At 42.0% G+C, this 71,856-nt stretch overlaps 4 protein-coding genes across 6 annotated transcripts in view; 2 read left to right on the forward strand and 2 right to left on the reverse strand.

The window, feature by feature from the left end:
• Positions 1-1,103: 1,103 nt before the first annotated feature.
• LOC139436074 (sterile alpha motif domain-containing protein 3-like) lies at positions 1,104-9,090 on the reverse strand. Its single transcript, XM_071207259.1, has 5 exons — positions 9,046-9,090; positions 5,123-6,166; positions 4,724-4,879; positions 4,356-4,448; positions 1,104-1,756 (listed from the first exon to the last, which is right to left on the reverse strand). Exons 2-5 carry the CDS (start codon positions 6,143-6,145, stop codon positions 1,460-1,462), a joined length of 1,569 nt encoding a protein of 522 aa, XP_071063360.1. The 5' UTR covers positions 6,146-6,166; positions 9,046-9,090; the 3' UTR covers positions 1,104-1,459.
• A 9,238-nt stretch (positions 9,091-18,328) lies between these two features.
• On the reverse strand, positions 18,329-29,480 carry LOC117467841 (sodium-dependent lysophosphatidylcholine symporter 1-B-like). Of its 2 annotated transcripts, XM_034111721.1 has the most exons (14): positions 29,232-29,480; positions 27,697-27,825; positions 27,086-27,210; positions 24,488-24,611; positions 24,324-24,402; positions 23,852-23,994; positions 23,675-23,765; positions 22,878-22,993; positions 22,580-22,663; positions 21,141-21,224; positions 20,928-21,040; positions 20,681-20,824; positions 20,289-20,465; positions 18,329-20,067 (listed from the first exon to the last, which is right to left on the reverse strand). In XM_034111721.1, the coding sequence occupies exons 1-14, from the start codon at positions 29,313-29,315 to the stop codon at positions 20,025-20,027; spliced, it is 1,536 nt and encodes a 511-aa protein (XP_033967612.1). In that variant the 5' UTR covers positions 29,316-29,480; the 3' UTR covers positions 18,329-20,024. The 2 variants fall into 2 exon arrangements, with proteins under 2 accessions (XP_033967612.1, XP_033967613.1); XM_034111722.2 differs by lacking the exons at positions 27,086-27,210; positions 27,697-27,825; positions 29,232-29,480 and adding an exon at positions 24,738-25,299.
• Positions 29,481-38,000: 8,520 nt separating this feature from the next.
• Positions 38,001-41,376, forward strand: LOC117467671 (protein L-Myc-1b-like). Its single transcript, XM_034111473.1, has 3 exons — positions 38,001-38,270; positions 38,750-39,378; positions 40,025-41,376. Exons 2-3 carry the CDS (start codon positions 38,835-38,837, stop codon positions 40,648-40,650), a joined length of 1,170 nt encoding a protein of 389 aa, XP_033967364.1. The 5' UTR covers positions 38,001-38,270; positions 38,750-38,834; the 3' UTR covers positions 40,651-41,376.
• An 18,379-nt stretch (positions 41,377-59,755) lies between these two features.
• The window catches only part of LOC117468133 (cytosolic 5'-nucleotidase 1A-like), a 17,636-nt gene continuing 5,535 nt past the window's right edge, over positions 59,756-71,856 (forward strand). The window contains exons 1-4 of one of the 2 annotated variants that reach the window (XM_034112126.1): positions 59,756-59,864; positions 59,967-60,247; positions 61,563-61,730; positions 61,808-61,937. In XM_034112126.1, the coding sequence (XP_033968017.1) occupies positions 60,023-60,247; positions 61,563-61,730; positions 61,808-61,937 (523 nt within the window). In that variant the 5' untranslated portion in view covers positions 59,756-59,864; positions 59,967-60,022. Of the gene's footprint in view, positions 60,248-61,562; positions 61,731-61,807; positions 61,938-71,856 lie in introns of both variants that reach the window. The other variant, XM_034112125.1, reaches the window with a different exon arrangement.

Here is a 71,856-nt window from a genome sequence, read left to right on the forward strand (position 1 = left end):
CCAGAGCTGCCCTTGCTGCGTCATGACGTCACCGTTTACATCGCTGATTTGCCCCCCAACGGCAGCTCACAACAACAACAACAACAATCAATCAATCAATGTGTATTTATATAACCCAATATCACAAATGTTACATTTGTCTCAGTGGACTTCACAGTTTGTACAGCATATCAGTATGACAATACGACACCCTCTGTCCTTAGACCCCTCACATCTTGATGTTTCTTGACATCTCTTTATGACCATTTATTTATGAGTTACTAACATTTATAACTGCCAAAAGGGAGCCTTATTGTAAAGTGTAAAACACATTCCCATTATTAATGAGTTACTAACATTTCCAATAAAGCTTAGCAGTACAGATAAATGTGGGCTCACTATTTGGCAAGTAACCGGTCACAGTTGCCCTGTTTATCTCAAATCTTATAAAAGCTTACTAATGATTTATAAAGTTTTCACAACTTAATTAATAAATGAATTACAAACTATTCGTAAACCCTTTATAAGGGTAGTCTTATTGTAAAGTGGTACCGATTTTTCTCATGGCAGTTAGACTCTAGAGACAAACCACACTGAAAGAAACAACTTGTAGGATTTACTTGATTAAATCTTAGCAAGTATTTGCACTTACTTTTTCTAAGTATATTTTACTGCTGTAATATCAAGTAGAACTTACTTTCCAGTATCAAGTCAAATGTACTTATCACCAGAAGTAACATTGGTGAAAATATTAAGTAAATGTTACTTAATAATGTTGAAGTTACACGTTATATTTATTTGAACTAATTAAGTAAAGTCTAATTATTTTCTTCATGGACAGGAACATCACTGTTATCAAATTATTAAGTAAATATTATATATCTGTAATAGTTACTGTTATGAAGTAAATAAGTAGATTTTATCATATTTTTTCTGTTTAAAATGTTGAATTACTCATTTGTTTGAAGTTATATTACTCACTTTAATTATGTAATTGTTACTCATTTACTTTTGAAAAATGTTACCTAATAAATGTAATAATCTATGCATTTAATATACATTGAGCACAAATCACACAACTAAAATACAATACAATTACACTTTATTTTGTCAACAATTAAATCACTATTAACCGACAATATTAACATTATAATAACTGCATGCAAACAATCTCTAAGCAGCAGCTTTCACAAAGCTCAAGAGCCAGAACCATGAAAGCTCAGAGGCAGGTGAGAAAACGCTGAAGTGTTTAGAACAAGAAAACCCAGGTGGTGAGGAATAACTGAAAATTAGCTAGGTCCTTAGAAACTGTTGCGTCACACTTAACACAATCACTCTTATCAGTTGAGAAGTCTGCATGTGAAGAAGCTTGACAATTGCTTTACATGTACATGTGTAACTTCCTCCATGTCTTGCAGCGACATACAAAGGGCCTCATGCAAGAACATACTTGATATGAATAGACTGCTTTTCCATGTCTTTAAGAAAGCAGGTTCACATTCAAAGCTTGCACTTTTGGGGTCAGCTTAATCCCATCCAGTCCGAGAAAAAGTTTCTGGAACACCTCAAAAGTGTAGCGCAGTGTTGGGGGGTATGCCAAGTTTAACGCATAAATCAGCCCCATAAGGAGCGCGCATGCTTTGGCAGTACTGCCGCATCCTGGCATAATCTCTCTGCCTTCAAGCAGGAGGGCTGCATCAACTGGATCCTCTTCATTGGCACCATGGACAACCAGGATCTTCAGGACGTGTTCAGTTGCATCACTGCGGCTGTCCTCCTGCATACAATTTACAAGAAAAATGAAGTGAGAAACATAGAATGCTTGAATCATTCAAAGTGACTTCATTGTCAGGGCAGAATGAAAACATGTGCTAAAGACCATCATTAATTCTGAGACCCTAGGGCCGTAATCCGGGCCGGCCAATTGTACTGTCTTTCAGAGGCTCTAGAGCAGTGGTTCCCAAACTTTTTGTGCCCAAGGCACACCAAAGGACAAGTAAAAATCTCAAGGCACACCTATTGTGCAAAATAGCCCTTATAACGTGTTATCACTCGTATCATGTAAAATATCTGTATTATGTGCATAATTATTTACTAATGCCAAATAAAATGTGACAAAGACAACTATATTACTCATGAAATATTTATTAACAAAATATTTCAGAAATTAATTTGAAACGTTATCAAATTAGGCTTCATCAAAGCAGCAACCCACTCATTTAAACCAGACAGGTCACAACATTAAACATGAGACAAAGGAAATTCAGCACAGAGAACTGTCAATGCAAGGAAGCTGCATTGTCCATGGTCCTGAACTACAAATTATAAATGTAACATTTCAGCAGAGATGGGGTCGTTACTAAAAAAAAATAATATATTACATATTACTTTTTTAAAAAGTAATATATTACACTACTTCGTTACTCTCTACATAAAGTAACTCGTTACTTTACTCGCAGGGCCGGCCCGCCCCTCCCTGCAGGCAGATCACGCAGACTGCTAACGTTTCAAATGTTCTCTTTAGTTCAGTTTCCATCCTGAATGTTTTCCTATCTGACCGTGGCTGTCCTCTGTCTCCTGATATCTGACCGTGGCTGTCCTCTGTCTCCTGATATCTGACCGTGGCTGTTCTCTGTCTCCTGCTATCTGTATATTTTGCGCAGTCTATCTCTGCTCACTCTGTTGCGTCGGCGTGTTGGCCATGTGTTGCACTGGAACCAGACACCGCAAAGACTTCAGCCGAGCACGTACGAACTGCGCATGCGTGAGTGGCAATAACTCTCCTTACCAGCAGGCCGCGGTAGTGTGTATTCGTCATTCAAAACAGGCAACAACCGGAAGACAGAGAAGAAGAACAGACTGTGAAAAAACAAACAACAAATAGCGTGTGCGGTAGCTCCACCTTAGCATGTGTTCTTTGCAGGTGCTTGTTGAGGTTTGACGTGGTGTTTACAGCAGTGGATAACAGCTTCTGGCCCGGACACAGTTTGCACCTCACCGTCACATTCTTGTCTATTCTTCGGACGAACTCAAAATAATGGGCATACCTCCACCCCTCAAGAGTTATCGCTGACTCAGCCATGTTTATGCAGCACTGCACATGGAGATGTGGACGCGCAAGTCGCGCAGATTACGTACATATAAACCTACAAAGTACTGATATAGTAAATTAAAAAATAATTATTTTTGTGTAGTTGTATATTGCAATAATAACGTATGGTTGTCACAAAATCCCACGGCACACCCGGACTTGCCTCACGGCACACCAGTGTGCCGCGGCACACCGTTTGGGAACCACTGCTCTAGAGGGCTCAGTTCTGAAGCTAGAGTAAAGATGATATCATATGAAATTAGGATCTGAGGAATCCATTGGTGCCTTGTCCAACCATGCCATGCTGGTCAGCAAAGAGGCTAAATAACGCTTCAAAGATAGGCAACATTTTGGGCTTAAGATATCTGAATGAAAATGTGTTCACTGGATACCCACGAGTCTCCTCTTTACACACATGGACACTTCATGCTGATCACAGGCAGTTTGGGACGAAAAACATGCAGTTCTGTGCATGCAGTATAAATGTGTTTTTTTCGCCTTTCTTAAAACGTTGTATTTTAATATTTTTGCATGCTGGGGTCTTGGAATTGCATGAATTAGATATGTGGATCCAATGAGCCCAATTATATTCATGTGTGATGATGTAGGAGCCATTCCATTGGAGTGAAACTTTTTTTGAAGATTGACTTCACAGTATAAAATGAGCTGTTGTGGCTTCTAGGATAGTCACAGCCATAAACTAGAGATGGAGGGCTTTCAGAGGATGTATGGCGTTCCTAGGTTTATTTACAAAAAGGGGGTTTCTGAGCAGTTTCCAGGACAGAAGTGCTCACCATCCAATCGCGGAAAAATGCAATTCTTGCAGAAATTTAAAAATAATTCAGATTTTTTTTATTCCAAATCACAGCATAGATTATTCTATGTCTTGATGTCCTAATGTGATACTTTGAAGGCATTTTTGACCATATTTGGCAATTCTCGAGTGGTTAATATGCTTAAATTTAGCAGCAAATCTGTGTATTAAATTCTATCAACACAAAAATTGCTGCAACAAGTTATAAGTTATGGGACATAATAGAGCAGGATAGCATCTCTCAAATACTTGGACCAATGTTCTGAGCCGTAATACACTGAAAACAATTGAAATTAATAAACTATGTTTATAATAGATGTGTGACTAGAACAATTTGACCCAGCTTTTAGATGATGTAAACCACTTCTATATGACATAAACTGTTGAGCTGCTATCTCCCTCTAAAGACCTCCTGTTTTAACATTAAAATGTTACAACAGTGTCATCAAAAAAATAATAATCATGCTTTACCAGGCAATCTTCAAAAAGGTCCTGTTGTTTTTCGCCAAGGTATAGTATGAGGCTGCGGATGACAGAGTCACGCCTCATGTCAATGCTTTGGTTCTGTGAAGAGAATAATATTGTGTCAATACTGAACTAATATTCATACACAATAAACTTTCAAGGAAGAAAACAAGAGCATACATGTGCGAGGAGGAGTGATTTGAGCAAACTGAGCAAGAGCCATGGAAAGATGGACCATGCAGGGGCATTTGAACAACCGAGTGTGAGGATGTGTGCTGTGTGTGTAAGCATTGGGCATCGGGTGATGTGTGTGTGAGTGAGGTCTGTCTTCCTTAAAAAAAAATGTGATCATGCACAATTTTGAACAAGCATACCTGACTCAGTGTTTGCAGGAACGGCCTCAGCTTGGTCCCGAGGACTCCTCCCTTGGCCTTCATCAGGGCAATAAGTTTTGGTGTGTAGTGGTCGAGTTTGTACATGAAGCTCTGCTCCAGCGAAATTGTAGTTATTCGCCCGAATTCCGCCTTTATCTGAAGTGACAAAGTAATCACAAGCACAACATGAGGAACTGGGCCAATAAGTCTGATACAAAATTAAGGCAGGGTCAATTATGTATAGGGTGTTATAAATCGTGCAGATATGAATGGTGGAATGAACAAGCTATTTATAGAATTGTAACTTTGAGAGAAGTGTTTCAAGTTAATTAATGTTCATGTGTATCTATCTTTTTTTAATGTGTTCCTGTACAATGGAGCATGTATAGATTCACCTACCTCAGCTTCACAAAACAAAGCAGGCCATCTCTCTTTGAAGTCACCAGCAGCAGGACTACCAGTCACAACCTCAAGCCTTCGATAAGAGAACGTTTTGGTCATTTTTTCTTGAATCACCTTGTGGTTGTTTTTCTTCTTCACCTCGTTGAGAAGCTCCTCCCTCTCCATCTCCAGACTGTCGCTAGTTTCCCCACTTGGATGTGGAGGAAGGTAGTTCACCTCGGCTCTCTTTGGTCTTTTGACATTTTTTGCAGGATTTTTGTCACCGGGTAATTTCCTTTTCAAGGAGTTGATGTCAAGCTCAGGACAAGGTACATCACATCTTCTCATTTTAGAACGGTAATTGGCCATCTTGTATTTAAGACGCTGTTGCCATCCGTACATGCCTGCAAATGAGGTTCCAGGCTCCCTTAGGCATGGATGCTTTTTTAACAGAGCTTCTGCGACTGCCAGTATTTGAAGACCAGTTGGATAGGCAGTGTAGTGGAATATTGCTTCAGCAAGTTTCTCAAGGATGACAGAGTTCATGCTTGGATTCCGAAGAAGTGAGCCATTACTTTCATAAGCCATCTTGCCTACTTGAAGGGGCATTTCGACATTATATGAAAAGGTGGGTATCACAAAACTAGTTGGCCATGGTTCTGATCGATACTGTGCGGACTGTGTTAAAAGGATGGTGTCAGATGAACTAACCAAGGAAATGTCATCTGGTAAAGACAGATCGCTTGGCACGGGCAAGGAAGCAGGAGCCTGGATCGGACTGAATGTGAGGATAATAGGATCCGTTTTCACTAGTTTGATAGTATCCTTGTCCTTAATCACATCCGTTGACATTAAAGTGAAGAATTGGTCATCAAAATCTTTGTCCATGTGCATAATAGTAAAACTCCCTTGGAGTTGAAAATGATCCTGTGCAGCTGCCAAAAGATTGTCTACAGTGCTAGGGATTCCATCCGGTAGGGTTAACTTGTGTACTTGAGTCTCTTCAATGATAACACGTAGTTGAGCTGAGGTAGACATCATCACAGCCGTGGCCAAGCAAAACTGCAAGAGTAAACAAAGAACAGACATTATTTGATTAGACAAAAGCAATTAATATACATCCGCAAAAGAAGCAATGATTAATGCATGCTTGAGAGATCAGAAAAAGGTATAATATACAATTAGGGTTTTTATAATAACAACCTTAAATCTGTAATAAATACAGAAAATAAGTCCTGACAAGGTATTTCACTTTATAAAAAGTGATACTTTACCTAGTTTCGCAAGCAGATGTGGTGTTTCAGAGAAAGCATTCGATTGCCTTCCACTGCATAGGTAGCCAGTGGGTATATGTCAGTGAGTTGTGACTGCTCAATTACTTTGACTGTGCTTGTGGACTCTAACTTGAAACATCTCAAATGCTCGCAGTACCATGCACATTGCAACTTCACTACAAACACTAAGCTGTCGCGAACAATGATGATTTGTAGTATTTCAGCAAAGTCGGGCAACCCACCAGTGGAGCCATATACCAACATCATGCCAATACCATAACTGGTGCCCTGATATTCTACCTTGTTTGTCAAATGAACAGCTCTCTCTTCTGGACATTTCTGTGATAGAAAGTCTTGTATGTTTTCATTTACAACCTCAAATGGAACTGTTGATATCTTTGATACCGAGAGAGCAGGTTTCTTGACATTTGAACCATGGAGATGGTATGCAATCATGGACTGGTATTTTCTTGCCATAGACTTCAAAATGTTACGGAAGCAGTTGGTCTGTCTCACGATCTTCTTGAAGAAGCTGTGTTTAGCCTCAAACCTCATCGTCCATAAGGACACTAGTGGGCCAAATTCTTTAATGAGCTGCGGGTAATGCTCTACAAAATGGTGTTTTAGAATCAATTTTCTTTGTGGAAAAACACTGCTAAATCTATGTCTATGTTCAGCAATCAGGCTATCCAGGTGACCAATGCTTTCATCTGTGTGGGTAGGTGACATAACCAACTCAACAACTTCTTTTAGTGTCATTAACAACTGCCATGCCTGTTCCTCTTCCTGTACTTTGGGACCAATCATAAGTGGAAGAAGCCTCAGTAAGCACCAATTCTCGTGTGCATTACCACCAATGGTTTTACGGGAGGCAAAGGCTAGTGGTATACCTTGCGGACAATTTGTCCTGTCTTTCCACTTATATGGGAACTGTTTGATGATTCTATTGAGCTCTTCAAGTGAGAAATACTTTTTCTTTATCAAGATATCTAAACACAATGCCAATTCTACAGGTACAATACCCTCGAGTAAATCATGCAGTACATCAGGTGGGTAACCTGTTGTCACATGAAAATGATTCAATCTTTGAGTAATTGCGCAATGCCTTTTAACTCCGTGGCTATGAGTGTTACTAGCCAATGCTGCTTCAATATCCAACTGGTGTTGCAGTTTTGATCTACAAGGGAATGCTCCTGTCCTAACTTCAAGTTCCTGAATCTGGGACCGCTCTCCGACACAAAATCTGCAATAGTGTGACCCACTGAAACTTTCTACAAACCCCCCGACTGAGTGGGCACCAAGGTTATCAGCTATCACAGAAAATACAGTTCCCTTTATGTTTTTCCCTAAACAGGGCACAAAAAGACCATCCTCTTCAAAGCTTTTCAGATCACTTAGTAATGGCTCGAGCACTCGAGGATAGCCATATTTTTTAACATCATCTGCCTTGCACAAAACAGCTAAGTATATTGATGATAATGTTGACCTTAATACAGACGGAATATCAGCCAAAACCCAATAGACACCTGTTACCTTGTGCTTCTTGCGCGAGGTTCCTAAAGGATTACATACCTCAAAATCATCACAGTAGAGTAGAAGTGAAAGTCTTAACTCCTCTCCAGATAGAAATGTGTTTTCTTTAAAGTGGGAACCATCACGAAAACCAGTATACTGACCTGAAGAACCACAATGCCCTGCACTCTTCAACACCTTCTCCTGGATGTTACTATCTTTCAGAATTTGTGACAAGGATTGCAAAATTGGTACGTATTGGAATGTCTTACCCTCCCTCGCATCAAGTATATACTCCAATGGTTCAACAATAGAGAAATGTTCTTTTAAGTACCTGTTTCTCTGGTATGCTGTGCCAAGAGGACCATTTGCATTGAAGGCTATACTAAGAGGATTTAACTGGCAAATGTTATTTACCAAATCTGTGATCACCAATTCTTCAACAGAACAGTTATGGTTTTTTAACGTGTTATGGACAATGTTTTTGATAACTGGTGCGGATGCTGAACAAGTAATAAATTGAAGCTCCTCTACAATGTCATCTATACATCTACCAGGCACATTGAAGATGCAGTCTAATTTAAGTAATAAGGAACCAAGCTCACGAACAATGACTTTAGCTAAATCTTCACCCTCTTCGACAAGCGTTTCACCAGGAGTAACTTCCCTTTCATCTACCAACCAACTACTGTCTTCTGTTGCCTGACTTGCATACGACTGAATTATATTACATTTAAAATCTTCAAGGCAGTGAGGATTGTGTTTCCTACTTTTATGTGAAGCAAAAGTTGAATATAGATTAGTACTAGTCACAATCTTTAAAAACACAATGAACAGTTTCGTGCTTTTTCAGATGAGCGCTGAGGTGTTCAAAATATTGCCTCTCTGTGTGAAAACTATTTGCATTACATACAAGACATGAAAATGAAAGAATTTGCCCTAATTGCTCAGTTTGTGTATGGTATCTAGACAAATGTGTGTGAAGAGCACTCCAACTTTTAAATGAACAAGGACAATCTGAGTACAAGCATGGTATTGACCGGCCTTGACCGCTGTGTAGATGATTCAATCTATAATGCTTTATGAGCTGTAAACGTTTTGATGTCGTGAAGTTGCAATGTTTGCATGACCATCTCATAATATAAAGAGTCCTACATGTTCTCCCTGGTGAGACCAGCTTGGAAATCTGTCAACTGTCTTCCTCCCTAGACCTCAACTGGCTCCAGCCGCTCCACTTAAAAGTAAGGCCACTCTGTAAATGAACAGACATAATTTGTAATATTAAAACAATGGTTTAAACATTTATCCACAATTTTATATTACATTACGCAGTGAAGAATAACAGTAATAATATATCACTCTACTTGCCTGAGCAATCACTCCAATTAGACTCCACTGGCTCACTGCTGTACTGCTATTCTTCCTGTTGATAGACAGATATGTAAATAAGACAGATGAACTTCGTGAATATAACATGTCCACTTAATTAGACTTGATTGAACATTAGAAGAAAAAAAATTAAACAATTGGTGGATATTTTACTGAAGTAAAAGTAGCAATACCACAGTGTATATTTATAACAGAGTATTTAGTTACAAGTAAAAGTCATGCATTCACAACCTTACTTAAGTACAATTTAAAAAGTATTAGTATCAAAATAAACTTAAGTAAAAAGTACTCATTATGCAGAATGGCTCATTTGACAGTAATATGTATTATATCACTGGATTATAATTAGTGATGCACTAACTCACAGGTCTGAAACTGCAGAAAAAATACTTTAACTTACTGTAAAAAAAACAACAATATAATTATAAGATATTTTAAGCCGTGTGTGTGTTTACTGTGAATTAGCTTCATTTGGGATTGCTTGGTCCGTGTACGCTTCGTCCATTTATTGATGGCAGAAACGAGAAAACAGCGGTAGCGCTGTTGCATGTAACATTTGCTTTGTATGTCGGGGGCGGGAGATTCATGTGATTGGTTGTTGGTCGCGTTGCTCGAATAAAATCCCCAAGCTTCAGACACGCCCAGCTCCAAGCTTTTTTTTAAGCTGTAGTGTGGACGCTCCGTGACGCGGCAGGCATTCTCCAGCCCAAATCAGCAAAGCTTATGAGTTAGTGATGGGAATTCCGGCTCTTCTTGGTGAGCCGTATCATTTGGCTCGGCTCACCATGAAGAGCCGTCTCCTTCGGCTCCCAAACGGCTCTTCAGTTGACCACATATTAGGCCTATACCTTTTAATTAAATCAAATGTAGCCCTGTTTTGACTAATGATATATATGTGTACACATATATCACTTAAATTATTCAATACATCCTTTGTACTGAAAAATTACATGTTTAATATAAATGATTTGCTGTGGCCAATTGTTTTCATTGCATTTACAGACCCGTGTAACTCTCTGATACCACCCAATGAATGCATTGACTTGCTTGTAGAAACACAAAACAGATAGCAACACCTATAAAAACTATTTTAAAAAAAAGGGGGCTACTGTATCGACCTATATAAAGTATATAAATATAGTTTTTTTTTCAAAATACCAAAAAGATCCTGCATTTTAGCCATGCCTCATTTCGCTCTATTTGCTCTTTCCAGCGCTGTTTTTGCAGGGGGCTGATTCTGTGAGCTGCAGCTGACCACACCCCCCTTCAGGAGAGGAGAGTGTGCTTTGAGGTCAGCTGCAGGGCTGTCAGAAGAGGGGGAGAAAAAGAGGTTTTATTCTTATAGAAGTAAGAAGAGAAGTAATGGGGCAGAAACCCTCCTTTTTACGCAGCGGTCCAGACATAGACATCATAGATACGGCGACACATATTCAGTTGCCAGTTACTTTGGCATTAGGGCAGGGATATCTAGATACTTCCCAAGGTTTGACATCATGAATTGTGCTACTTTTAAAGCAAGCAACGATGTTTTCAAATCTGTAATCAAAAAGCTCCTCAAAAACACTATCGAAGCAGTTCCTGCCGTTGCTACGTTAGTTCAAACAGTAACAACGGACTACTTTTCTTAGCGGATGCATGTCAATTTAAATCAATACATAAAACTCTTTTTTAAATCAATAAAATCATTTTCTAAATCCATACAAGCATTTCAATTAATATTGGGAGTCATGTCGTTACTTTGTTGAGAATGTGGCCATGTGTAATAAGCGGGATAATGTGCACATTGCACATCGCATAATGTGCCTTCATGCCGATCTAGATCCCTCCGCAAAAATAAATAAAAAACGGCTCGTTCGCGGGCGAGAGCCGGCTCCCGTCGTTCACTTAAAACGTACCTTCAGCTCATGAAATCTCTGCAGTATCAGAAGGAAGTAGCCTAATGATAAATCTGCAGCCTCTGAAAAGTGCCGCGTCAGAGAACCAGTGCCTTTTACGCACGGCCGCTCACAAAGGACAGCACGCTGCGGTCTAACCACACAGACACACATCAGGTGTTCGCTCATTATTCCGTATTCTGCCGTTGTATGCTCTTTGTTTCTAAACGTATCAATGTATTGTGAACCAAAACTAAATAACATGCAGTATAACATTTATTTGCACTCATTGCGGCGTGCCGCTTAATCATTTACATAATATTTAAGCTTCTCATAAGTGAAAATGTTTAAAAGAGAAGGGTTTTGAAAAAGTGTCTTTACTATAGGAAATATGCATTACACAGTTGCCTACAATGATATGCAGGCATTTATTTTTATTACATTTTTGTTAACAAGAAACATCTATTGGCCCACCCACAATTGAAATCCTGGCGCCTCGGCTGATGCCAGGGCTAGTCAGTTAGCATGCTAATTTCAGTAGCTAATATATCTGTACAACACAATAGATTGGTGTATTTGACATAATGCAAGCACTGTAACCTCTTTTGTTTCTGTACATATTTTTTTTAATGTTTAAAAAAAATCCATTGTAACCATAACCTGACAGGATGACAAAGCTAATTTTGGAAAACTGCGGCTAACGCTAACTCAGCTAACATTACTTTTCCTCTCCTCTGCTTTTGACAATGCTATTCCAACTGCTATGCCCTTAGTTTTATAGACGTGAAATAAAACGTGGAACCTTCTTTAGATGCATGTGAGTGTTTTTTTTTTTAATTATCTGGTAAATTACAGTTAAGGTTAGCTAGCTAACAGCACGTAACATATCTAAAACATAATCTCTCAACTTTGTGAACTAATGCACAGAAACGTTAACATGGTTCAAGCAAACAAGAATCCGGCTATTATGCACAAAGACACATATATTATCATAAGTCTTAAACAGAGAGACAATAACTTACCAACACTTCTTTTTCCAGCTATGCAGCTCCTCCGACAGCCTTCAAATGTGCAACTGCAAACCCAACTGAACCGTCGTCCAAAAACGCGGGTATCTTGTCTTGTCAAGACGCATGCGCCGATTCAAACGGCTACTATGGTTTTAGATTAACATTTATTTAGTATTTTAAGGTTTATGAGCAGTGATTATAAATCATTTAAATAGTATGAGTAAATATATAATAAAACTTACTCCTCCCACACTGTAAATGTATTACATGAATAAAAGGTGTATACATTTAAAATGTTACTTAAGAAATTCTAGTTATTTGTGAATCTTGATATTACCATGTAAAAAGTACGACAGTTAATTAAATATATTTTACTACACCAAAAAGTCAGTTTTTTGAGTGCAGGGGGCTTTGCTTTTAATCTGTGTCTGTCCATTTGGTGTAGTATTTTATCCAATATTACATTTGGTTTATATATTAGTCACTTTATTATGAAATGCCAGGTTGTAGGTCTTGGTTTGAACATTCAATTCTGAAAATAAAAAATCAACCATTTAATGATGATTAATGATTCATTGTTCTTTAATCCTGACATGACTAGAGTAGATAGTAATTAAGTATGTCAATCTGTATAGGAAGACGAGTTAGGGGATAGAGGAGAAAAGGTTATGGTATAATTACAGAGCCTGTCAATTTATGAATTGAGGAAATCAAAGTTAGTCTATTAACCAAAGTGTAGCCATCTAATAATGTACTATCTGTAATTAAAGATCAGAGGAAAAGAACAGAATGAGAGGGGTAAATCCGGAATAAAGAAGCAAAGAGATTATAGAGCAGTGAGAAGGAAAGGAAGAAAGAGAAGACACGTTTAGGTCAGGATGGATATCCGAAAGTGGTTTTCCAACAAGAAGGCTGGTAGTTCTGGCAGCAGCAAAGATATTGTGGAGGCTGAGCTTCCAGAGAGGGATTTAGTTCAGAGCGAGTTAACTCCACCAGCCAGAGAAGATGTCCCGGCGGCCAACACATCCTCACTCCCAGGTCGGCCTATGTTGACGTTATGTCAAGTCCCCTGCCGGCTTTTTCCAACGCAAGGGGGGGGGCCTTAGCGTCCATTTTCAACGCAAGGGGGGGGGCCTTAGCGTCCATTTTCAACGCAAGGGGGGGGGCCTTAGCGTCCATTTTCAGCTTTCCGGGATGTCCATGTGCTTCTATGGACGCTCATGGAAGCACGGCATTCATTTGTGTCGACTGCCCTTAAAGGCAATGTGAGCGTCCATTCTCATTGGATAGCGGAGAATTGTACACCCGGAAGTAAATATTCCCCTTACTGACGATTGATTTTACAGTGATATCTGCACTACTCATCGACTAAAAAACACCAGATTATCCTTGTTAATTACACAACATTGATTGGTTTAAATTGTGTGCAATGCTTTTGTATTTTTCCCCTTCGATTCGGAGAAACAAATCTTTTTTCGGAGTAAATGATGGCAGAAGACACTACACTACCCAGAATCCCCAGCTATCATTTCTCCCTGCAGAAAAAGAAAACATGGCCGAACTTCGTTTTATTCTGGGTGTAAAATGCCTATTTTAAAGTTAGTTTGGCCATTAAAATGCGTTTTGATGTCATTTGATGCGAGAAATATGAGTTGTTATTTCAGATTATGTGTGCAGTGGATGTCCATGATCTTTAGTTTGCTAGTTATTACGAAGATTACTTCAGGAAATTGCGTCCAACGTTTTCATTGTTACCAAGGTGGTTGCTAGGGACGCTGCTATCGATATTATTTCTGTTATGTTGTGTAACTGTTTAATGGTGTTATCTTTATTGCTACCCCCTTCCCCGTCAATGTATAGTGTTGGTCCACAGCGCAAACATATTAGTTAACAAAATCCGCATCTAAAGATACGTTATTTCCCCCTGTGCAATTCCAGTCTCACATCTCACAGCACATCGTCATTAACAAATACCGGAAACAGACCGAAAACGTTTAAAGAAAATAAAATAATACCTTATTCCGAGTGTGCTTGCTTTTCTCTTTGAAAGTCATCACATAACGGCATTGTAATACACGGTTCGGCTGCATTAAATATTACATATCTGCCGTAGTTCTGTATTTATAGAGCCCTGATGAGAAGACAAACATGAGGAACTGAAAACGTGACGTGGATCATAAATATATCAGCCATTAAACAACATCTTACATTTCTTTTCACACAATACGTCTCTTTGCCGTATCAACACTAATTCGGCTCACTTTTATATTTGATCCAATTGGTAGATAGGCTGTATTTACACCATAAAGGTGCACAGATGATATAAAGAGACACCTGGTGGTTAAAGCATGTTATTGAATTTCATTATTTTTATTATTAGATATTAATAGGATCCCTATAAAGTATATTCATTACTCGTTATTCTCTACTAATAGTTAATTAAAGACTGTATATAATGACTATTTTGCACATCCCGTTCAAGATTTCAAGATTTTCTAAGGTTTATTGACGTATCATATAGGCCTACACAACTGTGGTGTAGTTCTGCACTGAATGAAAAACTTGGGTCGCAGGTTCCTCAATAGTGCATTACAAGACATCTATCAATATGTGTGCATACCTCCAGCAATGTGAACTATGTTGAAGCACTTATTTTAACTGATATTATACATAATGTATTATGCTCTTATAAGATGTATGCAGATATTTCATCTCCGGCCTTGTCAGGTATTGAACAATCAATAAATAAAGAACACAGAATTGTTAAATATAAAACACAGAATTTGTGTGATTATACTAAATGATTTTCAAATAAACACCACTGCAGATTTAACTGTTACACATGCTGATGTAACGCAAATGTTCCAACTTGGGATCAATAAAGTATATCTTATCTTAAGCTGATCGATGGCTACTGCCATATTTGCAAAATGTGCCTATGAACCTTGACAAGTGCATGTTTCAGGCTTATCAATTAATGTAATGTAATGTAATGTTATCAATTAACAACAGGAGGGGTCACAAACATAAGTCCAGCTGTTAAATAAAGCTCTTCTGACCTTAGCTGGCGTGTGGGTATATATATTAATACTGACCATTATGGGCACCAGCAATTTTCACCCATTTCTTAATTATATGTTTTAAATGTGAGTGTTTCCTGTCCCCTAAACCTCCAGGGATGTACACAGTTTAATACTGGCAACTTCTTATTATGGGAAATACGAAAACGTCTTTTAAAACTACAACTCCCAGTAGAGACGTGCCATAGAGAACATGTTGCGAAACAGAATAGCCAGCATGTGTAGTTCTGGGGACGGGGTGGGGGAGGGGGGACGACGACGACGCGGTGGACTCGTTCAAATCCAGTTTTGAACAGTCTGCCGTGGTTCCATCCCATTTCAAGTGCTGTTCGAGGCTCGGTAACCCTCGGAGCACACTCTCCAATCACAGAGCTTGAGGACTATCACGGGGTTTGTCAAACAGAGCACATGGTGTAGTCCAAACGATAGCTGGGGATTCTGGGTAGTGTAGTGTCTTCATTGCCTTTAAGGGCAGTTGACACAAACAAATGCCGTGCTTCCATGAGCGTCCATAGAAGCACATGGACATCCCGGAAAGCTGAAAATGGACGCTAAGGCCCCCCCCCCCTTGCGTTGAAAATGGACGCTAAGGCCCCCCCCCTTGCGTTGAAAATGGACGCTAAGGCCCCCCCCCTTGCGTTGGAAAAAGCCGGCAGGGGACTTGACATAACGTCAACATAGGCCGATCTGGGAGTGAGGATGTGTTGCGGCGGAGGCCAGGGCTGCAGTCGGATAGTTTAAAAATCAGCTCCTAAGTTCTAACCCTATCGTCTATTCCTTGACCTCTGAGTGAAACGTCATGGGGTTAAGGGATAGTGGATAAGAGAATTTTAAAGGACTTAGGAGAAGAGACTGCGGTACTTTAGAGAATCCGAATGCACTTTCACTATCCGACGTGTTTATGATGCGCCAGCGGACGTCATTGTGTGCGTCTGCTGCTGTGGGGAAACTATGGAAACCACAATTTTCTATACAGCGGACGACAACATGGATGTTTAATAAGAACGAGGGACTACTGTAAACTCATCTAGAGACTCTGCACCATGCTCTGATGCTGCTGCTTTGCTTTATGAACGTGGACAACAGAGAAACATATTCTTCAGGACCAAAGTTGGAATTGAAATAAAAAAGGAAAGTGAAACTGCTCGTCACCCTCTCCCTCCGGTCCACATTAATACAAATGATCCCAATACGTATGATTGTATGAACTAAAGATCTTAAAATCAATACAGATGTATTTATTATAAACGTTAGTCCTTAACATCTATCACTGTGTATATCACCATTCAAACATCTTTTAAAAGTTGAACAAACCCCACACAGCTCAGTGAAGACTGAAATGTTGACTTTATTTGATCATTTCAGTAAAAACTAAGGTTCATATTTCTCTCTTTGATTATAATACTGATGAACGTTCAAAACAAAGCACTTTGGCAATTTACCACCTATGTTTTAAAAAGCTTAATAAGCACCGTAACTTTCATGATATAATTTCTCCGTCATAATCGTTTTTTTCCGTGAACGGCCGACTGTTGAGTGACGGCAAATGCTGCGGCTGCAAGGCATTGTGGGGCAGCATTTTCGCTTCTCCTGCCGGTTAGGGAAGTCCAGTGGTTCCTAAGCTAAAGGAGGTTATACAGGAAGTTTGAAACCTCCTTTCCTATCATTCTCATCATTCTAGAGTATTCGAACGGCACTTATCATGGCTGCCACTGAGGGACTTCCGGGTCATTTCACTCCTTTAGGAAGGTTCCTAAGCTAAATGGACTATTCGACTTCAGCCCAGAGCATCTTGTTCCACAATAAGCACGAATGGGTCAACAGTCGCCTCCAGCTCCACCTTTTAATGCCACTGCGCCTGACGATCTTGGGACAGAGGGGCCAACCCAGGTTATCCGGCAGTCCTACCCTGTCCGAATAATTAATGGACAAAACGCACCTTTACCAAGAATAGGTTTAATGGAAGAAAGTGGCTGGAATATTCAGTTGTGGCTGATGCTGCATTTTGCTTTGCATGTAGAAAGTTTAACATAGGGTGTAGTGCTAATGCAGACAAAGCCTTCACACAAACCGGCTTCTGTAATTGGAAATGTGCAACTGATAACTGATGTGTGTGTGTGTATGTCCCTTTAACGTTCAGCACTGATTGAGGGCACCTGGCTGTCGGTACGGCCATGAGGAGTGAAAGGCCCGAGCCAGAGACTTGCTTGCTCTCTCTGTTGGAGGATTTGTTTTGGAGAGCATACCTGACTTATGATTTTATTTCCCTTCACCTTAGTTTGGCATTCAACACTTTGCACGACTACACCATTTTCACACACCCGCACACATACACTACTGATCTTACTGATTAACACATCCCATTGTGGTAGCTCTGTTTAGTTTAATGGTAATAATAAATATATTTCCTTACATCGCGTCCGTTTCACGTTTTTGGCCAAGAGCCAGGCCGTGACAGTTGTGAAAAAAAAGTCGCCCCCTGATTTTTTAACAGCCCCCTCAGTCATTTCATCCTGGAGCCTGGCCTGGTGTGTGTGGTTAAAACAGCCTGTGGTCACTCTTTATAGGTGTTCAATGAAGGTAAACACAGTGGCGGCGGTGCGTAAAAGCTCTTTGAGCGCTGGTGCTGCGATTCTGAGAGAAGCCGTTATCCTGACTTTTTTTTTTCTCTTTCTGTTTTTTTTTTAATGTCCCGTTAGGGGCTCCGTAGATCCATACATCCACTTGGCCCTAATCCTCTTCCGGAGTGAACACGGGACGGCTTTTTTTAACGTTTTATTTCTTTGAATTCCATGCAAAAATTTGTTTACAATCTTTATGTATTCTATGGTTTAAATGTACCAAATAATTGTTCGTATCATTGAGCAGCTTTTGTTAATTTAATTTTCAAAAAATACTTACTGTACATATGTTGTAGGTCCTATTTATTGGAAGTTACATTGACATCTACTACATTAAATGTATGAACATTATTGTCAAGGGTTAAAAACTATGAAACTAAGGATTTTAGATTTAATCAATGATCAGGTGAACAATTTAGTTAAATATTCTAGATTTTGATATTTCAAACACAGAAAGTTTTCTGTTTTTACAAACTTTATTTACAGACTTAAATTAAAAATGTACACCACATTTGTCATCTTTTCATTGATTTATATATTGCTCAACAAGGTCAAACTTATATTTACATATTATACACACATCTGCAAATAACACTTCGGAGATGTAATGTGCTTCATTCACCTCTTTCAGAGCAATTTAGAGTGAAAATTATAGATACAGAAATATATTAAGTTTAAAAGAGGTGTCTATGAAATCTTAATACCAGTAACACTGTAAAGGTAGTATGTTTATCACATTACAGCAACTTTTTCCATTTTCTTTTCTTAGAAAAAGAAATCCACCATTTTGATGTTTGATTTCAAGTTTTTTCCACAGGACATGAAAATCACTAACCACTCAAGGTTCATACATTATTATCAACATGTGCCTTCATAAGAAACAAAAAAAGAATCCCTTAAATATTTCATTCAAATAAATCATGGTTTCCTTCCCTTTGGGAGGGGAGAACATGCTGTATGACTTCATACTAGAGTGAACTACGATGTGAAAGCACATTCAGAAAGATCTAATAAACCAGAAGAGAAGAGATTGGCTGAAATGTGAAAGCAAAGAAAAGGTTGAATGGGAAAAACTATTCTGTGAAGCAAAAACAAAAAAACCTGTGGAAGAATTTTAACAGAAATCTCATTGCAACTAATAATTTAAGGTGAAAATGTAAGGCAGTGATTCACACATACAGTATATCATACCCCAAGGTGCCTTTTCCCCTTCAGGAGATTCAAGTTTTTAACTTGAACTAACTGTACAAGGAACAACGGCACCAAATAAGTATAAAATGTAGCACAGCTTCAGATGACTCCAGTTAGTGGGATAGTGCTGGTATACCCTTCATAACTAAGGGCTGAAAGTGTGTGTTTCCTTCAGAGCACGCTGTCTGAATGGAAAGGCGAACACAAGTGACCTAAGACGTGGTAAACATTAACGGTAACATCACACTCCAGTCTGCTGCACGAGTGAAGGTCAGAGCATGTAAACCAGCAAATAAATACTTCATAAACTACCATAGATCACAAGCTGTGTCCCAATTCTGACCAAGTATTTCAGTATATAGTGCACTGCATTCACAGCAGAGTAGTGTAGTAACGGTGTTGATGAAACAAAAAGCCTGTCTCCAACTTGTAAAACATCATTGTATAAAGGAACATCTCAGTACACAAAGTCACAGTTCTTTGGAAACTCAGTTTGATTTCAGTCTGTTGAGTCAAACTCCACCATAGAAGGATTACAACTCCAATGAGTCACACTTATTATAAAAGCTGTAGTTATTGAATAAAAAACTAAAAAAGGGTTTCTTATAATAAATGATAATGATTTCACTATGCAGTTCTTTAAAAGATGGACAGTGCTGTGTGTCAGTTAAACAATGTAAGAAACCCTTTAAATAGAACAAATTATAACTTTAAGCTTTGGCAGATTTAATTGGGACACAGCTGGAGATAAAGGACAACACAGGAGATGCCCCGGACCGGCCACTAGAGGGCGATGTAAACCTGTGTGGTCCGCTGCAGGGAGCCTTAATGCTGAGGATGTTTGTGCAGCAGCAGCAGCAGCTGTGGTCTGTGGTCTCTCTGTTAGTCCAGAGAGTTGGTGGTCGTGTTCCTCGACAGTTTTGTGCAAATAGGTTAAAGCAGCTGTGGTGTCAGGCCCTTCCGCTGTTGCTACACCTCACTCCCCAGCGCTGAAGTTTCAGACTCAGAGTCCCTGTTAAAGGATGCAAAAACACACAAGTTACCCCAAAGGACTTGGCTAGCTTGGACAGGGTGAATAAACAGCGGAGCTAAACAGTTTTTAAAAAAAGGTTTAATTTAAATGTAGCTCAGGTTTACAGAGTGGAACTCAATTTAGCGTCTATGAAGTTTGTTTACAGCGTGACAAAACGTCTTTTTCTGTGTTTTGAGCACTTCTGTGTGCATTTCTCTTACAGCATTTCCTGCAGTAGCTTCTGGTTGCCCTGCCTCCTTTCTTCATCAATAGGATAGGTCCTCAATATCAAAAGTCCCACAGCTATAAGGGCCACAGGCACAGGAGAGACCAGCACCTTCAGGGTTAAACTGACCGCCTCAGGTTGTATACAGCTCCCGGTCACATAGCCCGCAAATCTGCGAACAAATGTAGATAAAGAGAGAAATGTTGAGCTGATGTGAAAACAGTTGTGAAACACGGTTAGGGGAAGGATGGGATTAATCACCAGACTGATGAGCGCTAACATGGAGCTAATCTCTTTTAGTGTTGGAGACAGAAATCAACTAGCTTTCAGGGGTGACGGTGAGGATTAAAATGTACGTGAGAATCATCAAACAGGTGTTGAACTCACTTTAAACTGAGCGTAGAGACTCCCAGAGACATTCCCGAGGCAAATTTAATGAAGAACACGTAGAAGGAGTAGAAGAGGGCTTCGTGGCCGTGGATGTCTGGGTTTCTGACCTTGAAGTCGTCCACGACATCAGGAAGCATTGACCTGGAAAACACAACGTTTAGAGGGAAACTCGAGACAACAACAACAACATATATCCATATCTGCGTATGGATGGTGTGGGTTTTGTAGTATAACTCGTGCTTACCAAGGCAGAAGGAAAGCTGCTGCCACGCTCACACCTGCTGCCACGGAGACCAAGTAAGAAATGATCAGGTGGCTCTTGATGCAGACGATGAGGAGCATGAAGGGTACGGCCCACTATAGAAAAAGACAGGAGGATGTCAGCAAATCCAAACACTCACTTCCTTTTTGAATGAATGTCTTTGTTGTGCCTAAAATAAGATGTTTTTTTACTCACAGAGATGCCAAAGTAAACCGCCTTCTTCTTTCCAAAGCGGGTCAGAAACCACTGCCACCACGGGATGGTTAGAGTCCCTGATAGCTGGAAAAACAAAATATGAGACAGAATTATCAGTTTGGCTGTTTTATTAAATCTCATTACGAATGCTTGCAAAAATATGAAATGATGTACAAAGTTGATTTTTAACAATAAAAACGACTAATATATCTGGAATTGTTCAGCCAGATGAAGCTGTTTATCGTTGTTGGATTAGCGTTATCAGGAAGAAAGATAAGAGGCATTTAAATCTCGAGGCCATACAGATTAGGTTGTTGTTCTTTATCTTGATTCAACTAAAAAATATAGTTGGCTCTTCTCTGACATTGTTGCACATAATATAAACATGTTGTATGTTGCAGGAACACTTAATGATTGCCACAGTAATGATTGCCAATGTTTCACTCACTTGGTTATTGTTATAATTGAGATAAGACGTGCCACTGAGGACACTGAGCTCATATATTTTGTATTGTGGTAGATGTTGAAGTTTTACTATGTTACTGTCAAGTGTGGGAATATTGCTTGTTGTAGTTATAAATACTATATTTAAACCAGAAATATACATATAATAATAGTGTACCAACACTTGTCAATGTCTTTGTTTAAAAAGGGGCCTAATTGTTTTGTTTGCATAAATGCATTTTCCTTTGTAATATTAACATACAAATTAACAGCTTGAGAAATCTGTGTGTAAATCATGAAATAGTAAACATATTGGTGGATGTATCCGTCTACAAAAACAATTATTATCCAAAAAACAGAGCTGCATGTTGGACTTGCAGTGCTATAAGACTTTGATGTAACAAAAAACCTAGCTGCAGTTCTGGGCACGATGGATTAATGCTAACATTAATTCAGCATTAAAGTCAATCAAATGTTGAACCTGGCTTCATTAAAAGTATAGAAAATGTGGGAACTGGAAAGAATAAAGTGACCATGGGAGGATTAGGACAAGGGCACAATATGCTTTGTGTGTTCTTGACTTAACCCTGCAGGAAAACCCTGACGTCCAGGTTAAACTTGGTTAAATGACCACGCAAGAACAAGCTTAGCACTGGGAGACATTAACTGCGAGCGAATACAATGGAAAATATGTCCTTTCTCCCCCTTAACTCCCAGCTCTCCGAATATGATACATGGTGCCCAAAAATGTTTCCACTCCTAATCAGAGGGAAAGCAGCAGAGCAGAAAGCAGCGAGAGAAGGTCGCAACCAATGGTGGCCGTTCCCATGGTGGGAGTGAGGGATCGCCAGGGCAACAAAAGCCCCACTGTGGGCCTGTCTCTCCCTCCATGTCCTGCTAACGCCAGGCGAGTGTGTGACAGGGAGACAGGTTCCCAGGAGCCCAAAGAACACCTCAGGGTAAACAGTCCTTCAGTAGAACTAGAAAACACTCACCATGATGACTAGGAGAATGTTTTGGAAGTGTTTCCTATGGCCCAGAGAGTAGGTGATGAAAAGAGCAAAGTTTCCCTCCAGGAGCTGAAAAAAAACAAAGGAAGTCATATTTATGAAATGTACAGTACCAGATAAAGGAATGGTTTCACATTTTAGGAAGATTACTGTTTGTTTAATATTGACATGAGCACAAGGTGTTGTTGTTGTACCTTTCGATAGGTAGCAGCCCATTTCTTTATGCTAAGCTAAGCTACCCTCCCATGCATGAAAGTATACACATAGGGAAACTACATATTACCATGAAGGCCAGAGAGGTGAAGAGGAAGCCGATGACCAGTTTGACGTATGGTCCGTGACTCATCACCAGACAGATGCCCTGACGGAAGGTGAGTAGTGTTTTCTTTCGCCCGTTATCTATAATTCGATATGAAGGAGAACAAAATATAAGACATCTAGAAAGATTTTCCATCAGGATTTTAATCACCATGCAGAGACATCGTGGAGTGATACACTTGTTCTTTAGAGAGTTAGTGTCTGACAGAATGTGGCCAACACATTCAAACTCAGACTCAAATCTTGGCTATGAGGGCCTGTTCTGAACCTTCACCAATGTCTTAATTAGTTCAATTAACAGAACTAACGTTTGAATGTTGAATTCATTCATTTCAAAAAACCTTTCAAAGCTAAATACTGTAATTATGTTGTTTTGGTTCGTTGTCCTCTGACCCAATCGGTTGCTTTTGCAGAAACACTTGGCATGAAGATGATCTGTTTGTTTGCACTGGCGCATCTTTCCCTCCTGCTTACGCAATGTGGTTCGCTTCTGTTGGATTCATTCAGAGTATATACATCTTCCAGAACACTAAACAGTTCATTAGCAGAAGACAACTTTCGTTCCAAGTCATAGGGCTTGTTATTAAAATGCAGACTTAGTTTTTATTTTATTTTGAGTCAAAAGTCCTCACAATCATGACTCAAGTCTGACACCCGTCATAGTTATGCGTCTCTTATCCACAGATCTGCTTTTAAAATAATACAAATATTCAGCTTTGGCATTGGGCAATGGAGAACTTGTGGTATTTCACAGATTCATACCTTTTTTCTCCTTGACACCCAGAAACAAGACTGCTGCACAGCAGACGTAGATGATACAGATGACGCCTGAAGCAATAAGGTATGCTTGTTTCTGGAGATAAAAAACACAGCGTTAGTTTTTCCAAACTTTATTATCATTCATGTTGTGACACAATGCAAAACACGTGAGAAACTCACCGTTTCCTCCAGTGAATAGCCGGTTGGGATGGTTGAGTTACTGCTGTCGAGCTCATCAGGGTCGGGACAATTTGAGGCGCCACCTACTATCTGTCCCTGGATGGCTGTGCCCAGCACGGTGCCCAGCACCTCCACCATCATACCTGAGAGCAACAGAGAGAAGGTCAGCGCCTGAATCACCTGGACTTTTTAAAGGACATCCATAAACATTCATCTGTTTGCATTTTGCTAATTATTTATCTAATATATCATTCAATTTACTTGTATATAGACTCTTCTTCCACTATTTATATTTCATTTGGATTTTACTCAAAACATTCTCTTGCACTATTTTATTTGTTCTATATATATATATATATATGTTGCACTGTTGGAGGAGCCTGTGACTTAAGTTTTTCATTGCCATATCTACACTGCAGCTAATGTGCAAATGACAATAACGCTTTGAATCTTGAAACGTGAGCGGACGTACGATAAGCAGTGGCAGAGTCCCGCTCTTTCTGGTCGGTGGTGATGAACATGGTGAGGGCTGAATATGGCACGTGGAAGCACTGCAAACACAAACACAGCGAGGTTAGTGTACACACTGGGCCGAGGGGAACTAAGTGCTGGGGAGTGTCAACAAAACCTACTAACCGTCTGCATGGACTGGAAGAGGCAGTAAAAGACCAGGTACCAGACGATCTTCCCCTCCTCAAATGGAGGCACGTACCAGATCAGGAAGTACGTCAGCACCGCAAACGGTGTAGAGCAAAGGATCCTGGGAAGAGAAGGGTGGAGGATTGTTAGGGGACAGTATGATAAAGGCACATTTAAAGAAAATAAACATTTGTCTTTAATAAGCAAATGTGTGTTTTTGGAACAATATCTTGAAAAAGTGCACAACCTGCGATTTGAAGAATTCTCCCAACTGTTACTGTAGCTTTACTCTGCCTTTTCCGTCCTTGTAGCCACTTCTTTTCAACTCTGTTCCTGACGCTTTGTGAATAATCCCCCTAATCCTGCCTTGTTGCAGCTCGTGTTTGGAAATAGGGCTCAGTGTGGGCTGCAGGAGGAGAGTGGGGTGAGCTGGGAGAAAGCTCTCACCCCACTCAGACCCAGCAGCCTTTCCCTGAGCTCCAGCTGACCTCGGGCAGAGAAGCTGGTCCCACTTCAGAAACTGTTTTCAAAAACAGCAGTCCAGCATTAACTCCCTGTAAACATGAGGATATCATCGTTTTTTCTTTTGAAACAAGCCTACTTTTAGGGCTTTGCTGCCATACTGGAAAGAGAAACATTACATTAAGAATATACAAATATTTTGAAACCAATTTATTGTTTTTAATTAAAAACTATGAATCCTCTCTGGTTCCAGCCTGTGTTATATTGAACACGTTTGGGTTCAGGACTGTAAGACAAAAAAAAAGGTCCCTCGGGCTCCTGGAATCCATAACTGTGACTTTCAATTGAGTCTTTTGTCTGACATTGGATTGACCAAACAATTAGCTGAAAAGAAAGCTGGAAGATTTGTCGATGACAAAACCAGCCTGACTTTCTTTGCATACTAAAGTAAATAAAGTATATCAAATCAAATAAAAAAAATCAAATACATTTTTTCTTTGTTGTCATGCAAACAGGGAAGGGCTGTCTCTTCCCTGATCGTCATATCACTGAACAGGAAGTGATGTTTCTTTATTGAACGGGACACTTCTGCACTCGCACGTGGTCATATGAAACCCCCACCCCCCTTCTGGTGTGAACACACGTGGGAAATGGCAAAGAAAGCACCTCCTTATTGCCTCTAACGTCTGACTGAATCAGGCTAATTAGAGCTCATTTCTCTGGAAATTGAGGCCAATTTGCGACTGTTTCGCAGACTGCCATGGCTGATTGAACAGATTCTTTCTGTGTCACATTTTGAGGTCAGTTAAGCACAGGAAATGACCTTGAGATGCAAACACTAAATCAATTTGCACAGAGCGCACACAAAAAAAGTGTTTAAAATTCAGACGATACTTAGTGTCCTATTCTAGTGCCATGCCACAAGATCTTTATAAAACATGTTCCGCACATAGAGGAAGAACAGGTGAGGATGTAAAACAAGACCTTTGTGTGTTCCTGTTCCTCTGCAAATTAAAAAGCTACACAGGATCATGCACACGTCCCTATTTTAACAATGACCTTCATTATTTCAACCCAGCATGCTTCTTGACCCAAGGTAACCTCTCTGCGCTTCGCACCCCTCCTAGGAAATCAAGCACACACATGACACACCCCTATTGCTTTGAGCTGATGGTGTGTTGAGGGTTTGACCAATCGCAGAAGCCGGTTACCTCCCCTCCCCCACCCATTCAAACCACATGCAACAGGACTACATGCGCAGCCGGCATTTCTGTAGCCATGATGATGATCAAAATATCTCTGAGATGTCACGTGAGAGAGATTCCAGTAAAGTATTTAGATCAGCTACTGCTTCACAGAAATAGAAGAGGCGGCATTTTGGCTTTATTGTGACTGAATTATTGGATGTATTCCCCCAGATTCAAAGCAAACCTTTCCATCCAGCTATTTGATCTATATCATGCTTTTGATTACGTAATCGTGGTTCAAATAGCAAATGTACATTTAATATAATTTAATAGCATATTTTATACACACAGGAAATGAAAAGGTACCCTGTACAGTTTTGTGATGTTGTTACACACGTGACATCTACAGGCATGTGGGAGTACACATTGTGCCATCTGTATTTCTCTGAAGCACAAAGAAACGCAGCAATGCATCGACAAAGGCAGTTAAGAAAAACACTTTTAGCAAGCGAACAAGTAGAGCGATTAAAGTTGTACATAATAAGCTACAAGCTCTAAAGCATATCCATTCAAAAGTGAAACCCAATCGTCCTGACTGACAGTAAAAACAGCTGCTGGATTCAAGCACACAGCTGGATCCAGAAAGACATGAAGATGAAGGAAATGCTGATGTTTGTGCATTAGGATGGTTACTCCTGAGCTTCAGGGTGCGTCACACGGATGTGATGCAGTGTTTCATACCGACTATATTCTCAAACTGCTTCAACTCATTACGAGCCAATTCAACCTTGTTGCCATGGTTACTGCCCACAGCTCATGCGCTGGCTTTTTCTGTGCATTTGCCACACAATTCACTATCTTGTGCACTCATTTTCAATATGTCCTTATTATCTCTTCATATCCTCTTCGCTATGTGAACTTGTCATAAATGCATTCAAATACCTACCAGGGCATCATGCGGCCGATGCCTGTCCATCTACTCCGGCTCACAAAGAAACCCACTGTGGGGTCTGTGACCGCGTCCCAGGCCCGGCCCACAAACAGGATTATAGAGGCATGGAAGGGATCCAGCTACAGCGAGAAAGTGAGAAAAGAGTGAGTCATATCACCAAACCAGAGAGGAAATGCTACCTCATATGGCACGGAGTATGATTCTGATGAACTGTGTCATTTGTTTAAGTAAATTCGAAGCCACTGTAAGGTCTCATCTCTTGAGCTGAACGCCTTTAGTTTAGGTCCTACTGTGTTCAGTGGAAAAGTATCATTTGCTAATTGAGCAACAAAGCAGTAGGGGCAAGGTTAATTCGCTTGAACGGCTACTTCAGGGTGAAGACTGTTAAACTGATACAAAGCTGAGGAGAGCGAACACAAGCTTCAGCCTCGGAGTTAATCAGTAAGCAGAACTATGCACAAAATGCATTCCTAACACTTGTTCCTCTTACACGAATGTTTGCCTTTCCAAACTAATTCAAAGAGACTGTATATTTGAAAGAAAAACATTTGTTTTATAGCTCAGACAAGTGTGATTTCACTATTTGGTGTGGTTCGTGTCATCACCTGAGCCACATCCAGCAGGTAGAGCTGCAGGAAGAAGCCCAGAGCGCTGCCTGTGATCTGGTAGGGAGCCCCACCGATGGCATAGCAGAGTTTGTTGCACACAGACAGACGATTTCTCTGGTCCTTTGGCTGGAAGACAAAGAAAGGGAGGGACAGAGTCAGCGTAATGTCCTTAGCTTGGCTTTATAACAGCTTTTGCATCTGTAAACAATGAGGAGCTATAAATTCAGATTGGCAGTGGCGTGCTACGTGATCATTATCTCCAGCTCTCTTCTGTACTCTGGAGCTTATTACATCTCTTGTTTTCTGCTTCAACTACTTTCATCCATCCTTTTGTCCAAAACTCTTCCCATCATTGATGCCGTGATAAACCTTGTAACCACAAGTGAGTGAGATTGGCTAACTTCCCTCAGCTCACTGCTCAGAATGCCAGATTAGAGAAAATCCCAGAGGCGTGAACGTATGAGGTTACTGCAGTTCGCACAGACTCTACATTCCCGCATGTCCATTGGCTCTAGCGATAGGATGTTGGAGCTGTGTATCATTTCATGCTGAGTAGCCAACAGTCAGCAGACAGTTTAGAGTCTTATCCCATCGTTCGGCCACGGCCAATCACCTGCAGCGGTCGGATGATGTCAGCAAGGGGATCTCTACATCAGGACTCACATCCTCCACAGTAAAAGCAGCATCCCCTCATGATGGGAGCAAGTTGATACCGCTGTATTCACAAATCAGGAAGGCTTGAATGTAACAAACCGTTGCTGGTCCGTTTATTGTGTGAAAATAAAACCCAACTAAGAAATACTGTAGACAACCTTTGATGATCCCTCAACAACATTTAATGTTTTCCATAGGTGTATATATAGAGGTATCTAAGGCCAAATGACAAGTATTTCTTTAAGTAAATTGTTTTATCTAAAAAATGTCTTAACTCAGTTGAAATTAATTTTCATATATAAAGAAATGTTTGAGACTTATTTATTCAATACCCTCAGACATGGCAGGAGGCAAACTTAGATCATTCATGCTCATGTCAATCTGATATTGCTGTTAAAAGAATAGTACATCTGCTGTGTAGTTGCACACAAAAACGTATTTAACATAAATCTCAATTTTGAAAACACCTATTTTGTGACTCTTAACCCAACTTAATAATGCAGCTCTGGAGGATATGTAACACGTCACGCTGTGCGGCACATCTGTCTTATTCATCACTGCTGACTCTAGGCCTACGGTTAAAATCAAATGTCTAAAATGGCAAGTTTAATGAATACGTGGTCCCTTTAAAAATCGGTATGTCGCACTCAAGAGCAGCTGTCCGCGGACAGATGGACAAACCGGGTGAAATTCAAACACCGACGAGGAGTCAGGGGAGATTTGGACAAACGGAAAGGAAGTAATGGAAGGTACTAGACGTTACTTTCAATTTAGGCGCCCTTTGTACAGGCTGTAGCGGCGCCTTTTCAGTAAAACATAGCTACGCATCTTTTAAAAATAAACCATTAAATGAAGTATATATAAAGGTTTTATCTTACCTTTGCTGTCTTGACCTCTGTATTTATAGGTTTGACTGATAGTAAACCCGCCGCGTACTGCTCGGCTCCCTCTCCTCTCGCCATTGCTTCTTCAAGAAGATCAAGTAATTTATATTATTTTTAAGATATCGTGATGTTAATCATTGTCAGAAGAAAGAAGCCGCTTCACAGCCTTGTGCAGTGTTCTGATGTCTGAGTCAGTCATGCAGCCAGGTCTCTCGTGCTCGCTTCTGGATAGCTTCTACTACGCTTACGTCACCAAATGCATGACGTGAACATCGCCTGTTCAGCGGCGGTGATGCTTTTAGGTAACATTTGGTGATAAGAAAGTGATTAAATATCCCTTTTTACTAAGTAATACGCAAACCTTGGTATACGTTTTGTCAAATAAATAATAGCCTTAGAATATATTTACTCTATCTGTAAGCTACTGTTTCAATAAAATAGAATTGTATTTATGGTTGCTGTTTTTTGTTTCAACCGGAAACAGGGAAAACATAACCCTACGAAGCGCCTTGAATGCAGCAGCGAGCAGCAAATGACTATCACACTTTTCTTTTTGATAAAACCTAAGCAATTTAGTTTAGTTTTCTTATTGGATTGCTTGAATCAATTGCTTGAATCAATTACAAATACATGTGCAAAAAAAGAAGCAATTCAAACAATTTGAAGTGAGAGTTTAACTTCAGTGACAAAATAGATTCATTCAGATGCACACACACACACACACACACACACACACACACACACACACACACACACACACACACACACACACACACACACACACACACACACACACACACACACACACACACACACACACACACACACACACACACACACACACACACACACACACACACACACACACACACACACACACACACACACACACACACACACACACACACACACACACACACAGACTGAACTTTACTGTATGCTGACACAACCTTTCTTGCTGATTTTATTTCAGTATTTTGATATACGGGACAAACTATTTTGGTGGAGGGTGATATCTTATCTTCCCAGTAAGCGTGTTTCATGTTGGGCCTTTCCTGAAACCAGAAGCCACCCCTTCCTTTCCCACCACTGTGCTACTAAAATAAGTTTGCAGGTCACATTAGCTACTGCATATAAATATAAATTATATCAGCTTAAAAGGAAATGAGCCTTCCCTTCTTTCCTCTCATATTTAATCATCTGTCCCCTTTTTTTTACCTCTTTCATTCATCAGCACGACCAATCAAAAGCTCCAATGCAAAGCCACGTCTTGAGACACTGTGCTGCTTCAAGACGCATTGACACACTGTTGTTTCCATTTAACCTTGAAAGGTCAACTGCATGAGGACTTTAAGCACTTAAGACATGAAGATGAAACACAAAGAATATGACTACACAAAATCCTTAAAAAACGAAGTAAAGGGCAAATCCAGAAAAAGTGTGTCTTATAACTCATATATAAAAAGAGACTAAAAGACAATATGTTATCAGTAATCATTCATAACGTACTTTTATTTATCTGGTTTATTGATTACAGAATCTCTTTTTTAAGACTCTGAGTCTGATTCTGAGCAGCAATTGAGCCTCAAAATACTCACAAACATTTTCAAACACGAATACAGTGTGTTTGCTGGAACATAGCAGTTTTTTCTCTCGCTGGTCTCCCCCTTGTTTTAGTTTGCAAACAGCCACAGGGAAACTAAGTCCCCAGTGTTGGTTTTACGGAGTTGTGGGGAATGTACTTAGTCTCATGACATCCAATAGCAGAAAACATCTTAATCCTGCAACAGTGGCCGTACTGCCATCCTTTACAATTTGTGTAAATTAGTTACTTTGAGTCCATACTTTTACTTTCACCTACTTCTTGAACAAAGCTTTCATTGTGATAAAAAAAAGGTAAACATTTCAGAAAATTAAAGCATAGATTCTTGTTTAGGCTTCACATCACAACAAACTTTATCAACTAAGAACATTGCTTTTTTGGGGATATTCACTGGCAAGATCAGACAAGAGGAACTGCAAAAATATGATGTGATACATTTCCACTTAAAACTTTATTGACTAGAGGTTTGCGACACATTTGATCTCTTACAGGGCTAGCCGAGAAATAAAACACACCCTTGCTAATCTCAGAGGTAATTTAGTCTGGTATAAACAGTACCTTAATGTTAGCACATTTTAGGTATGTTTGTTGCTGAGACATTACAAATGTGTGGATTTAAGGTTTTTTCAATGATTAAAATGAAATCTTAAGTTCGAAGATAAAAAGGTGGACTCTACAAATACTCCAGTATGAGAAAAAGTCCTGTTTCCTGAATTCGACTCAAGTTATCTAAGTATGAGCAGCAAATCGTAAAAATAAAAATAAATAATTAGGTTATATGATATATTGTATTATTGAATTATCATCACATATACATTCATGGAAAATCTGTGTTTTTGTGTTACATACGGTTTTGTTTCATCAACTTTACGTAATGTTGAGTTGTACCTGATACAATATTTCATGTGGTTGTGCACTACTCTCCAGCTGGCCTCCTAATGTTAGTGAAAGTTGTGCTGCTGGAGGCCTAGACAGGAGTTCAAAGCCGGTTTTATCCAAAAAGGATGATGGGTGTGGCGTAGTGGAATAGTGCATTGGTGTTCGGCACAGGGGGGGGCACAGGTTCAAACCCCACTGCAGTCAGCATGTCGTTGTGTCCCTGGGCAAGACACTTCACCCCAAATTGCTCCTGTGGGGATTGCCCACAGTACTGAGTATGTAAGTCACTTTGGATAAAAGCGTCTAACATGTAATGTTATGTAATGATCATTATTTTATTAGTCAGTGGCCACAGGGCAAATAGTGCAACGGATCCAGCACACAGATATTGTTTGGGCATCCCAGAGGTGATGTCATCATATGATTTATATGTCAACTTCTCATCTAGATAATGAATAATCATTTTGAGCTGACGGATAACTAAAGTGGAGTAACAAATCTGAAAAGTTGGCAAATGGTCTCATAAATGGAAATACACAAGTAAAATGCCACCTGGAGCCCAAAGATATAAACTGTTGGGACCTCTTTAGTAAACATACAGTTTAAAGCCTCAACCATGGCGCCATCTGTAGGTCATCAATATAACAACACAAAGAACTGGGCTGTATGCAAATATGTAAGAAGTTGTATTCTTCTGTGTTATTCACATTCTTGAAAACACACATTCAAACATAATATATATATATATATATATATATATAAAATGGACAGGTGTTACAGTGTACAATACTGATCTCATGTGACCATTAGAAACTGGTTGTGGAGCCAATTAGAACAATTATCTCAGTAATAGAAGGGAGAGAAGTATCTGTAACTATTTTGTCAATACTGAACAATTGCAGTCAATGTTTAGGGGATCCTTTACAGTCTGATCTACGATCATCATGTGTTAATCTGATATGTATCTCTGTTTTGTTACAATGTCTGGAGTCTGGCCATGCATTGGCAGAATACAAATACTGCACTTGGGTATTATTCTAGGATATTTGTTCTCTGAGTATTTACTTGAGTATTTCAATTTTATTTAATTTCACAGGTTAATAGATTTAAGATTCAAAGGCTTTATTGTCATATGCACAGTAGCTACAGTGTAGAGATGGCAGACCAAAGCTCCTCCAATATTGCAACATAGTTATGTACACAAAAGAATAAAAAAAAGAAACAGTAGAATCAAATAGTGCAGATTATGTTGTAAAACCAACGTAGAAGTAATGGAGATGAAGTAAACTATATACATGTCAGAAATAAAAAAAGCAAATAAGCTAAATAAGCAAATCCTTTTTAATATCCAACATAAAATAAACCACTGTCAGCCACAAGCTCAATACAGTGTTTTCGAAGAATTGATACAATATCACAAAACTAAATATTGCGAACAATTGAGTGTATACATTTTTTGTTATACCCCTACTTGCCATGATATTGTGTGCAGATTCTCATTTTGGAAGTGGCCAAGTAAATGCAGGAGTCTATACACATGTTAATAGAATAAAATATACAAGAACAGAATGCGAAATTAAATATTGTACAGTAAAACTAAAATTAAATTCTCTTTATTGTAGTGATAACTATCTACTGTAGATAAATACATTGTAAGATGCAATGAGATGAATGCTTTAGTTTATGGATGCACTTAACAGAGCTCAGGAATTAAGCAGACGATTGTACCTTACTCCACACCAAGTGGAGTATTACTTTGCTGATTAGGATTTCACATGATGATCTTAAAAATGTATGCTTTGTTATACCTTACATCTTGACAGCATTAACAAGTTTGTAATATTAGTCCCATCCTGACCAGCCGCACCTTTAAGATCCTATTTTGCTCTATAATATACCTTTTCAGTACCAGCAACAGTAAAGTAATACCACAGTGTAACATTACTCACCAGGGTTAAAAGTAATTTAGCAGAATGGCAATTTTTATATAAATATATATTTTTTCATTATCTTATATAATTGTAAAGGTGTGGCTTATTTTATTAACTTATACACTGCTGGGTAGATTACATTATAATACATCCTCATTGATAAGCTGATTACATTTTTGCACCTGAAAGTACCTAGTGACTAGTACATAGTAAATGCACTCACCAATGATAATAAAATGACACTCTCAGGGGCCATTTTTCTGCACTTTTGACTATTGAAGTTGCTGATAACACTTCTTTATTATTGTTTGAATGCACACCTTTGACATGTTCTGGAGTATTTTAACATTGTCTTACTTCAACAAAAATTAAGGAAACACTTCCTCTACCAACATGCCATTCCACAGTAAGATGTGAGTAAACAGTTATTTACACACAGCAAACACCAGGTGGCAGTCTAACTCACTCCATGTGTGCTGCAGTGCGGTCTTGGTTCAACTCAGGGATGTGGCTCTCTCAAACAGCTGTAATCATGTTAGTATTTCACAGAAAGTAATTATTTGTTTCAGCACGTTATATGTTGTTCTCAGTTTGATTTAAGCTGCTGTGAAGCCATATGATGTAAACCTTACCATTGTAAATGTGTAATAAACCAATGTATTGCTGGTTTGAGAATGTCTTTCATTTACAACAAACTCAAATTAACCACATCATGTATAATATAATGCTAAACAAGGTCAGGAAATTAGACTGTCATCATATTTTAATGCTATTTTCTGTAACACAGCACTTTGCTGAGGAGGAAACGAAAGCTGTGATAACATCTACAGTAACACTTGAAAATGCATGCATTGCTAGATATAGATCTTTGTTGTGTTGGTTGGTAGCAGGTAAGCTGGTCCCCCGGTGATCACACTCTCGTGGTAATTTGGGGGGGTTGTCAGAATACGGTGTGTTACATCCCTGGGGAGCAATAACACTTGTGTGAATAATTTATCTTTCTCATCTGCATTCGGGCTTTTAACTGAGCTCTGGGTGACTGGTCCCACTTTTGCTACAGCTTGTATTATTTGAGATGGGTGGAGAAGGTGAGAGGTCAGGGTTAGAGGGTCCTTGTGTCGCAGAGGTCGTGGGGAAAAGGAGGACACCCCCTTGTATAGCACATGGGGACAATTCCCCACCCAGTGCCCAAAAACATCCAAATTCCTGCACTGCATTGTGTCCCATATTCTTCAGGCGTACGAGTGGGTGTTGCAGACTACATGAGGACTCTGCTGAGGTAGATCCCGACCCCCCGCACCCCTCTTTACCATCCTCACACATATGCTACTATAGCAATAAAGGACAATGGCGGGTACTTGAAGTTAAGATGGGAGATGACTTGGGGAGCAGGCTATTGTTGGTGTTAAGCATTGTCACCCCAACAATGTCCCTGCTGAGGAAAAGGTCTCCAAGTTTTAATGACGGAACCGAAGAGAGGAGATGGAGGAGGAGGAGGAGGAGGAGGAGGAGGAGGAGGAGGAGGAGGAGGAGGAGGAGGAGGAGGAGGAGGAGGGCCTCATCTGAATTTTATAGCCCCAAAGTTCTTTCTTTTTTCTCTTTGGCAGGGATGAAATACTCCCAACATAGCAGATTGAGGGTTCCTCCGCTGTGTAATTATGGGATGTGAAGTTACAGGATCCACAGGCTATGATCATTGCTCTGCGAGTCAAATAACTCCCAAATCACATTGGGGTGACTAAAGTCTATCTCTCTTTCTGAATGTCGTAAAGCCTCCTAAAACTGATACTTCAAATGTATTTGAACTCTGAAGCCAACATGGAAAAGTAGGCCTGAAAGAGTTCAGTCAAATTAAAATGTGCACACAATATGATGGCAAGTAGGGGTGCAAGAGAAAATTGATCACTTGAGTGATTGCAATATTTTGTTTTTTTCATATTGTATCAATTCTTTGAAAACACTGCTTCGATTTGTACCTAGTTTACATGCAAACTTTTGTGGCTGAATTTTATGTTGGATATTAAAAAGGACTACACTTGTCTGATTGCACACAAACAATATACCAATGCAGAGATTTGGTTTGCAAGTAAACACGCACATTATTGCAAACTACCAAATCCCCTCCTCCTGGTGCAGTGGGATTGGCTGCTGTGGAATAGATTTATAGTTTAATTGTTTAAAACAATTATAATTTGTTGGGGTTTAGCTTTGGGCAAGATATCAAGATGCTCTCTCGGTCAAGCATGAGATTTGCGACTGAACTCTGCATCTGGCGTGATATTGATTGATCGTTTGGCTCGTTTTAACCACGCAACACACTTTGAGAGGTCACACAATCAGGGGAGTGGGCTCAGGCCGGTTGCCCACAACAGATGCACATCACTAATCAGTGTCATTAACTTGGCCTGAATATGACCAGAGATCCTGGGGGGTAGGGTGGGGTTCTTGTCCACCCAAGATGCTTAAACAAGGAGATGACGTGCATGCTAGGGACCAAATGGATCAATATGTTGGACGGGAGGCCATGGGTGGTGTATGATTTTGACCAGTTGGTGTCTGGTCATGAGACGTTGGTGAACTTTGACCAGTGAGGATAACACATTTGTTCACGCCAAACATATAGACAACTCATGTGTCATACTTAATCATTGGCTTGTTCAATATGTTTATATCATGTTTAAAATAATTAAAGGTCTCCGGTCGTTGAGTGCAACTGGGTTTTACAAGGGTGGTCTTTTCTTTCTCTGCCAGAGCTGTTACTCTGACCTGTAAACATGGGTTTAAGACCCAATATAGTAGTGTTTGTTTAAGACATTAACTTGTTAGCTTTCTCTCACTGTAAAGAAGATGACTCACTTCAGCACCACCTGCAGACAGCTGAATCTCAACTGTCCGTGCGCTCGTTGTGCTCCTTTGTGTTAAAATGCAAGCCGTTCAAAGATGCGCTCCACCCTTCACTATGGAAATGTTTCGGCTTGGAATCCAATACGCTTGTTTCAAGACACTGAAAGTGGAAAGTAAGGATATTGAATTCCTACCTTTTGTCATTCAAAGTAAAAGACCTGATAGTAAGTCAACAGCCTTCCCATACCAATACAACTTTAAAAAAACAGCCCTTCAGCAGTTTTGCTTTTGAGAGGGAGATTTTGAGGTGAGACTTATAAGATCTGCTGATTTTAACAGGATTAAAGAAAATAGGATCATCTTAAAACTAGTGTTTGGCCACAAGGTTAAGACAAACAAGCTTTGATTTAACTCAAGATCATTTGAACAGACGCGTCTAGAAATGCAAACACATCATGAAGACGTCAAATTAAACACAACTGTTGAGTCAAAGACCAAATGTGGATACTATGTGGACTATGACTATCACAACTGTATTATGGTATACTATAGAGAAACATTTATTCAATATTGTTTGTTTATTTTGTTGGGATGCAGTGGTGATAGGTGGATCAATAACCTGAGTAAAAGCAACAATACATCAATGTAAGAATACTCAAGTAAAAGTCCTGCATTTAAAGTGTACTTACAGGTAAAAATAAGCATTAAACAGGAAGATACGCCCGTGGATATTTATTAGTAAAGAATATTAGGATAGATGATTATGTTTTCAATAAATTAATTGTTTGATTTATAAAATGAAGTGAATAATGCTGTTAAGAATTCCTTAAAGCCTCATTGAACAAACACAAATGTCAAAATAATCTGCTCACCATCACATAAGACAAAGGCAAACCTTGAAGTATTTGCAGTGGGGAAGCTTAAACATATTTGTAGTTTTGCTTTGTGATTGTAGATAAAAAAAATTGGCAGTCGACTATTCAATAGGTTGAATAATTTGCTTCAGCTCCATATCTATGCTCCATATAACATGTTGCATCATAACAAATGTATGTGACAGAGCTCTTCCCCTGCTGTTGAAGGTCCACTGAAAGTTACTTTATATAACGATGAGTAATTACATCTATGGAAATGCTTCAAATCTAATTTAAAGTTGATATCAAGTTGATGCTTGAACGCATTTTCCTGATATAAAAATTGATTATCAACTAGAGCTGCTAAACTAAATATAGAGAAGCCTACAATATTCCAATGTGAATGTAGAGAGATATGTAATGGACGCTACAACGAATGGAAAAACATCTCCAAGCTTTATAAAAAATTATCCAAAAATTATGTTTCTCTCTAAGAGCAGCAAATATTGATGATATAATGTGTCAGTTATTTATTGTGACCATAATTGGTGGTGTAGACGGGGCGGGGCCGCGCGCCTCCCCCGCCTCTGATGCAAATGATGGGGCTTTACCCGGATCTACCGCTGCAGATATTTCCGAGGCTCCTCCTTGCTCTTTTTATCGCCTTATAACAGGATATCTCACTGGCGCGAAAAACGCACTGTGTGGCTTTCTTTAACACATTGTGGGGTAGACCTTGTGCCTGCAGTTTCAGTCGGCTTTTATACCTTTAACTTAAACAAAAGTGCACATTGCGTCGAAAAAAGCGCGTCTGTGTATCCAGCAACAACTCGGTCGTCTGATCCCGGTGAACTCGCTGCTCTTTGCCTGCCGGGGGATTTCCTATGCCCTGGATATCGCTGTGGGATTGTACGGAGAGCCGGTGAGTAGTTTAAATACGCTGTCTGCCATTTAAAGTTTTCCAATAAAGAACTAAGAGCTGTGTGTGAGGGTAAACCCACGATGTGACCGAGGAGCAGTCACTTTTCTTTCTCTTCGCCGGTTCACATGAGTGCTCTGAGGAACAAAGCGCTGCCTACATTTCAGGAAATGCAGCCCGGCATGTTACTTTTACTGCAGGATGGTCCTGTAGTTCTCTTCTGTATATTTTAAAACGTGCACTGCATCATAGTTGACTCCTGTATAAATATAACCACATTATGTAATAACCTTGTGGACAGTTTGAGTCCATCCCTGTAAAGAGAGCATCCGCAAGATGCAATCAATTATTAATGTGGTCCCATTTGCAAAAAGTAGGCTGTGATATCCTAATGGCCCATTCGATGGATACTTGAAATGTGATACATCTGATGGAAATTACTTGAATAGATCATTTGCTCATCATGCTGATGTTTCCCCCAGGTTGTAAAGGACGTTTCCAGAGACCACTGCTGTGATTCGATCATTTTTGGGAATAAACTCCAGAGGATTTTTATTAACTGGGAATATGGAGTTCGACTGCTACCAGCACTATTTCATTGACGATTTCGACAGAGAGGAGGATTTTTATAAGTCGACCGCACCGAGTGAGGACATATGGAAAAAGTTCGAGCTGCTGCCCACCCCTCCCATGTCTCCCACCCGGACTTTGAGCGGCGGTGCGCTGCACCTCTCGCCGGGAGACAAGCTCAGCTGGCTGTCCAAAGTCCTGGGTCAGGACCAGGAGTGCGAGGGTCAGTTCATCCCGGACACGGAGGAGCTGTTCGGCAACCTCAGCTCCATCATCATCCAGGACTGCATGTGGAGTGGTTTCTCTGCCAGTAAGCAGCTGGAGAAGGTCACCGGGAGAGTGTCAGCTGCGGCACAGACCTGCGTGTCCCCGTTGGCCCAGATCTCCGTGAGACCGAGCAAGGCGCAGTGCGTCTCACCCGCTGTCCCGCATGTCGCCTCGGCCACAGACTGCGTCGACCCCACAGCTGTTTTCACCTTGCCGGCAAGCAGCTGCAGGAAGCCGGCGTCGTCTGGCTCCGAGTCTCGCTCTGAGTCCTCTGGTAAGGAAGCAATCATTATTGCCCCCACCCTGCCCCTCCATTGCCCTCTAACAATGCGTAATTTGGAAAGCTGCGCTGCTGTGCATTACTGTGGTGCAGAGGGGTTATCAAGTTCATCAGTCAGTCATGTTAGAGCTGCATTTTACTCTCACTTTGACAATGCGGCACATGCTTGCTACACATGCAGTCTTTTATAAAAAAAACGCGCCCTCGTCACGTTTTACTTGCATTTCCCCTTTCGATATCTTCCAGTAGCAATGCATTACAATCAGAGTGCGGTAGAGGGGCGGGGTGTCCGAGTCCTGGTGATGTATTACTACTACACACTCACAGCGACAGACCATGAGAGTAACTCTTTCACATTTCCTGAATTAGGGAGTGCCCCCGCCAGCAGATCTCCTCCTTTTAAATTGTTGATGTAAGCTCAGTTCTCAAAGACAAAAGCCTGAATTCCTGCAGGCTTTGGCATGGATGACCACGGCTGTTAACACCCCAGCCCTGCTCTGCCTCATAGGGCACGCTCGGCTGTGGAATGCACTTCCTTGTAGCCAGTTTAGTTACAGTTTGACTCTTAAAGAAATGTGAAGTCTTTTTTTTTGGCTCTGCAAAATGTGTGTATTGATGAGTTGTTCATTTGTGATCACAGATGATGAAGAGGAAATCGATGTGGTCACTGTGGAGAGCAAGCAGAACCGGGTGCGGCCGGCGAATATCAGAAAGTCGGTGACCGTCACAGTCCGAGCAGATCCCTGCCCTAAACGCTTCCACATGTCTGTCCACCGGCAGCAGCACAATTACGCCGCCCGCTCCCCAGACAGCGAGCCCGATGATGATGATGATGACGATGATGATGATGACGACGAGGATGAAGACGAGGATGATGAGGAGGAGGATGAGGAGGAAGAGCCTCAAAGCAAGCGTACCTGCACATCATCCAGTCAGTGGACCAACTCCTCGGCTAGTGTCTCCCAGCCGGGCTCCCCCTCTGAGAGTCCCCAAAACTCTGACCTAGAGGACACTGACCGCAGGCGGAATCACAACTTCCTTGAGAGGAAGAGGAGGAACGATCTCCGGTCCCGCTTTCTCGCTCTACGGGATCAGATCCCTGGCTTGGAGTCGGCCAAGACTCCAAAAGTGGCGATCCTGACCCAGGCGACGGAGTTCCTGGCAGACCTGCACACCCGGGAGAAACGGCAGCTCCAGGAGAAGAAACGCCTCAAAACTCGACAGCAGCAGCTTCTCCGCCGAGTAGCTGAACTGAAGCGTTCTTGAGACGCATACTTTTAATATAAACTCATTCTTCAGTCAGGAGCATGACTCTCCAGTTACCTGTCACTTTTGGAAAGCTTTTCCATAACAACATGCCTCATGTAAATAGCTGTGAATTTTGTTTTTGATATAGCTTTGGGCTTCCTATGAAATGACTGCTAGCCAATGAACCTGATACGGGGAGGAGCAGCAGTTAGTTTGCTGTTTTTGATTTTTTTTGTTTTGAAAGTATTTTAGTTATGAAAAGTTTTTCTAGCTAACATATTTCCTGGTATGGTGTGATGGGGAAATAAGAACTTTGTTAATAGTTGATCATTGTATATATGCAGCCTTCAGGCTGTGTGATTTTTTTGTGTCACACTTTTAATTGAATGAAGTGTGAATGACCTTCAGTGTACATAACAAGTGAATGACTCATGGTTTGTTTGATGTGAATGATGACCGAGTGTCTGATGTACAACTTGTTGTGTAAATAATAGCTTATTGCTCCTGTTGAGGGAGACAAAATCAAGAGTTGTCAACAAGCTTTGCTCCTCTTTATGACATGCCACCAGGCATTGAGGAACCTCTATTTTGTTAAGAAAATAGGGGGGGAAAAGAAAGAAAGTAGCACTGCTGTACTTTATAATCACTTGTCACTTTGTGATTTCAATGCTTCTCCTGATTTCTGTTGACTTTTAAGCATGCTAACATCGACATTAAATTTTTATACCATATTTGCATACACAACTGAAGTCCTTGTTTTTTTATTGAAGACAACAAACACACTGTTAAAGAAACTGTATTCCTGTGCAAAATGAATATTGTCATTTTTACCTTGCTTTTAAATTATTTCCAGGCTCCGATTATAACGCTTGTTCCATAGCAACTTAAAAAAGCGTGCATTTAAGTGAAACTTTGATTTTAAATGTGAGGCGGAAGTAACCGATTTATCATGCCTCACACAAGTCTGGGTAAGATTCACCACATGCTTCTTCTCCAAAAACATACTCCAACTATCGAACTTACTATGGCACTTTAATCGACTGTAAATGAGGGCAGATCCTAAAAAAAACCATTGTTTTCCTCATCTGTCATTTTGTTAAGTATGTTGTATAAATGTCTGCACCTTGGTGCACCAGCTGCTGGTCTGCAGAAGGGTACACCAAGCATGTCCTTGAGACTTGCCCTTGAAGAGTGTGATACTGTTGTGGAACTCTGCAGTGGCTGCTGCTTGCTGGGCACCTGATGTGCTCTGAACTAGGTCACACACACACAGAGAGAGAGAGACCTGTACAATGGGTATCTTTAGAACAGTCCCCAGTGGTTTAGAGACGTGGACTTGGATCCAGTGCAGCTTTTGGCACAGGTGTGCATCTGGAGAGCAGCACTGCTTCATGTGAGTGGCGTGAAGTGAATACTGCTCTTTAACTGCTATGCTATTGGATGGCACTACCTTGTTTTATACGCTATGTGACATGCCTTTTAGTACCCTTTGTTTTGGTCTATGTAATTGGTGGGTGTTGCGATTCTGTCAGACTCCTTATGTGTGAGTGAAGTAGATGAAATATCTCTATTAAATATCAATTATATTTGAGTTTTTCATCTTTGATAAATGAACAGTTGTGTTTAGCAGCAGATGCTCAGTTCAGTAACCTGACACACTTTTCAGTTCAGAGTTCCTGTAGGATTTAAAACCCTGTGGTGGCTAAGGTCATTACACTGCAGTCATAATAAGCAGATGGTGAAGAGAGTGAAGAATGGTGAGTAACTTCACACTGGATTAAAGTGACTAATACTTCATTTGAGTTAAGATTTTATCATAGTGCCTTATATTACGGAAATATAATTACCATTTTAAGCAAGGCAATGGGCTGCTTTGTGATGTTAATTGTGTTTAAGCCTAGGCTAGCCAACGTGTAGTTACTTCTTTCATAAATAATTCCTTATATAAGTAATTAAATGATTGCCATGCTGCTCCTCCATCAATGACCTTCCAGGTGAGTCTCTGCAAGCCTGAATGACTCAGGTTTGACTGCCATTTATTTGTTTAATAAAACTCAAAGCAACCATATTGTTCAAGTACAGCCTGACAGGCGAGACAGGCACACCCTGAACTCCAACCGTCTCACACCTCGCTGGCCTTTGTGAGTGCTGGGATAGCTCGGTGTTCCACCTGCCTGTGTTCACTCACTCGCTCCCGTTTTCAGCCCTGAGGGCACTTTTTTCTGGCACTGTAATATGTTATTTCCATTACAAAATCAGCATCTGGTGTCAGGTAGCTTAGTTAAACGACCCCATCTACACAAAATAGTTGATTGAAACAATGTTGACTACATTTAATACATACATTTCTAATATTTTGCAAAGTTTTGTAGAGCTTTGCAGTCCTATTTTCTTGGTGAACTGAACTCAACCAGCAAATCAGGTAATGCGTGAGTGAACTTGTGATAAAGTCGCAGCAAACCGCAATGACTCCTTAGATTAACATCAGCTGCTCTTCTGGTTGGCCTTTACATCAGGAAGTGACAACAACAATCAGACACCAGGGGCCTATGCTACGAAGCTGGTTCAACCTAACCTGGATATGTTTGAGTTAGCCGGTTGGCCTAATCCAAAACATACGCGCTCTCGCTAAACTGTACTACGACCCTGGTTATCAAGTGGATCGCTCAAGCCAGCCGTGTCCTATCTAGTTAGGTGCGCGTTCACATGAAAGGGGTGGTATCTGGAGCATTCGACCAATCACAAACATGGAGAAGCGTACTGACAGCGCAGCGTCATACTTCCTGAATGAAAAGTGAACTTTAATACTAGTCAAAAATGAAGAAGTTAAACTTTAAACATCCATGACTTAAACACTTTATCCAGGATCAAAGCCTCAGAGCTGCACCTGCAAGGTGAATACAGCTGGCAAAAGAAAAAGTGTTTGAATGCGTACATTAACAGGTTTATGATATCACTGCCCCGTCTAAAACACGATCTGACTTCAATTACATTTGTCTCGAGTGTTTCGTCAACTTATGTGTTGCTTAAAATAATACTTCTGCATACAGTATGTGACACTGTGAGTGTTGCACGGCCAGATACGGCTCAGCTGACTCAGATAAGGAGATATATGATACATTATGAAGTGATATGCCGCGGACTGTACTTAATGTACTCTGATCCGGTTACTTATGTTGTGGCAGATATTTAAGTAAGCTTTCTTAACGCTAATGTTATAATAGTCAGATTGCTCTGAAGATGGAGGTGATATTCTATTCATGTTCACGTTCACACAGTCGGTGATTTTTGCCGGCCGTCTTTCCTGCGACGGCAGTTTTTCTGTATTTCCTTTCTCCTGTAATATGACTTGATCGCTTTAAACTCCGCACACTGAGCTCTGATTGGTCAGCAGGCGGTGCTTTCACTGAGTTGAGCTCTTAGCCTGCAACCTAACCAGGGGGGTATACTGCGAAGCAGGATTTTCGCTTAGCCGGCTAAATTCAGGGAAAACTCCGGCTTTCCGGTCCTACGAAGCTGGTTCTCTTTTTAGCAGGCTAGATCTCCATGGTAATATATGCTAAGCAGCTAACCTGGTCGGGACCAGGTTAGGTTGCAGGCTAAGAGCTCAACTCAGTGAAAGCACCGCCTGCTGACCAATCAGAGCTCAGTGTGCGGAGTTTAAAGCGATCAAGTCATATCACAGGAGAAAGGAAATACAGAAAAACTGCCGTCGCAGGAAAGACGGCCGGCAAAAATCACCGACTGTGTGAACGTGAACATGAATAGAATATCACCTCCATCTTCAGAGCAATCTGACTATTATAACATTAGCGTTAAGAAAGCTTACTTAAATATCTGCCACAACATAAGTAACCGGATCAGAGTACATTAAGTACAGTCCGCGGCACATCACTTCATAATGTATCATATATCTCCTTATCTGAGTCAGCTGAGCCGTATCTGGCCGTGCAACACTCACAGTGTCACATACTGTATGCAGAAGTATTATTTTAAGCAACACATTAAGTTGACGAAACACTCGAGACAAATGTAATTGAAGTCAGATCGTGTTTTAGACGGGGCAGTGATATCATAAACCTGTTAATGTACGCATTCAAACACTTTTTCTTTTTCCAGCTGTGTTCACCTTGCAGGTGCAGCTATGTGGCTTTTATCCTGGATAAAGTGTTTAAGTCATGGATGTTTAAAGTTTAACTTCTTCATTTTTGACTAGTATTAAAGTTAACTTTTCATTCAGGAAGTATGACGCTGCGCTGTCAGTACGCTTCTCCATGTTTGTGATTGGTCGAATGCTCCAGATACCACCCCTTTCATGTGAACGCGCACCTAACTAGATAGGACACGGCTGGCTTGAGCGATCCACTTGATAACCAGCGTCGTAGTACAGTTTAGCGAGAGAGCGTATGTTTTGGATTAGGCCAACCGGCTAACTCAAACATATCCAGGTTAGGTTGAACCAGGTTCGTAGTATAGGCCCCTGGTCCCGACCAGGTTAGCTGCTTAGCATATATTACCATGGAGATCTAGCCTGCTAAAAATAGAACCAGCTTCGGATGACCGGAAAGCCGGAGTTTTCCCTGAATTTAGCCGGCTAAGCGAAAATCCTGCTTCGCAGTATACTACTCTGATACCTTTCCTGTTTCCTTCTGGCCATGAAAGTCATCCAGAGTGATGCAACACAAGAGTTGGAAATCAATAATTAACCCAAACATAAAAGTTCAAAGACTTTCTACAAGTGCTGTTAACACGTTTCCGTTTCATTAATGGACAGTGCAACTATCCTACATACAAAGTCCGCAGTTTGTTTTTGGAGCAAATGACAATATTGCAAAATGTTCGAGTGAAGCCACATTTTTAAAGATACATTGTCTCGACCCTTGGACTGTAGTTGTTCAAGAGTAAACACTGCAAGTTCTCAACAGCAGCCATATGTGAAGGAAACAATGAAGTAAGAGGATCTCTTTTTTTCCTTCGGGATGCTCTGCTCTAACGGTTAACTTGCCAGACCAGATTCTCTGCTTTCAAGTTCATTCAACGCCCACGCTGAGCCGCAACTTCTGAAGTGCACATGTGGCCACTTTCACACACATGCTCATGTCCTTTAAGAGCATTATGTGTTTTATTCTCTCACATCTGTGGGCTGCATTTGTTTTCCGCAATAAAATAAGCCTCTTAGTCCCAAACAGCTGCAACCTGTTGCTGTAGCCTTTATTACAGGCGGATGTAAGAGGAGCTCCTGCTGGGCTGTGTCATAGATGTCTACATATTCCCAGGGTACAAGGCCGAATGTGACAGCTCTACTGGTGGTCAGACAGCAGTGTGTGATGTGTGTGATCAGGGCGGGACTGTGGAGAATCGATGATTTGGCTATGGAGAGGAGCCTCTTCTGATTTATACATCCTCTTCATACAAAGACACTTGTGTCATATGTAAAAGGAAATCTTATTGTCGTTCCTTATTTAGATTTAAGATTCAAGGCTTTTATTGTCATTCGTACATAGTTTAGTTATGTCGATGGAAATATTAGGTCCCAGGCTCCTCCAACAGTGTAACACAATAAAACAGATAAAATAGTGCAAGTAAATACAATAAAATAGTGCAGAAGTAGTAGCCCGTGTTGTAAGCAAAACATTTAACCCTGTTAATATTTGTATCCCAAGAGTGAGTCCCTTGTATGTGTTAGCTTTGGCACATAAACAGCATCCCCTCAGAACAATGGCTCAGCCATGTACACATTGATGAGCAAGTCTTGTCTTCATGATGTCTTCACACTACCAGTTATACCTGTCGCTCTGGCATATCTTGCTCATAGTCTAACAACTGGGTCAAACGCATGCGAATCTGAAGTTTGAAGGAATGAGCGTGCTCCAGGACACCCTGTCCTCACTGTGCAGCTCCTTCAGCGACAGGCTGCTACACCCCCGCTGTCTCACGGAGAGATACCGCAGGTCCTTCCTTCCTGCAGTGGTCAGACTATACAACCAATACAACCAGCATAACCCCTAGAAGACCCCCCCCCCCCACACACACACACACACACACACACACACACAACAACACAGACTATAACACCCCTTGCTGTTAAATACCAACCAACTATGTGCAATATGTGCTATACGTGCAATATATAAATAAATGTGTATATATACCTGGCTGCTAAAATCCTTAGAACCGTTACAAGATGTGTATTTTGTAAATTGTGTAACTTGCTGCTGTTAAATACTCATCCAACTATGTGCAATATGTGCAAAATGTGCAATATATATATATGCCGTTAATAACTGTGTAATATACCCCTGGCTGCTAAATCCTAAGGACTGTTACAGGATGTGTATTTTGAAAATGATTAGTACTTTAATGCATGTAACATATGTAACATATGTGACATTAAGCTGTCTGTGGCTCTTTTTCTGCAGTAACATGTAAATGTCCCCTCTGTGGGACTAATAAAGGTATTCTGATTCTGATTCTGGAAAGAGGGAGGATACACTTTCACAACGGACTGACCTAGCAGTCACTGTGATGAATCTCTTACCTCTGCACTTTGAAGGAGAAAAAAACACACAGACACATTGAGCAACATTTCCACCGTGTTAACGGCTTGTGTTCCAGGCCTGGTTTGTATAGCATGTATACATTGCATGATTACATAGTGGGGCAGAGGAGGAAATGGACCATGAGCACACTGCACTGGTTTGTGATTCTAACAGCATGGTTGAACTGGCAGCCTATCTCTGACCTACGTGTGAGTGAATATAGGACATATAATATAGGCTTACCTTAGGATAACATCATGATCTCCTGTGTGAGAATGAGTTGTATCATTTCCCATAAGAAAGGCATGCTCAGCAGTGGTGGAAAGTAACTAAGTAAAGGTATTATTATTAAGTACTGTACTCAATTATTTCAATATGTTGTTACTCTGTTCTTCTACTTCACCACATTCCCGAAATAAATAGTGCATACTTACTGCACACTTTATGTCAAATTAAAACTATAGTTACTACATAGGAAATATGATCAACTTGTTTAATATGATACTGTGCAACCAATACAGTGTGCAACAATAGTACACAAAGTATTTAAGGGAGCCATTTCTGCATAATGAGTACTTTAATTTGGAAAACTTTTAGTACATTTTGCTGATAAAGTTTCTCTACTTTTACCCAAGTAACATTTTAAAATCTGGATATTTTACTTTCCATTTTTATAATCTAATATTTCGCTGTTTCTGAGAGGAGATGTGGACTCACTGTCATCCCTTTTCTTACTCAACACCCCACACACACCCTTCCCCTTATTCTATTTGTCAAGAAGCAGACGGTCAAGGAAGATGAGGGAAACACAAGCAGGAAAGAGACGCAGATACACACATCTCTTTCTTGTCAGGGGACACACACACACACAAATGCTTGCAGGAAATGTTCTCTGGTCGCAGTCCTCCATCGCTCTGCCTACTGACCCACATTCCAGCCTGGTTGTGTCCCGGGAACTCAGCCGAGGCTGTGGCTGCTACTGTCCATTTTAACCTAATGAGGCTACCCCTACATGAATATGCTGGCATGCAAGATATCACATTCTCTGACTCCCTGTTTTTCTCTGTCTCGCTGTCTGTCTTCTTCTCTCTGCACACTTTCTTCCCTGACAGCTGGTTCCCCCCCCCCCCCCCCCCCAGTCTGGTACTTATCTCCACCATTTGCTGATCTAGGTCAGTCTTCTGAGCTCAGTTTCTCTCTCTCTCTCTCTCTCTCTCTCTCTCTCTCTCTCTCTCTCTGTTGCTCACCCTCCCCATCCTAAAGCCAATGTTACATAACAGTGATGATTCCATTGAAACATGCTGTATATGTTCCTCTCTCTGGATACATCTGGCCCTGTCTGCCCGGTTTCAAACCAGTGTTTTGCTCTAAACTTCAGTCAGTCAACAAATTGGACCGCCTTAAACCAAATAAACACACAAGGTGTTGGGAGTTCCTATGCAGCACCTGTTGTACAGCCCAAAGGCGTTTTTGTTTGTTTGTTGTGTTGTTTTATTTGGCCCTTTTCTCAAGCATATGACTTACTCTGCTCAGCTAGGTTAGTAGCATCTGAGATCAATTCAGCAGGGTTAACGTGGGGCTAGGGAGCCTTGCCGTGTTAGTGGAGCAGGCCTTTCAACTCGCCTGTCTAATCTGGAGCTAATCCTAATCCCGTTAGTGTAAACGCCGCTGCCATCTGGGCTCAGACACACTACAGCTCTGACTATAATGAACCCATCACAAGGTCTTCAAACCATCACACTGTGTGAGCTGTCAGTGGCTCGCGCTAAACTCTCCGATCTGGGTTTATGACTAAATCACGCTGAGGATGGAGAGTCCAGCAGTTTGTAAACAAACAAATGCATAGCCAACACTGTACATGAGTTGATGCTGGCAATTAAGATGAGAGACTAGGAAAAAAAGTCTGTAGACACAAACATGAGAAATCTGTTCCTATAGGGTGTGTGGCCACAGACGTAAGAGGGGGCATTAGCTGCGCTGAAGTTACCATGGTGCTGGTTAATGGATAAGCAGAAGGAGAGAGGGGGAAAAGGGCCTCAACAGTGACAACTGCTGTGCTACCCTCACCCTGGCAACCCCCTTACCAACACTCCTCTAAACACACACACACTGAATTGGTGAGATAGGGAGACATTGGTTTTGAGTGAGTCACTAAAGCTTTCTAATGGCGCATTTCCACTGCAGCGCGTAGCACGGTTTAAGCGTGCTGTGCCAAACCTGTCCCGTTTTTTTTTGCTTTTCCACTAGGGGTAGTTCCGGCTCAGGGGTACTTTTTCACCTTTTTTCTGGCGGAGACACTGAATGCTAAAAATATGTTAATTTTGTTGTAGCCTAGTTGTAGCCCCCTTTCCAGTGATTCTCTCTGACCATTCAGCAGTAGAGAGTGTTTACGTCACTAGTTTAGCATATTCAGCATCAGGAAGTGCATTCTACGGAGCACCCTAGGGGACATGGAGAAGAAAAAATAAATTATTTGAACAAAAAATAAATAATAATGTTTTGCGAGATCTCGCAATACTTTTGCGAGATCTCGCAAAACCCCGTTGCAGTTTGTAGACGGTCCCTAAGCACTCCTCTCCCTCCTCCAGCTGCAGATTGTGTAAACAATTCTTGAAGTTTAGCTCGGATGAAGTCGCGTATCGAACTGTTCTGATAAAAACGACTCTGTAGCTCGTTGTCTACCTTGCTATGATTGTAAAGTCATGTTGTTTGTATTTTTATTGACAGATTCGAATTTCGCGGATCAATAACTCTGAGTGTTCTCTTGAGGTGTCTTGATGTGAAACCCGTGCCTAATGCCAAGCACTGATGTTATATCTTTATATTTAAAGCCAAGCTCAAAGTAAAATTGATGAACCGCTCCATTGTTGTGGTTTCTGTGTTGCCGAACTGACCAGGAATTACAATGAGCTAAATTAAAAGTTTTGCGAGATCTCGCAAAGGGGTATTGCGAGATCTCGCAAAAACATTTGTAAGTGATGTCATAACTGTTTTCCTCCACTAAGAGATAGCTAAGATCAGCGCCATATAGATATAATCTATCTATATGGCGCTGGCTAAGATAAGACAACTTTAACAAGATGCCTGCAGTGCTTAGTACCAGATTGTTATCATACCAGCAATGGGTCTTGCTCGCTCTTTCGCTTCCCGTCTGATGAAAGGACCAGGAGTGGCTGGATCAAGTTAGCTACCTAGCTAGTAGCAAGCACGTTAGTTAGCATTACAGTCTTAGCCTTGTCATTTTTATTAGCCTTAATATGAAGTAACATTAAGTAACCCAACATGTTAAACAATAAGAGTAGTAGTCATATTTCATGAACTCTTTGAAGATTACTGTCACACCGGTGTGATCAAAACCATGAATTAATGCTTTGACAAGTCTGCAGACAAGAAGGCAGGTGAAAAACCTTTTAAAATGCGTTTCTGAATGGAGATCGGCTAAGCTAACGTTGTATATGCTCCGACCTTCCACACTCACAATAACGGCCTACAGACATAAATAAACCAGCGACTGTATTTGCCATGACATAGACAGTCTGGGGTTTGTACTTGTTTAACTTTTGTCTATAGATTTCTGAACAGATATGAAGAGCTGTGAGCTTGAGTGCTAACAGCTAACGGCTGATGTTGTTTTTCTGTGGTTCTCATTGAATATGACGTCACGGCACCGCCTACACTGCGTTACTATAGTTACTGCCCCAACTACTAAACTGTAATGGAAACGCAGCATAAAGTGAGCATGGCCTACCAAGGCCTAACTATACCATACTAAGCCGTGCGAGACCAAAACTCCCGATAGGTAGGCTACTTTTGTTTTGGCGTTGTTTCTGTTTTTCATATCATTATTATTGGGGATATTATGTTAAACCTGGTTACTTACTGTACACTAGATACATGATTTATTGTTTACATTTTATTATTGTCTCACTCTGTTGCAGACTTGGCATTGACTCTGAACATGAAGCCATTGTTTGTCATTTCTAAGCTGACTGAGTAGCATTAGGCGCTTTCACACCGGAGTACTTTTCCCAGGAATAGTTCTGATAGTTCCTGGGATTTTGCATTCACATCAAAAAGATCTGGAACTCAAACTTTTTTTTGCTAACCTTTTCACCTGGGGAGAAAAAAGGTTCCAATTTCTGATTGGCTGGGCGAATTGCAAACCACGCCCCGTAAAACTCTTGTGAAGCCGCCATTGTATTTGCTGGCATTAGCATTATTAGCATTAGCCCAGCGCACCAACGGAGAGAGACTAACTTATGGCAACACAAAAAAAAACATGGGAGCGGTGGAGTGATGAGGAGGTGTCGGCGTTCTGGCGATTTACTCGGAAGGCTTCAGAAGCCTGTCCCCAACTCCGGGGACTTCGGGTGGCAGTATACGCCGTGAAGTTGTTTGCCGTATACGGCCCGCGAGACCATTTGGTACGGCCCTTGAGGTAATTTATAAACACACGCAAAAAAGAAAAATGTAAGAAATCGAGACCGCAAAAAAAATTAAACAAGGGAGTGCCTGTTTTTCCTGGCCAAGGTCAGGGTCCTTGAACCCAACACGAGCCTAACGTGTCATCACGTGGTATATGTCTCGTCTGACAGGGGTGCAGTTCTGACGGAGAGCACCAGAACGCCACTCCGCCACTTCCAAAAATGGCAGTACCCATAAGCAGCGCCATATAGATAGAATGTGGCGCTGCCCATAAGGAGCCGTTCACATGCCGCAGTTGTTGCAGTTGTTGCTGCGACCTCCTCCTGCGTCATAACCCACCAGGCGCGTTTCAAAATGTTGCGGAAGCGGAGCGTCGTGTGTGCAGCCTCGCAGTTGTTGGATGAACGTTCCACTTCCTGCCTGCGCCGCGTCAAAAATAGGATTCATCCTATATTTTAGAAATTCTTTGCGGCGAGGAGCTTCTGGGACGCTTCGAGCGCGGCGCAGCGGATCTGGTGGAATAGCACCCATTGACTAGAGTGGCCACGATCGCTAAAAACGCCGCAGCCGCAGCACAGCGCAGACGCTCCTGGTGGGATTAGGTGGTCAGTCTGCAATGTTCAAAACAACAGATAAAGCCAGAAATCTAGGTGTAGTCATGGACTCTGACCTGAGTTTCAACAGTCACATTAAAACAGTTACTAAATCAGCCAACTATCACCTAAAGAATATATCTAGGATTAAAAGACTAATGTCACAGCAGGATTTGGAAAAACTTGTCCATGCTTTTATCTTCAGTAGACTGGACTACTGCAATGGTGTCTTCACAGGTCTCACTAAAACATCTATTAGAAAGCTGCAGCTAATTCAGAACGCCGCTGCTCGAGTCCTCACTAACACTAAGAAAGTGAATCACATCCTGTTCTGAAGTCTTTACACTGACTTCCTGTGTGTCAAAGAATAGATTCCAAAATACTGCTGCTGGTTTATAAAGCTTTGAATGGTTTAGGCCCAAAATACATTTCTGACCTCCTGCTAAATTATGAACCATCCAGATCTCTCAGGTCTTCAGGGACTGGTCAGCTTTCTGTCCCCAGAGTCAGAACTAAACATGGAAAAGCAGCGTTCAGTTATCATTCTCCAAATATCTGGAACAAACTCCCTGAAAACTGCAGGTCCGCTGCAACTCTGACTACTTTTAAATCCAGACTAAAGACTTTTCTTTTTGCCACTGCTTTTAATTGAACTATTCACATCTTAAACTGCACTGTAACTTTTATCCATGCATTTTTTCTTTTAATGTTTATTTTATTATCTTTTTTTTTTAATGACTGATTTTAAATGCCATTTTTTTTAATGTCTTTTGTTTTTTGTAAAGCACTTTGAATTGCCTTGTGTTGAAAGGTGCTATATAAATAAACTTGCCTTGCCTTGCCTTGCCTGGGCGGAGCCGTGATGTCATCTTCAATGCGAACCACACAACCAACATCAGCCGTTAGCTGTTAGCACTCAGAGCTCACAGCTCCTCATGTCTGTTCAGAAACTAGACACAAGTTAAACAAGTACAAACCACAGACTGTCTGTGTCATGGTGAATACAGTCGCTGGTTTATTTATGTCTGTATAGGCCGTTGTTGTGAGTGTGGACGGTCGGAGCATATACAACGTTAGCTTAGCCGATCTCCATTCAGAAAACACGCATTTTAAAAGGTTTTTTGCATGCCGTCTTGTCTGCAGACTTGTCAAAGCATCAATGGTTTTTACTAACCGGTATCAGTATGTTGTTACTTCGGCATCATTTTGAAACGTGTATTGCAATTAAATCACGGTAAAATATGTTCATTTTATTGTAGTTGTAGCCCCCTTGCCAGCGATTCTCTCACTAGTTTAGCATAGTCAGCCCGGTTGTTGGCCCGGAAAGAACCACGATTTTGGAGGGCCAGAAAAACTGTGAAAAACTACCCGTTAGCCGGAACTACCCCTAGTGGAAACGCAACAAAAAACGGTCCGGGTGGCACGGCACGCTTAAACCGTACTACACGTTGCAGTGGAAATGCGCCATAAGTTCCGGGAACTATTCCTGGGAAAAGTACTTGGTGTGAGAGCGCCTATTGGCAGGTGAGTTTATAACCCCCTAGGTTTCTGTACCTCATTCCTCTCCCTGTTGAGTTTGGTTTCTTTATTATACCAGCGGTAATGACCCCAAGAAATATATGCTTTAAACCATATTTAAATATTAACAGCTGCTGAAAACAGCTGAACATTTTCCTGTTAAATAGCCAGGTATTACCCTAAGGAGCTGAAACCAAAACAGAGCCTAAAGAAGAATAATGGATTTATATTCTTCAGGTGGAAACAAATTCACTGCCACACTGATAATAACTGTTTGTTTATGTCTGTTCGGCTTACATGCCATATTAACTTTATATTTTGATATTTAATGTGAGATATTAATGTTTGCTTGTTTTACTGCCCTCCAAATAACTAATAATTATGCAGATGTAGCATTACCAGACAGTATCCCTTTCATTGCAGTGTGTAAAGCATCATATCATTGTCATATGGTCATATTTTGTTTTAAAGTCTAACTACTGCAAACTAGGTTGAAGCTGCCAGTGTAACTTTGGAAGACAGTGGTTATAGGCCTGGATAACGTGCTTAAATGCCATGTTTATTTTGTATCTTTTTAAACTGGGATAAGGCTGCAGTTAGGCATGATAACAGTCTGCTTCGGAAAGAGTCAACATCCCCTGCAATTTATTCTCTGGATCAATAAAGTATGTCTTCTTGTTCTTCTTCTACTTCTTCTTCAAAAGTTAATTAATAACTTTATTATGCTTTAAAATAAAATGAAGCAATGTAGTCAGAGGTGCCAAAGAGAGCGAGATGATGCCAAGTATGTATCTGTGATCTCAGATGAAACCTGTTGCTACTGTTGGGGGTTTTCTCCGCAGTTTAAATCAGAGCCACTGCAGCTCTTTGTCAGCCACCAGATGTTCCATTGTTTGGTTCTGCGGTGTTAGGTTGCTTCAGTTGAAGTTGGGACACTTGCTGCATCTTTTGAATTTCGCCCCATTGAGTGCCATCACCACCAACCCCCTTCTCCCCCCCAAGCTACTCAGAGGGGTTTTACCCCTCCTCCCCAGTCCCCTTTAACCCCCTGCAGATCCTTATAGTTTCCCCACCACCACCACCACCACAACAACAACTATAAACCCCCTCTAGATCTCCACTTTGGTGCCTGTGCTCTTTGTCTCCCCCTCGGTGCAGCCTTCAGTAATCACCTCCCCCTCCCCCCACACACACACATCAAAAGGCAATTTATTGACCAATTACTGCAGTGTGAGAGTTTAGGCCTTAGAGAGTGTATTTGCATCAATATACATTGAAATGCTTTAAATGCAGATTTCACTCCCACACAGTGTGTGCTATCAGACTGTCTCTTATCTGATGGTGAATGTATAGATGCCTCTGTTGGGCCTGCATGGTTACAATTCCTTCTTTTCAGCCTGTGTCTGAATGTGACTGCTGTTGTCGTCAGGGCCTGAGTCGCCTCCACTGTGGAACTTATGTAATAATCGGTACCCTGCTTGCCTCTTCCCCACTATAGTGCTGTATGTGTGTGGGAGAGAGAGAGAGAGAGTCTCTGTTATACAGCCGAGGAAACACACAGGCAGCACAGACTTCCTGTTTTTGTGTTGAGCCCACTGGAGGCAGGAAGCAAGAGGAACCGCTGCCCTGCTCTTTTTGCTTTCTGATGGGTGAATCTTTCCCAACAGAAAGATGCTACTGCTTAGTCAGCTGCCACCCACTTACTTACCCTACACATTGGGGGTAATGGGGTGAATCTCTGCCTCTCTGAAAGCCAATAACAACAAATCCAATAATGTCACTTGGAGCCTGTTGGCCTGCAATGTCACTACGGCAAACCTTCCTATGGGCCCGTTAACTTAGCGGTGGATGATAGTAAGCTCTTATCTTAGCAAGAAAATGAAGAGAAGTGCTTCTTTGTGTGTGTGTGTGTGTGTGTGTGTGTGTGTGTGTGTGTGTGTGTGGTTCCTGGTTTTATACATGGTAAATGACAAAGGGTTCAAGCCAAAATTAGTTGGAACAAAGAAACTGGTGGTGGCAAACATGCCTGAGTGCTCGCTTTGAAGGACTGATTAAGGTTATAATAGTCATCTGCATTGCCTGAAGCCCTCAGGCTGTGTAGTAGGGGTGGGGGCTGATAAGAGAGGAGGGGGGTAGTCCAGGCTGTTACCCTCTTTGTTCTGGCCGCTCCAGTCATGCCTGCTTTTGTCTCCTCCCATAGCCTACCACTGAGAGAGCATTATCTCTCTATCCGTCTCGCGCCAAAACAGAGAGGCGTGTTGCTTATTTCTTCCTCTTTTATTTCTCTCTGTGCTTTTTTTCTAAGTATGTTGTGCCTCACAAGGCAACCCAGTGACTGCAGGTACAGGTAAGGTGTACAGAGGTAGCCAATCCAGTCCCTGTCTCCCTTTTTTCTTTCTCTCCTTTTCTGCGCCTCCCTCTCTGTAGCATTTCGCGCCACTCCAGGGTGCTTGGGGAGGGGAATGGTGTCACAGCCTGTATGAAGAAAGGCTGGCTGCTCTGAACCTCGCGCCAAATGCCGGCGTTATTCAAATCAGCTCAGTGGGTGCGGCCCAACTGTCTCCATGTCCTGTTAACCCCATCAGCCCTCCAGACTAGCTAGCAGAAACACAAAGACAGAGGCAAGTGTAGCTCAGCTTTCTGCCACATGAAGAGGAAATGCATAATTGATGTTGCCCAGATATAGCAGAATGCGAAGTTATTACTCCTACTGATGAAATAGGTAAAACTCGTGTTAAAAGTGTACGTTTTGCTCTATCAGAGTACATTTTAACGCATGAAATGTGGTATTTCTATGCAAAGCTTTTAATTGTGACATTAGACCAATTTTGTTTTGTTAAAGAATGTAAGTCATTGGTAAGTCATACTTTTTCAAATAAATAGTTTATTCTATTAAATCAATAGCTTTTAGCTCTTAATAATTCATTAATAACTATCACACTGAAAGTCTCTTAAGAGAGGACTTATAGCCACACAGTTACTATCCACAAAGTTAAAGGGTTTCAAGATACACAAAAACTAATGTTTTCAGATCAACTTCCTCTCTCACACTCACACAGTTCCTCTTTCAAGTCTTCTTTGTCTACAACGAATAGGGCCATGAATTGAGTAGTAAAGTATCCAGGACCACACCGGATGGCTGAGAGGCTTCCTATACTCTACTACACTCTAGTGGCTGTGAGCATAAAATGCATCAAATCACGTCTTAAGGTTTCAGTACCACCACACGACTCAATTGGAAAGTGTAAATCATGATTAAATAAATATATTTTGTCAAATCTTCAGATTCAGATCTGTTTTTTGCTTATTTTAATTGTATAGTCTCCATAAGTGTTGGGACCTATTGTTGGGACCCCTATGGTTGGGACACACTGATGATTGTAAATGCACAATTTGTGCATTTACAATTTCTGCCTGCTGACATGACATCTGTAATAAGTGAAAAATGCAACAAAAATAAGAGAGCAAATACATTGAATGCGTCTACATTTCCTAAGGATTCAGACTATAAGACAGTATCCTTAATCTGTCCTCAGTCAATCGATAAAGCTCTTAGTGTGTGGTCTCTGGAGAGCCCCAAGGAGAATGTGTGGTCCGAGCCAGACACATTATCATGAGGGTTACATGAGCACAATTGCAAACAGCACTCTGCAATCAGTTTCATGTGCTGCCTTTAGAAGTATTGGAGAGATAGTTGTCATTGGTCGCTATTACATTTGGCTGTGGCTCAGGTCACAGTTTGGTCCTTGTTTCGTCCCCTGCAATGTCAAAGTGTCATCGTACAAAAACCCTAATTGTTTGGTTATAGTATATTAAAATAAGTAATAGTGTAGTGTGTTGAAAATATAAAGAGTCTTAGTTTATTTTGTCAAAAACTATGCAGAGTATAATATGTCAAAAATATCAGAAAAATCGACATAGAAAAATCGACATGCAAATATGCAAAAAAACCTTCAATAGTATGTTGACATTTTCAGCAAAAACGAAATAGAATAACTCTTACTTATGCAAAAACTCAACATAGTAAAGTATGTCAAAAGTATAAGAAAAGCCGACATAGACAAAAATACACAAAATAGTATGCGGAGTGTAGTATGTCGTAAATATGCAAGAAAACATAAAATTGTAACGTATGTTAAAAATGTACACAAAGACGACATAGTGAAAAATATAAAAAAAACGACATAGTGGAAAAATATAAAAAAACGACTTGGTAAAGTATCTTGACATTTTCAGAAAAAAATACTAAGTATAGTATGTCGAAAATGTACACAAAAATGACATAGTAAACTATGTCAGAAATTAGCATTAATAAAACATTAAATAGTATAGTATGTTGAAAATATGGAAGAAAAAAAATACGTAGTATAGTAGGCCTATGTGGTGAATATGCAAAAAGGCGACATAGTATAGTATGTCAAAAATATCAGTAAAAATTACATGGTATAGTATGTTGAAAAATTTGCTAATAAACGACATAGAATAAAATGTAAAAAATGTACAAAAGGATGACATAAATATAAATATGCCCCAAAACTACGTAGTATAGTGTGTCGACATTTTCAGAAAGAACAACAGAGTATGTTGTAAATAGCAAAAAATGACATTGTATATAGTAAGTTGAAAAATATGGGAAAAAACAACATAGTATATGTCGACAATATTACAAAAGTACCAACCAAAGTGTCAAAAATAATGATGTTATGCATACAGTAATATATTATATTCTGGTGCAGGGGATACAACAAAGCATTCAAACAAACAAATATAATTTTTAAAGCAAAGTTTATTGCATATAACGTAAAATATAAGCTAACAAAAGAACAGAAGCAGTGGCTGATAATGCAGCAGAAACTGACTGGATGAGAGAGAGAACGCTGATGAAGCTTCACAGTTTTTAAAGTTCAGTCACCAAGCGGTACAACATATCAAGGGAAGGTTTGTCAAACTTTTAAAAAACAACATAGTATGTCAAAAATATCAGAAAAAACGACATTGTAAAGTATGTTAAAAATGTACATGTAGATGTTAAAAATGTACAAAAAGACGACATATGTTGAAAAATATGGGGGGGGAAACGACATGGTAAAGTATCTTGACATTTTCAGAAAAAAAGACATGCATAGTTTTTAAAAGTTCAGCCACCAAGCGTTACAACATATCAAGGGTAGGTTACCTGCAAGACACGGCAAACAGGACAGCAGGGTGTGCATGTTGTGTCTATTATCCTTCTGATCTTCGAGTCCCTTTCTGGAGGTCTGCTTAGTGTCATTATTTAAAATGCATTAATGCTGTTTCAAGTCTTTCATCTTTCTTCCCTGCATCACCAGTCTCCCATTCTGATTAATGCCATATTTGGTGGTGCAGCCAATCAGATCTCAAATGGGATGTCCTAGCCTGTCGTTGCCTGGCAACTGGGACTGCTGCTACATAGTCCAATCCACAGGAGGCGTGTGGCGCAGTGGATAGGGCCTTGGTGTTGGGATAAGGGGAGCACAGGTTCAAACCCCACTGCAGTCAGCATGTGGTTGTGTCCCTGGGCAAGACACGTCACCCCAAATTGCTCCTGTGGGGATTGTCCACAGTATTGAGTATGTTAGTCGCTTTGGATAAAAGCGTCTAACAAGTAACATCTAATGTAATGTTGGAAAGATCCTGCAGGGGTTTATATAGCAAGAGGCAAATTACCCAGGATGGACTCCGTTTCCCACACTGCTGAGCAGGAACGTGATACGGTAGATAGAACGACAGAAATGTAGACCACATGGAATACAATGCAACATAATATGAACAACCCTCTTCACAAGCGATGTATATTGCATTGTATGAGAAAACAGTTTTGCTTCTATGCTTAAAAATATCACCTCCACCTCTCTATTAAGAGAACTGAAGCATTACAAGCATCATGACACAGCGCTGTTCTGACACAGCGGCATGTTTTGTCCAATAGGGAGCATCAACCAGTTGTCACATACATTACATCACATGCTCTGCTGCTGCTCCAGGGAATTAGACATGGGAAGGGTTAAAAAAAAGGTGGGAGGATGCAAGTGGATGGAGTCAGCAGTGTATGTGTGATAGAGAGAGGGAAACAGGAAAAGACAAGCACACAAGAGCTGAATGAGGATTACAATGCGTATGATGCTAGAGACAGGAGGTAATATTAACAGATTGTTCTGAATCTCTCTTCATCTTTTTTATTCTCCAATCATCTTCTTTCTTTGGAATATCATTTAGCTAAGTGCCTCTTCTGCTATAGCCAGGGTGATCTCATCTCTTGTGTGCACCAGGACTGAAGAGTGAGTAAGGACTTAGATGGGAACTCCCTGCCAAAGAGAGGGAGAGAGAAGAGAGCTATCAGGGGATACACTGGGATTCAGTGTGGACCTGAGGAAGAGCCGAGGAGGTAAGATGAGTCAAAACAACAGGGACACACTGACAGCCCGTGGACCTGACTTGACCAGCATCAGCAACCGGGCCCCCTGGGAAGATGCTAGGATGAAGTTGAAGCCCTCCACCCCCACCAGGAAACCTAAACCTGTGAGTATCCTTCAGCCTTCATCCATTTACAGCTGCAGTATCAGAGTTGTTGACAGCAAAGGCGACCCAAGTCAAATGTAAACTTTGGAGTTTAATAATTTTTATCTTACTTGATAGTGAAAGCCTGCCAAGACACACTTGTGTTCAGGACTTGAGGCTGCTTATTTCACGGTGGTCATGATCTGACCTGTCATCTTTATCAAAGGTAGCCCTGTTAACAAAACAAGGGTTACTATCATGATTACTAGCAAGTGCAGCATTGAAATCCTCAGTAAGAAAGAAAGTTAGGTTGAGATATCATTAGGTGAAGCAGGAGATAGAAACTCAGAAAGGCTTTATTGTTAGAAACTGAGCAAATCACAGAGGGCTCTTGTTTGATATCAGGTGCAAGGTTGCCTGTGAAGGCTATCGTTTGGATTTCTTACCTGGAAAGGATGCAGCAAAGCACAAAAAAAGACAAAAACAACTGCTACTTCAGGCACTTACAGAATGTAGGGAGTTGTCTCAGTTGTAAGTTAAAAAAATGTGATATAAAATATTTGTTAAATATTCTTTAAGCAGTGGAAGTATGTTTTCAACCCCAGGTTTCAGGTTAAAATATCTTCATGGTATTATCTGGTCTACTGACATTACAGTAATATAATTTACAAAAGTATAACCAAACAACAGAACCTCAAAATGTGTTGTGGATATAATATCATGACCAAAAGTGTGAGCCCCATTATAAACAGTGTGCTATATTCTGTGTTGTTGTCCCAGTCTCATAATGCTTAACAGGCCGGCTCGGTATGTGGGCCTGCACTATCAGAGTCTTGCAAAGGAAAGTATTTCTTATCACATTGTCACCTCCATTCTGTCACAACAACTCACTCAGTTTACCCACTGTTGGCATTAAATAAAGCCTTTATTAAGTAGTTTCTTTCTACTTGGAGCTGTCAGCAAATCAGTAAACACTTTTCCAATATTTTAGTGCCACTGCTCACAATATTAATAATGCACTGCGTCCCTACAGGCAGAAAGGTTCACCATAACCTTGTTTGATAACAACCAAAAGAAGGACAACTTGTTTATGAAGCAACATGTGTGTGGAAACAATTGTATTAAGGTGTTAGGCGTGCTTGTACAGAGATATCGTTGCCTTTGGAGAAAAAGCCACGCGAGCTGTTTCTACACATTACAGTCTTTATGCTAAGTTTTGCTAAGCTAGCTGATATGTCTCGCTTATTGAGGTATACGTCTTTGCATCTGAAATAAGGCAACTGTGATTGTGAAGAAAACTAAAGCTGAATGTTATTGCAACTCTTTTTTACTCTAGCCAAAGCCGGAGAATGCCATCACCATCGGCGTGTCGGCACGAGTCCTCTTCAACATGGAGAAGGAGCAGCAGATCTACAAGCAGCAGGGCCTTGAAGACTACATCAAGTATCAGGTGGAGCATGAAACGCAGCCTTTCAGCCCCGGCCCTGCCTTCTCCTTTGTCAAGGTCAGAGCGAGCGCACACACGCACACGCACACTTTTTTTTTTGTCTAGCTGAAATCTGTTTTTTGTCATGTTGCCAGGCTCTGGAGGCTGTGAACACTCAACTGAGGGAGCTTTACCCTGACAGCGAGGAGCTGTTTGATGTGGTGCTCATGACCAACAACCATGCATACGTTGGCCTAAGACTTATCAATACCATCAATCATCACCGTAAGTTACTAACATGAGCGATAAAGGCTTGTGACACACCCTTTTTGTCAGGGTTGGGGAAAAATAGGACCCAAATGCAGATTGAGGAGGGAAGCAGGTTTCAAAATGAAACAAAAGGCGAGCTTTATTTACAAAAGCTGAAAAAACAAGAATCCATGAACAGGAACTGTAGCACGAGGTAGCATCCAAACAAAAGGTGACTGTGACCAACATGAAGGGAGGCATGAACGACAAATAATGAACCAACACCGAACACAGGAAGAGACAAGACTAAGTACAGGGAGGGGTAATCAAGAGACGAGAAACAGCCGGGCAGGGAAGGAGAAACACAAGGGCAACAGGTGAACACAATCAGACACACCAGGGAAACTAACGACAGGGACGAAGACAAGACACAGGGAGAACAGAATTGCAAAATAAAACCATGACAAGACAGACCAAAATAAAACCGTGACATAAAACGATAGTTACGGCTGTAACTACGGTTCTATGAGTCCCGGATGACCGCCAGAGGCGGTGCTTTAAGCACTGGATATGTCCATCGCGCGCATGCGCAGCTCGAGTACCAATAACAACAAAGTCACCTGTGACCCACGTGACACTGGCTATATCAGCCGGTGTCGTCAGAGGATCTGTTCCCAGAATCTTCTCGCGAGCACACAAGAATTCTGAGTGACAGGGAACTCTGGCGGTCATCCGGGACTCATAGAACCGTAGTTACAGCCGTAACTATCGTTCTATTTCGTCCCTACTGACCGCCAGAGGCGGTGCTTTAAGCACTGGATGACTGATACCAACAATCTCATGAAGAATCCAAGCCCTTGCTCACCGCTGGAAGCAGCGGAGCTCGGCAAAAGGACCACGCCCAAAGAATGGGGAGTGGCGACATTGACCTGATGACAACTGGAGAATGTGCCAGAAGACGCCCACGATGCCGCGGCGCAGATGGTCTCCAGGGGCACCACCCTCAGGGCAGCCCAAGATGTTGAGATGCTCCTTGTAGAGTGGCATCTCAGCCTGATGGCAGGGGGCGGCCACTGGCCCCGTAAGCCTGTGAGATGGTATCGACAACCCAGTGGGGCAGCCACTGGTTAGAGGGCATAACCTCCTTTAGTGCCGCCAGGGCAAAATCAAGAGTTGCTCCTCCTGCCGTATACAGGCAGTAGCCTTGATATACGCCCTTTGGGCACCCCCAGGGCACAGCAACTTCGACGTGCCGTACTCCTGAATGTCAAAGCATGCCAGCTGGGCAGGCTGATTGAAGTGGGTTTGTGGAAGGACCCCAGGCAGGAATGCCACATTTGCCCAAAGGGCAATGCTTGAGAGTCCCACCTCGGGCATGTATTGTTCATGGAGAGGACATGCAACTCCCCGACTCGCTTCCCTGAGGCTATGGCAAGTAGAAATGCTGCCTTCGTGGGCAACCACCTAAGCCCCACCTGGGCCAGGGGCTCGAAGGGAGGAGATGATAGGGTATCCGGCAGCAGGGGCAGGTCCCAAGCCGGAGCCCTCGGGGTGCTAGGGGGACGCTGCCGTAAAGCCCCTCTCATAAAGAGGGACACCGACCTGTGGCACCCCGCCGTGGCGCCGTCGACCCGAACATGTCGGGCAGAAACCGCAGCCACATAATATCAGAGTGGAGTGAGAATGTCCACTATCTAGAAGGGACTGTTGTCTAAGCAACAACGTATATGCTGTCCCCATGGAACACGCACATTCTTGCCCCCCAGGTGGGGTAGAAAGTGCGTGAGTGCAAGCTGCACAGCCCGAAGCTCTAGCACGTTGACCTGGCGCGCATTCTCCTGGGCAGACCGCTGACCCTGAACGGTCCTGCCCTGCCGCACTGCACCCCACCCTGAGAGACATGCACCTATGGTGATGGTCTCCTGGCGGGATGGGATGGCGCCCATGGGCACGCTGTGGGGTATTGCAATATTACTTTGTAAGGGTAAAACCCCAGTTCGGTTCAATATACCAAATCCAGTGAACAGAGATAACAGTACTCGAGTTTTCAATTTAGCTTGCTGCAAGGAGAATCGGCGAGCGACCTGCAAATGTCCACTCTCAACCAATTCCGCCCGCCTTTGCTCAGTGCAGCCCTTTTATTTTCAACAATACAGTAACATGACAATCATGTGATGATGATCAACACCAATATATGTTTGTGTGTATCTTGTGACTCTGTCATGTGAATGACAGTATGTGTGTGTGTGTATGTGTGCTTCTGAACAGACTGTTCTCTGTTCCTCCCTTCCTGACTAAGAATTTTCTTAAACACATTTATGACAATACATTTATCAGAACACATTATGAAAACATATTTATCCTTCAATAAACTCTAACATTCCCTCCTGTTTTTCATAATTACTAGCTGGTTACAGTGTCTTTATTACTTTCAGAATTAATTCACTTGTTTTTGACATTTTCGAACCATTCGTCATATGACAGACATTAACCTAGCTTTAAGTCTTACACATTGGAGGTTAGGTAAGTATATTCGTCCTTTTGAGAGGGGTCTGTGTCAGTATAGTCATTGTGGTTCCATGGGTCATCTTTAAGTAGTGACAATTTTTTCTCTCGATGGACTTCTTCTTTTGTTGAGGATTCCTCACTCAATTGTCTTATAGTCATTAGCGTCAGACCCAGTAGGGCCACTACAAACAACACCTTTCCCAACATAGTCTATTTGTGATAGTGGTTCTGTTGTTTTCTTCACCGGGGTTGAGACCAGTATTTCCTAATGAAACACCGCCCTTTGTAGCCGGACTTCCACCACTTATCCGTCGTTAAGTTGGAGAGGTATTCTCTTTTTGCAGTGGCTCTGATGTATCCACGTAGTTCTTTCGGCGATTTTTAGTGCAGTCGGTGTTGTCAGCAGTACCGTGTAGGGACCGTCCCACCGTGGACAGTGCCAATGCTTCCTCTTAATCACCTTCACGAGTACCTGGTCACCAGTCTGCACTCGAGTATCCTGTAAGGGAGTAGAAATGTCTGGCAGGTTATTTGTTCGAGCTATCTCATTGCTTCTGAAGAGTCTGCTCATCCATTCAGCTAATGTAGTCTCTGCCTCAGCATCATCCTCCTCCCTCACCTCGTCTGTGATTGGTAGTCTGAATTGCCTTCCTGTTATGGGAGACAACCCTTTTGCCTTTCTTCCTGTTTCCTCCATTGTTTTCCTTAGTCTTAACTTTACTGTTCCGTTTGTTCTTTCCACTAAGCCTGCACTTTGTGGATGATATGCACAATGGTTTTTTAATGTTATCCTCATATGCTCGGACAGTTTGGTAATAACCTGATTTACAAAATGAGAACCATTATCACTGTACAGTTTCTCTGGAATACCTCTGTTTGGTATTATTGTCTTGCATATGGCTTTTTCTACGGTAATAGCGTCTGCATGTTTTGCTGGGAATATTTCAACCCACTTTGAAAATGGACATATCATTACCAAACAGTATGTGTACCCTTGGCATTGTGTTAGTTCGATGAAGTCCATATGCATGTGTTGAAACGGGTATGGTGGTGGAGGAAACTTTCCTCTCTGTGGTCGCTCATTGCCTTGAGCATTGTGTCTGCAACATACTACACAGGCTCTACAAAAGTTTTTAGAAAATGTAATGTAGCCGTATGTATGGAAGTGTTCATTTATTATTGTCACCATCCCTCCTGTTGAGACATGGCACGGCCCATGACTCAAATGAGCTGCTGTTTTGTAGAGACTAACAGGGAGTACTATCTTGTTGTTTATCCTGATTTTTAACATTTCGATGCCGTCTCTCCCTAGCAAATTGACAGGGCAGTTTGAGATGAACACAAATTTGAGGGATGCCTGGAGGCCTGACCTTCTATCTTCCATAACAAGTGGCTTTGAAATCGACCTCTGATTTATGTGTCCATTTGCTGATTTTACAAACATAGTGCCAGTTGGTGGCCACATTCTTTGGACCTCTTTGTTCACTACTGATGAGTCTGCACCGCTGTCACATAAGAATTCAAATTTTTTCCCCATTGATTTAGATTGTCCTGGTAGGTTTAATACTGTTGTCCGACAGATTCAGTAATACTTCAGAAATGTCAATGTGATGTGTGTGGATGTCCTCTTCTTCCTTTTCTACGTCTAGTCAGTTGTCATAACTATGTAGGTTATGTGAAGGGGGGGGGGCATGTATTTTGTCTTTGTATTGTCCCTTTTGTCCCCCTTCTTTGTTCTGTGGTCTCTCTTCCCTGCAGTCCCTAGCCATGTGTCCCTCCTTTCCGCATCTGTGGCATAGGAATTTCCCATCTGAGTTTAGTCCTCGTCCTCTGCCTCTGCCTGTTCCTCTACCATTCCCTCGTCCTCTGTTAAACCCACCTCTTCCCTGTCCTGGTCCTACAAAGAAAACCTCATTGGTTTATCCTCCTTCTCCTACAAAGAAAGCTGATGCAGATGCTTTCTTTTGTCTTTTTTCTTTGATTTGGGATGTGGCGTGTTCTGCATAATTTAGGCATTCTTGTAAGTCGCATGTTCTATGGTTAACATTGTGCTTGTGGATGAAATCTGCGACTCCTGGGTGAAACCCATTCATTAAGCTTTGTTTTAGCTGTTGTACGAATGCAGAGTCAGCTACGTTGCTGTAGGGGATGCCGCTGTGAATACGGAAACACTCTTCCATTCTTACTCTGAAGTCCTGCACTGACTCTTTTTCCCCTTGCCTACATCCCGAGACTTTTGTAAAATCACGTCTTAGGGCAAAAGTCCTCTCAATTGCTTGGTACACTGGAACCAGAGCATTGGTTAAAGCCTGGTCACCTGGTGGCATTGGGCCTCCATCTGCTGCTGTTCCCGTGAAAATGCCTTTTACCCTTGCCCACTCATGGCCAAGGATTACCATAAGGGTTCTTAAAACTTCATGTCCATTTAAACCATATGACGCTATTAATGCAGTATGGTCAAGGACAAACTGCGCCGGGTCCTGTTTGTATGGAGTCAGTCCCTCACAAGCCTTTTTACACCCATCCATTGTCCATGGGCGGAACACTTTTAACATTCTTTCTAGGTCTTCGCCAACTCCATAGTGCGGGTTGGCCACTTGTACTAATGGATAAGTGTCACCCTGATATGCTGTTCCGTCGAAGGATTGTTCTGCTTCTCTTAATTCTTCAACAGGATATAACTTGGTTTTCCTTTCCTCCTTGCTTCTTGTATGCGGAGGGCTTATTGTTGCTGCCCATTCTTGTTCTATGCGTTGTTTTGTCTCTTTCTCTCTTTGCTTTTTCTCTTTCTCTTGCGCTTTTCTAATACTTTGCTCTTCCCTTCTATGCTCGACTATTATCGCCGCTGTGCGTGCAGCATCAATTGATCCTGACGTCCCTGTCTCCTCGTCTGCTTTCACTGAAATAGCCGCTGCTATCATACCTTCCACTGCTCCACCTGTCCTTTTATGGGCTTGTTCAGCCCATATAACTGCAACCCGTAGTTGAGCTTCTAACTTTTTTCTTTTCTTGCCTTGCGTTGTTCCAGCTGTTGCTGCTCTGAATTTGTCGCTTAATTCTCTTACTGCTGTTTTCTCCAGCTTCCCTTGGAAGCCGTACTGTTTATACCATTTGCTACAATAAATGGTGCTGCCATGACTATATATTTCCATATATCTCATATCCCCTGTAGCGGCAGGCTTACTCCCATCGGACCCCATGATTCTAGCTTGGTGTTCCTACTGGACAACGTGTCGGTCGGAACCTAATTCCTAATTCACCACTGTGTGTACTTCAACAGGCCACAGAGTTTGTGTTAGCACCGTTAGGTTTCCACTCTGTGCGCTGATTCCACTGGTGACACTTTTACACACTGCTTTCACTCAATCACTCATAAATGTAACGTTTTATCACCCTCCTTATAGGCGGAGAAACCTTTGTCTATCAACGTTTTTATCACCCTCCTTATAGGCGGAGAAACCTTTCTCTATCAACGTTTTATCACCCTCCTTATAGGCGGAGAAACCTTGTCTTACCCGTTATCTGTGGTCACTGGTCCGGTTGGATTCCGTCAATCGTGTCCAGGATGAGGGAGGTTGGACATATAAGCACCGGCCCGGCCACAAATTCTGCGTCCCGGGTCTTTCTCGGGGTCGGCTGATGATCCCGGCTGTCGACAGACTGCGGCGTGTCGTCTTCTTCCTCCTTCCCGTCACGATGTTGTTGGACTCCGGCTCGAAGGACCAATTAATGTGGGGTATTGCAATATTACTTTGTAAGGGTAAAACCCCAGTTCGGTTCAATATACCAAATCCAGTGAACAGAGATAACAGTACTCGAGTTTTCAATTTAGCTTGCTGCAAGGAGAATCGGCGAGCGACCTGCAAATGTCCACTCTCAACCAATTCCGCTCGCCTTTGCTCAGTGCAGCCCTTTTATTTTCAACAATACAGTAACATGACAATCATGTGATGATGACCAACACCAATATATGTTTGTGTGTATCTTGTGACTCTGTCATGTGAATGTGTGTGTGTGTGTATGTGTGCTTCTGAACAGACTGTTCTCTGTTCCTCCCTTCCTGACTAAGAATCTTCTTAAACACATTTATGACAATACATTTATCAGAACACATTATGAAAACATATTTATCCTTCAATAAACTCTAACACACGCCCACCAGGAGATAGGCCCTGCCCCTCCAGCGTGACAGAGAGTGGAGGCAATGCTGCGACACCCTGACTTCCCTGTGCCACTTGGCGTTCAAGTGAAGGCTGTTCAGCCACATCTGCATGGGGCGCAACGACAGCGGGCCTAAGGACCCAGCGGCCGAGGCAGCTGCCAGTCTGCCCAAGGGCCAGAGGAACTGAATATAAGGCACCATCTTGCCCGGCCCACGTGGAAGTAGGCATCCCTCAAGTCCACGGTTGAGAACCACTCCACCTGTGCATATGCAGTGGTCAGCATATAGAATGGCAGCACCTTCAGGAATCTGTTGATTCCTCTGAGGTCCAAGATCGGGCGAAATCCGCCGACTTTCTTGTTCATGAGAAAGTACTCCAAGTAGAACCCCCTGGGCTACGCAGAGGGTCTTACTGGCTTGATCGCTGACGACTGTCAATTAGACCCAGCCGAAGGCTAGGGGCCGGAGCTGCAGTCCGTACCCCTGGGTTAAGGTGAAAACCACCCAAGGGCCGGAAGTACAGACCGCCCAGTAACTGAGCTGCTGCTGGGAAAGCAGCCGACGACCGCCCCCGGGATTTCGCCCCCGGCCCCTCTTGGAGGCCGCCTGGAAGGCGGGTGACCTGGGGCAGGAAAGTCATTGGGAGGCGGTTGAGTGGGCCGCTAAGACCTCTGCAGACCACCCCTGTAATCCGGCGGCTGAGTGCGGCTGCTAGAGCGGCCCCTGGGCCTGCTGGGAGTGGGCACAGGTCTGCGAAGACCAGAGAGCTGCTGCCTGGTCTGCCTAGCTTGGGTAGCACGCTCCAGTGCCTCCAGGGCAGCTGACCTAAACAGCTCCCCTGGCTCGACTGGTATGCTACGGAGGACTCTCTTACATGCCTCCGTTAGTGGTGACTGGGCCAGCCAAACCTGGCGACGAGTCTGTACTAGCGACAAGGCGTCCTCATACAGAGGTGCGTCAACCGAAGGAGGCGCGTCAGCCGAAGGAGGTGCGCCAACCGAGGGGGGGGGGGGACAGGCGGCCCGCTAGCAGCCCCTACACCGGGCCCAGGCTGAAGGGCCAAGAGGTGACTTCATCATGCCCCTATCGGCAGTTAGCCGATCCACTTTAGAGGACAGCCTGTTTCTAGTCCTTCTATTGGGGGGAGCAAACATAGCCATCGCTCCCTCAAGTCGCCGGGAACGGCCGAATTGATCTGGAGGAGGATGTGACAAGGAGAGGTGTCTGTAGGCTGCTGCCAGATGTTCCACCTCAGTGATTCTAGCCACTCTGAGCGCCCAAGGCATGCAGCTACAGCTCATGCAGGCGTTTACCGTGAGAACCTCCCTCAGATGCTCGAATATCGTCCCCACTGACCGCCAGAGGCGGCCGAGGCAGGAGGGGCAGCGGTCGTGGCCGTCCTCGGGCTCAAGAGAAGCCATACAGGCGCTACATGAATGAGCCATTCTGTAGGTAGCCAGATGCAGCGTAGCCGGGAACGGGTGCGGGAACACAGCCTTCACCAGCTACCTGCTTAATGGAAAGAGTAGAGCGTTGCTGCTACTCGCCGAACAGAAAGAGGGATGTAATTACACCCACGTTACCGGCAGAGGGAGCCGGAGCGAGAGCACTGCCTTCACCTGGCTGGATTAATAAACACGGCAGTTCAGCGTCTACCAGGAGCGGGGGCGAGAACACTGCCGGCTGAGTTAGAGACGAATGCCAGATGCAGCATAACCAGGAGTGGGTGCAGGAACACAGCCTTCACCAGCTACCTGCTTAATGGAAAGACAAGGCAGTTCAGCCCCTACCAGGAGCGGGGGCGAGAACACTGCCTTAACTGGTTGAGTTAGAGACGAATGCCAGATGCGGCATAACCGGGTGCGGGAACACAGCCTTCACCAGCTACCTGCTTAACAGAAAAACAGGGCAATTCCGCGTCTACCAGGAGCGGGAGCGAGAACACTACCTTCACTGGTTGAGTTAGAGACGAATGCCAGATGCAGCGTAACCGGGAGCGGGTGCGGGAACACAGCCTTCACCAGCTACCTGCTTAATGGAAAGACAAGGCAGTTCAGCGCCTACCAGGAGCGGGGGCGAGAACACTACCTTCACTGGTTGAGTTAGAGACGAATGCCAGATGCAGCGTAACCGGGAGCGGGTGCGGGAACACAGCCTTCACCGGCTACCTGCTTAACGGAAATACGAGGCAGTTTGGCGTCTACCAGGAGCGGGGGCGAAACTGCCTTCACTGGTTGAGTTAGAGACTAACGCCAGATGCAGCGTAACCAGGAGCGGGTGCGGGAACACAGCCTTCACCGCCTACCTGCTTAACGGAAAAACGAGGCAGTTCAGCGTCTGCCAGGAGCGGGGGCGAGAACACTGCCTTCACTGGTTGAGTTAGAGACGAATGCCAGAAGCAGCGTAACCGGGAGAGGGAACACAGCCTTCACCAGCTACCTGCTGAACGGGAAGAGTAGAGCGGTGCTACTACTCGCCGAACAGAAAAAGGGATGTAGCTACATCCACATTACCGGCAGAGGGAGCGGGAGCGAGAGCAATGCCTTCACCTAGCTGGGTAAAATAAAGAAGCTAAACAGTACACGCAAGACGTTAGCCGAGCGGCTGCTGCTCACGATCAAGCGAGATCAAGTCAAATAACACACATGTTTAAGACCAGATAACTAGCTTCTAAAGAAGAGAACAGCACAGAGCCGTAGTTACAGCAGTAACCATGGCCAGTGCTCACACGGCATATAACCGTAGTTACAGTAGTAACTATGGCCAGTACTTACACGGTTTAGAATCGTAGTTACAGTCGTAACTATGGCCAGTACTTACATGGCTTAGAACCGTAGTTACAGTAGTAACTATGGCCAGAACTTACACAGCATAGAGCCGTAGTTACAGTAGTAACTCTGGCCAGTACTTGCACGGCTTGGAACCGTAGTTACAGTAGTAACTATGGCCAGTACTTACATGGCTTAGAACCGTAGTTACAGTAGTAACTATGGCCAGTACTTACACAGCATAGAGCCGTAGTTACGGTATTGACTATGGCCAGTACTTGCACAGCTTGGAACCGTAGTTACAGTAGTAACTATGGCCAGTACTTACGGCTTAAAACCGTAGTTACAGTAGTAACTATGGCCAGTACTTACACAGCATAGAGCCGTAGTTACGGTATTGACTATGGCCAGTACTTACACGGCTTGGAACCGTAGTTACAGTAGTAATTATGGCCAGTACTTACGACTTAGAACCTTAGTTACAGTAGTAACTGTGGCCGGTGCCTAAAAGTGTCAG

The sequence above is a fragment of the Pseudochaenichthys georgianus genome, chromosome 22 (assembly GCF_902827115.2).
Source record: "Pseudochaenichthys georgianus chromosome 22, fPseGeo1.2, whole genome shotgun sequence".
Taxonomy (NCBI): domain Eukaryota; kingdom Metazoa; phylum Chordata; class Actinopteri; order Perciformes; family Channichthyidae; genus Pseudochaenichthys; species Pseudochaenichthys georgianus.

Coding starts and splice junctions, on each gene's coding strand:
- LOC139436074 (XM_071207259.1), bottom strand. CDS start 6,145: ATGATGTCTACCTCAGCTCAACTACGTGTTATCATTGAAGAGACTCAA. Junction 4,880..5,122: donor CTTTGTTTTGTGAAGCTGAG/GTAGGTGAATCT, acceptor TTGTCACTTCAG/ATAAAGGCGGAATTCGGGCG. Junction 1,757..4,355: donor ACCTTTTTGAAGATTGCCTG/GTAAAGCATGAT, acceptor AATTGTATGCAG/GAGGACAGCCGCAGTGATGC.
- LOC117467671 (XM_034111473.1), top strand. CDS start 38,835: ATGGAGTTCGACTGCTACCAGCACTATTTCATTGACGATTTCGACAGA. Junction 39,379..40,024: donor GTCTCGCTCTGAGTCCTCTG/GTAAGGAAGCAA, acceptor TTGTGATCACAG/ATGATGAAGAGGAAATCGAT.
- LOC117467841 (XM_034111721.1), bottom strand. CDS start 29,315: ATGGCGAGAGGAGAGGGAGCCGAGCAGTACGCGGCGGGTTTACTATCA. Junction 27,826..29,231: donor CAGAGGTCAAGACAGCAAAG/GTAAGATAAAAC, acceptor TTTGTCTTCCAG/CCAAAGGACCAGAGAAATCG. Junction 20,825..20,927: donor GCAGCTTTCCTTCTGCCTTG/GTAAGCACGAGT, acceptor TGTGTTTTCCAG/GTCAATGCTTCCTGATGTCG.